The sequence below is a fragment of the Zingiber officinale genome, chromosome 11A, assembly GCF_018446385.1.
Source record: "Zingiber officinale cultivar Zhangliang chromosome 11A, Zo_v1.1, whole genome shotgun sequence".
Taxonomy (NCBI): domain Eukaryota; kingdom Viridiplantae; phylum Streptophyta; class Magnoliopsida; order Zingiberales; family Zingiberaceae; genus Zingiber; species Zingiber officinale.
In genome coordinates this window covers 52,017,023-52,089,111 of record NC_056006.1, presented here as the reverse complement: position 1 = coordinate 52,089,111, position 72,089 = coordinate 52,017,023, and the positions used below count along the sequence as shown (strand labels likewise).

The following is a 72,089-nucleotide window of genomic DNA, read 5'->3' as shown; positions in this document are numbered from 1 at the left end:
CCATAGTCATGAAGTAGTCCTCGGTTCGTTAGAGTTTGTTAGGAGATGACTTCATCTCCTGAACTTCGTGCAATAATCTTTTTAAGGAATCTTTTTTTACCCCATATGTACCTCTTTTTTCATTTGTGACTCATATTTATGATGAGATATGTACATTAACACGTCATTATAACTAAAGAAGCTTCTAGAAGATATTTTCCGCCAAGTTTACCGGGTTGTCATACTCATATACTTCTGTTAAGCATGTTTTGACTGATCGTTCAAGTCGGTCGTATATATATATTGAGAATACCTCTTGCTAAGCATGTTTATGAACTTTAGGAGGTTGAGTGCCCTTACGCTCAGTCAGACTTTATCCAGCTGAATGACCAGTAATATACCACAAGCTTCTATAAAGCTAATTAAATGTCTTTACGCTCGATCGAGCTTTGCCTGACCAAGCACGTACATGGACTCATTGGTGCCCACTCGGCCAGTAATATACTAAGAGCTTCCATAAGGCTAAATACCTTTACGCTCGGTCGATCTTTGCCTGACTAAGCATGTGCAAACACTCATTAGTGCCCACTTGGCCTTCACTCGACCAGTAATATACTAAGAGTTTCCATAGGGCTAAATGCCTTTACGCTCGGTCAAGTTTTGCTTAACCAAGTGCGTGCAGGCACTCATTGGTGCCCACTCAGCCTTTACTCAACCGGTAACATGCTAAGAGCTTCCATAAGGCTAAATGCCTTTACGCTCGGTTGGACTTTGCCTAACCAAGCACGTGCAGGCACTCATTGGTGCCCACTCGGCCTTCACTCGGCTAGTAATATACTAAGAGCTTTCATAAGGCTAAATGTCTTTACGTTCGGTCGAACTTTGCCTGACTAAGCGTGTGTAGGCACTCATTGGTGGCCACTCGACCTTCACTCGGCCGGTAATATACTAAGAGTTTCCATAGGGCTAAATGCCTTTACGGTCGGTCGAGTTTTGCCTAACCAAACGCATGCAGGCACTCATTGGTGCTCACTCGGCCTTCACTCAGATGGTAATATACTAAGAGCTTCTATAAGGCTAAATGCCTTTACGCTCGGTTGGGTTTTGCCTGACCAAGCGCGTGCAGGCACTCATTGGTGCTCACTCAGCCTTGACTCAGATAGTAATATTCTAAGGGCTTCTATAAGGCTAAATGCCTCTACACTCGGTCGGGCTTTACCTAACTGAGTGTGTGCAGGCACTCATTGGATCCCACTCGGCCTTCACTCAGACAGTAATATACTAGGAGCTTTTATAAGGCTAAATGCATCTATGCTCGATCGAGCTTTGCCTAACCGAGCGCGTGCAGACACACATTAGTGCCCACTCGGCCTTCACTCGGCCGGTAATATACTAAGAGTTTTCATAAGGCTAAATGTCTTTACGCTCGATCGGGCTTTGCCTGACCAAGCGTGTGCAGGCACATATTGGTGCCCACTCGGCCTTCACTCAACCGGTAATATACTAAGAGTTTTCATAAGGCTAAATGTCTTTATGCTCGATCGAACTTTGCCTGACCAAGCGCGTATACGTGCACTGGCTATCGCTCGACCTTCGGTTGGTAATATGTTGAGAGCTATTTATAAGGCTAAGTGCCTTTATGCTCTGTCGTACTTTGCCTGACCAAGCGCACGAAGGTACTTTGGCTATATACCTCTCTTTTCTTTCTCGATCCTGACTCCTTCATTCGGCAGGCCATCCTATCATAACCCGTATCACTCGTGTTTATGCTTTAATTTTGCAATTAATTATGTTGTGCGAAAAGTTTGTTCACAATTATACTTGGTAAAAAGTATGTTTATGTTCATGTTCCAGTTATGTTTATGCAAAGGTTTCCCCATTATAACATATAGTTATAAGAATTAATTAATGCATATTATGGTTTGAGCATGCTAAGTCTTTAGATTCATAGTGCTAATTGTTGCAGGTGATGAGACGCATGAGACATGAGGCTTGGACCAATGAGCAGGCTCAGGACATAGGCAGTACAACCCGAAGATCTTCCAGCTTATGCTCCACATTATTTAAATGTTTTCCCTAGGAAGTATAAACTATGTAACTTTGTGACCAGTATTTAATGTTTACAAGTAGATACTATTTTTGAGAACTATTTGGGTACTTTTGATAAATTTACAATTTATATATGAATTCAAGTGCATCTATGTTTGGGAAAAAAATAACATAACTTATTTAAGATAGCTTATGAGATGTTTCAACAACAAACCACTCAGCCTAATTTACACCGACATGTGCAACATAAAAAGTACACTAACACGTAGTGAGAATAAGTAATTTATTACTTTTGTATATGATAACATAAAATACTGTTATGTATATCTTCTCAAAAGTAAGAATGAAGTTATAGAGAAATTCATTGTTTATAAAAATGAGGTTGAAAACCAATTTAATAAGAAGATTGTGGTGGTTCAAACTGACCAAGACGGTGAATATGTTTCACCATTCGCTAAGTTATGTGCTGAATATGGGATCATACATAAAATAACAGCTCCTTATACTTCTCAGCAAAATGGAGTTACTAAGCAAAATAATCATACTCTAAAGAGATGATAAATGCTCTTCTATTGAGATTTGGACTGTCAGAGTTCATGTGGGGGAAAGTTTTGTTAACTGTTAATTTACCTTTTAAATAAAGTGTTCCGAAATAAAATAGATAAGAGTTCTTATGAGTTATGGAATGGAAGACAACCGTCCTACAAATATTTATGATTGTGAAGGTGTCTTGTCAAAGTTTTAGTGTATGATCCAAAAAGTATTAAGATATGACCAAAAACTGTTGATTGCATATTTATTGGATATGAACATAACAACAGTGTGTATCAATTTTTTGCGTATGAGTCATAAATACCAATACACAAGAACTCAATAATAGATTTGAAAAATATCTTGTTCTTCGAGCATGTGTTTCCATATAAGACCTGAGAGGAAGTTGTGAGTGCAATTGACCTAGGTTAGATCGGAAACGATCAAGGTTTTAATGCGTGTATCAAAAAATTTAAGTTAGGTTTTGTATTTGTTTGATATGTGTTTGAGTCATGCAAGACTTGATGATTAATCTGGTGCGGCCAAGTTTGGGGAAAGTTCATCCTATGGCTCGGGTCCTTATGATCGGTGAAGCATCTATTGGTTAATCCTAGGAAAATCATACCGGTTCCACTGTACAAAAATTTTATACAAGTGTCGAACCTTTCCTTAAATAACCTATTGTGTTCTTTAGAAGTTAAATTAGGAATCGCAGACGGAACTTAACATCATTGATTCCAAATTTAACTTATCTATTCTTGATGGTTTAGATTTGGATCGCAAGCGAAACTTAACACTATTGATCTAAATCCACCTATGTTATTAATTCCATTAAATATTAATTTTCAAAATTGGCTTTCAGGACTACATGGCGAGGCACAAGGCCTTCTTGGATATGAGAGCAACCACCACCGCCTAGATAAAGCCTTTTAAGGAAAGCTAATATTTAATTTCCTTATATAACTCTAGGTTTAACCAAAAAGAATAATTGAATCACAAATTCGAAAAACAAAGAAAAACACAAACACGAATTACTAATTCAAAAAACTAGATCTAATGCCTTTTGTATTTGGAATTCTTACAAAGAAAAATAACTAGTATGATGTGGAAGAAAAATACTAGTTATACCTTCTCTTTGTATGGTAATGACCTCGAGATCTTCTGCCATATTCCTCGCCTCGCCTTGGACGTCGTGTGGGCGAAGATCCTCCAAGATGAACACCACCCAAAGAGCTTTCTTCTTCCTCCTCTAATATTCGGCCACCACCACCACCAAGGAAAAGAGAGCAAGGGAAAGGAGAGGGAGAGAGGGGCCGGCCACACCAAGATCTCCAAGCAAGAGAATAAGAATTGTTGTATCATGAGACCTCCCCTCCCCCTTCTTTTATATTACTTGCCCAAGGTAAATAAGGAAAGGCTTTTTACAAAAATTAAAATCTTCCTCTAGTTTTCCTTTTCCCTTTTTATTTTTCCTTTTCTTACCTCTTAATTGAATTAATCACCAATCATTGATTGGGTTTAATCCTATTGGCTGGCCCCTTGCTTGGGCACCAAGCAAGGTGGCCAGCCACCTCATCAATGAAAAAGAATAATAATTTTTTTATAAAATTTTACAAGCTCTCTTCTAATTTCCTAAAGTAGAAGTTAAAAAAGGAAAGTTTTAAAAATTAAAACCATGTTTTAAAATTTAAAACTTCTCTTATAAAATTTCCTTTTTTAACATGGTGATAGAAAATTTAAATTTTAAAACTTCTCTTCCTTTTTTTCTTAAACCATGAAGATGGTTTAAAAATGAAAGTTTTAAAACTTTTAAATTTTCTTTTAAAAAATGTGGTCTAATTCAAATAAGGAAGGTTTTTAAATTCTTTTAAAACTTGTAGTTTTCTACAAAGAGAAGATTTTAAAAATTCAAAACACCTCTCCTTGTTTGAATTATTGTGGTCGGCCCCTACATGCTTGGGCACCAAGCAAAGGGTCGACCCTTTAAGAGGAGATGTGGTCGGCCATTGCTTGGTCACCAAGCAATGGACCGGCCCCCTTCTTGGACTCCAAGATGGGTCTTTTGGATGGACTTGAGGGTTTAATGAGGCTACGACAGGGACCTAGAGGAGAAATTGGTTTTGGCCTTCCGATGAGCTTGAGTATCCCATGTTCGCCCCGAACACACAACTCAAGTTCATCGATAATAACTCATTCCACTAGAGAGTTATTATCGCACTACCGCACCAATCCCAAATTACATTATAGGATCCTTCTTATCATGAGTGTGTTAGTCTCCCTGTATTTAAGATAACGAATGTTCACTAATTAAGTAAGTTACTGACAACTCACTTAATTAATATCTAGCTCCAAGAGTAGTACCACTCAACTTCATTGTCATGCCGGACTAAGTCCACCTGTAGGGTTTAACATGGCAATCCTTATGAGCTCCTCTTGGAGACATTCTCAACCTAGATAACTAGGACACAGTTTCCTTCTATAATCAACAACACACACTATAAGTAATATCATTTCCTAACTTATCGGGCTTATTGATTTATCAAGCTAAATCTCACCCTTTGATAAGTTAAAGAAATAAATACTAAATATATGTGCTTGTTATTATATTAGGATTAAGAGCACACACTTCCATAATAACTAACGTCTAGTTCTTTTATTATGTCAATATAAAAAGAACTTACCTAAAATGGTCCTACTCAATACACTTATAGTGTACTATTGTAATTATTTAGTCAAGATAAACTAATACTTAATTACACTACGACTTATACTAATAGTTTGTTCCTTTCCATCTTAGTCGTGAGCAACTATTTATAATTTATAAAGAGCTGATAACATGATCTTCTGTGTATCACACCACACACCATGTTATCTACTTTATAAATTAATTGAACAACTATATTCAACAAATATAGACATTTGATCAATGTGATTCTTTTATTTCAAAAATAGATGTTTACAAAAGCAAGACTTTTAGTATACACTCTAGCAATCTCCCACTTATACTAAAAGACTAAGCTGCCATATCTGCTGCCATACATCTGATTCTCATCCCCTCCACATGCCGATCAAAAGCTTTCGTCGGAAGGTCCTTAGTGAAAGGATCTGCTAGGTTATCTGCTGATGTAATCTTGGCGATGACAACTTCTCCTCGCTTGACGATGTCTCGTATCAGGTGGTACTTGCGCTCTATAAGTTTACTCGCCTTATGGGCTCGTGGTTCCTTCAAGTTTGCAACTGCACTGCTATTATCACAATAAATTGTGATGATTTTGGGCAAACTAGGAATCACATCTAAGTCCATTAGAAAGTTCCTTAGCCATATAGCTTCTTTGGCTGCCTCAGAGGCTACCACATACTCAGATTCCATGGTTGAGTCTGAAATGCATTTCTACTTAACACTCCTCCATGCAATGGCTCCACCTCCTAAAGTAAACACATAGCCTGATGTAGACTTACTGTTGTCCCTGTCTGATTGGAAATCCGAATCCGTGTAACCCACAGGGAGCAAATCGTCTGCTTGGTAAACTAGCATATAATCTCTAGTTCTTTTTAGGTACTTCAATATATGCTTTACAGCAGTCCAATGTCCTTGTCTAGGGTTACTCTGATATCTGCTAACCATGCCCATGGCAAAACAGATATCAGGTCTCGTACACAGCATTGCATACATAAGGCTTCCTATAGCCGAAGCATAAGGAACTACTTTCATATCCTCTATCTCCTTTGATGTCTTCGGAGACATCTCTTTAGATAAGGCTACTCCATGCCTAAAAGGTAAGAAATCTTTCTTGGAGTTCTGCATGCTAAAATGAGCAAGGATTGTATCTATATATGAAGCTTAAGATAGGCACAACATTCTTTTCTTGTGATCCCTTATAACTTTGATCCCAAGAATGTGTGCAAATTCTCCTAAGTCCTTCATATCAAATTATTTGGGCAACCATACCCTTATGTCCGATAATACCTTGATATTGTTGCCAATTAGTAAAATATCATCTACATATAGTACAAGAAATACCACCACATTTCTGTTACACTTCTTGTATACACAAGACTCATCCAGACACTGAATAAATCCATATGACTGGATTACTTCTTTAAACCGGATGTTCCAAGATCTTGAAGCTTGCTTCAGTCCATAAATTGACCGATTGAGTTTGCACACTAGATGCTCTTTGCCTTTTTCAATGAACCCTTCTGGAGTCCATAAATTGACCGATTGAGTTTGCACACTAGATGCTCTTTGCCTTTTTCAATGAACCCTTCTGGTTGCTTCATATGGATGTTTTCTTCAAAATTTCTGTTAAGGAAAACTGTCTTGACATCTATTTGTCAAATCTCATAATTCATATGAGCAGCAATGGACAAGAGTATCCGGATAGACTTTAGCATAGCTATCGGTGAAAAAGTCTCCTCATAATCGATTCCCTCTTTCTGAGTATACCCTTTCGCAACTAGCCTTGCCTTGAAGGTTTCTACCTTCCCGTCTGTCCCTCTTTTCCTTTTGTAGATCCACTTGCATCCAACGACTTTTACACCATCAGGTGGTTCTATAAGCTCCCAGACCTTATTAGAATACATAAACTCTATTTCAGAATTCATTGCCTTTTGCCAAGATACTACATCCATATCTTGGAGTGCTTCATCATATGTCCGGGGATCAGGTTCATGTTTACCCGGGATCAAGTCCGAAGACTCTCCTAAAAACATGAATCTCTCAGGTTACCTCACAACCCTCCCACTATGACAAGGCACTGTCTGTGGTTGTGTATCATGTGTGACACGTGTTGCAGTCTCTTATGGTACTTTATCTTATACTGTTGGTACTAAAGTAGACGTGTCCTCTCTAATTTCTTCTAGAACAATTTTACTTTTGGGCTTGTGGTCCATTATATAGTCTTCTTCTAAAAACTGGGCATTGGTGCTAACAATGACCTTCTAGTCTTTAGGACTATAAAATAAACCACCTTTCGTTCCTCTAGGATAACCCACAAACACGCGAACTTCTGTACGAGATTCTACTTATCAGTATCTGCTTTCAGCACATGTGCTAGACTACCCCAAATCTGAATATGTCTTAGACTGAGCTTTCGCCCATTCCATAATTCTGTGGGAGTGGAAGGTACTGATTTAGAAAGTACTAAGTTTAGAATGTGCGCTACTGTTTCCAGAGCGTATCCCCAAAACCAATTTGGTAATTCTGAATAACTCATCATCGATCTAACCGTCTCCATAAGAGTCCTATTCCTTCGTTCTGCCACACCATTCTGTTGGGGTGTACCAGGTGCAGACAACTGGGATTGAATCCCGGCCTCTGATAAGTAATTCCTAAACTCTCCCAAGAGGTATTCGCCACCACGATTAGACCGTAGTGTTTTGATACTTTTACCAAGATGTTTCTCCACATCAGTCTTGTACTCTTTGAACTTACCAAAGCACTCAAACTTGTGGTGTATCAAGTAAATGTATCTGTATCTCGAATAATCGTCTCTAAAAGAGACAGTATTCGAAATCACCTCTTGCCTGGATAGACATAAGACCACACAAATCAGAATGAACCAGTTCTAACACATCTTTGGCTCTATACCCCTTGGCCTTAAAAGGTCTCTTGGTCATTTTACCTTCCAAGCAACATTCACAGGTTGGAAAATTTTCCAACTCTAATGTACCCAAGAGTCTATCGGCTATAAGCCTTTGAATTCTACTTAAGTTAATATAACCAAGCCTTAGATGTCAAAGATATGTTTGGTTCATCTTCGAAGATTCTTTTCTCTTATTAGAGTTAGAAGATGTGTTATTAATTTTCATTTGTTGCTTGATGGGAGAAATTGGATTTAATGTATATAAATTGCCAACTAATGCACCAGAACAGATAATAACTCTATTACTCTTTATAACTACATTGTTACTGAAAGAAACAGAATATCCATCCAAATACAGTTTAGAAACTGAAATTAAATTCTTTCTAAAACTGGGTACATAAAGATAATTTCTTAAAACCAAACTTCTATTCCTAAAAGGTAAGTAGACGTCTCCCACTGTAATAGCCGCCACCTTAGTAGCATTGCCCATGTATACAGTTATCTCTCCTTCAAATAGTCGTCAGGTTTCTTGGAACCCCTGCAAAGAATTGTAGACATGATCAGTGGCTCCCGTATCTACACACCAGGTGCTAGTAGATAACACTGCTAAACATGTTTCAACTACTAGAGCATGAGATATACCTTTATTGTTTTGATTCCTACGAGGACAGTCCGCCTTCCAATGTCCTGATTGCTTACAGATGAAGCACTTGCCCTTCAGCTTCTTCATTCCAGCTTTTTGTCCTGTACCCTGAGGTTTATTCACCTTCTTTCCTGAAAAGACCTGTTTCTTCTTCTTCTTATCTTTCGACTTAGAAGTAGAACCATTTTCAGCATAGTGAATCTGACAATTGTGACGAAATATACCTTCTGCTGCCTGTAGTTTTGTCAGAAGTTCCGCCAACGTATACTCCCTTTTGTTCATGTTATAGTTCAGGCGGAACTGCTCAAAACTTTTGGGTAGCGTTTGGAGAATTATATCAACCTGGGTTTCCCCATCGATTTCTCCTCCAAGGACTTGTATTTCATTCAGATAAGCCATCATTTTGAGGATATGATCCCTTACGGGTGTCCCCTCAGACATGGTGGTTATCATTAACTTTCTCATTGCCTCTTGCCTAGCAGTCCGACTCTGGTGGCCAAAGAGTTCTTTGAGATTTTTCATTATATCATAAGCCGTTGGTAAATCTTGATGCTGATGTTGCAAGACATTTGACATTGAAGCCAAAATGTAACACCGCGCCATCTCATCTTCTTTTACCCATTTCTTATGATATTCAATCTCCTTTGGGGTAGAATCATTTTTAGGTGTTTCTGGGCATGCCTCTGATAGTACAAACTTATAGTTTTCAACAGTTAAGACAATATCCAGGTTTCTTTTCCAATTTATATAGTTGGGACCAGTAAGTCTATTCTTTTTCAGAATAATGGCCAGTGGGTTGAAAGTCATCATAAGAATCACAAAAATAAACTTTGGTCAAGACTCTAAATTTAGAATAATATTGATTCCTCAAACAATACTATTTTAAATTAACCAACACCTCAAATCACCGTGAATTTTGTATGCCACGATAGTGTGGACGTATACAAAATCAAATATTTGTAAGAGGAGGTTTTACCCATTAATTTTATTCTTGTCAACCTAACTTTATGACAAATAAAATTAATAGTTGGTTTTCCTTCGGTCACACAAATAATAGTAGTGACTCCGATGGGGAGGATACTATTAGACGTGCCTAAGTGTATACCATTACTTAACACTTAGTCCACTAATAAGATTGTGCCTCTTCCGATGGGGAAGATCACACGCTCTTAATTAATTTCCTATAGTTATTCAAAATGGAAGTTTGATCTAGTGATCCACAAACAAACTCATCCGATATGGAGGAAGGCACTCAGAGCCGACGCGCAAGTTTGTTTGTATCACTTACAAACCAGTAATGGAGATCGTGGAATTTATTAAAATCCCTCTCACACTTAGTTATTTAAAATTGAGGATTTTAACCTATGCTAGCATATCATGCAAACATACATCACAATAAATAAAACCAATAAATTTGGAAATTAATTTTCCAACTATTATGGTCTTTTCCATCACTGTCTTCAGTATACTCCAACCCTAGCTGCTGTCATCTTTAGCCACCGCCATCGGATCGAGTTGTCGCATCTATCTTGCTTCTTATTCCGCTGCGCCTCTGGTCCTCCAATAGCACCACGCCTCGCAAAGACACGATCTGCGACAAATATAAAATTTTACATATATCGATCCTATATTCCATAAAGGAATGTACATATATTCTAGATCGAACAAAAAAGTGAAATTCTAAAAATAATACAGCTCCTGTTGTATTTAATACATACAATCATGCACACAAAATAATGTCTTTGACATGTCCAAGGGTCCAATCACACACAATATCTAAATGTCATAATAGTTGTAACCTGCAACCATAAAGTTAGCACATCCTACTATTATCCTGCCTAAATTATGTATAACATGTGTATAATTAATTTGAAAACCAAAACACACAGTGGCAAACCCTAGCTCTAATACCAATTGTTGGTTAGTCCTAGGAAAATCGTACCGGTTCCACTGTACAAAAATTTTACACAAGTGTCGAACCTTTCCTTAAATAACTTATTGTGTTCTTTAAAAGTTAAATTAGGAATCGTAGATGGAACTTAACATCATTGATTCCAAATTTAACTTCTCTGTTCTTGATGGTTTAGATTTGGATCGCAAGCGGAACTTAACACTATTGATCCAAATCCACCTATGTTATTAATTTCATTAAATATTAATTTTCAAAATTACCTTCCAGGACTGCATGGCGAGGCACAAGGCCTTCTTAGATATGGGAGCAACCACCACCGCCTAGACAAAGCCTTTTAAGGAAAGCTAATATTTAATTTCCTTATATAACTCTAGGTTTAACCAAAAAGAACAATCGAATCACAAATTCGAAAAACAAAGAAAAACACAAAGACGAATTACTAATTTGAAAAACTAGATCTAATGCCTCTTGTGTTTGGAATTCTTACAAAGAAAAATAACTAGTATGATGCGGAAGAAAAATACTAGTTATACCTTCTCTTTGTATGCTAATAACCTCGAGATCTTCTGTCGTATTCCTCACCTCGCCTTGAACGTCGTGTGGGCAACGATTCTCCAAGATGAACACCACCCAAAGAGCTTTCTTCTTCCTCCTCTAATATTCGACCACCACCACCACCAAGGAAAAGAGAGCAAGGGAAAGGAGAGGGAGAGAGGGGCCGGCCTGTAACACCCACAAAACTATAAGATAAGTATATGGGTGTTAGTTGCTTTAGAGCATAAAAGTTAGAAGAATCAAAAAGAAGAAAAAAAAAAGAGAAATAAGAGAAATAAAAGAAGAGGTGAAGGTTTGAACCTTGAACCTCTCATAAAGAATAGAAATAAAATTAAGTATGATAACCACTAGGATAATGAATAACATGTGAATGGGAAATGATGAAAATTGTAGTTAAAAGTAAAGATATAATTAAGTGAGGGAACAAGAGAAAATCAAGTAGCTTTCCTTCCTCTTGTTTACCTCTTGGTTAAGAAAAGGAGTAGCAAAAGACAAGTTGTTTTCCTTCCTTCTTTCTTCTCTATTTTCGTGGGGTTTAAGGGAATAATGAAGAGAAGAGTTAAGGGGAAGGAATGAAGACACATTCTCATTAGAAAAATACATGCATGCATTAAGGAGGAAAGGAAGCAAAGTTCACCTTTGTAACTTCCACCCACTTAGCATAAAAAGGAAATGAACTAAAGGATTTCATTTTTTTCCTTCTCCCTCACCCTTGCCAAGACTAGAAGCCTCCTTCCTCATCTCCACAAGCCAAGTTTAGGTTTCTCTCTAAGAGAAAACTAATCTACAAGAAGGAGCCTTCAAGGTGTACCCTTCCAAGCAAGAGAAAAATCAAGAGGAGTGCTAGAAGAAGAAGCTCCCTTCTTCCTCTTCACCAAGGGTACCAATTCTTTAAAGATTAACAAGTGAACACTAGGTAAGCTTCCCCTCACCTGTGGTACAATAGTTTATACAGTTTTTCCATGGAGATAGATCGCTTAAAAACCTAGGACTTGCTTTGAGAAAATTCGGCCAAAAACAAGAAGAAGAGTCTAAGAAAGTTGTAATTGGATATGCTTACTATTTTTCTTGTGACATGTATTTTATGTAAGAGGTTAATCTAAGGTTTCCATGCTAGAATAATTAATGAAAAATTAGATCCATAAGCCTTAGACTCTCGGCCAAGCAAGAACAAGAAGACTAGGTAAGTTAAGACTCAAACTAAGCATGTTTCCTTATTCTTTTGTTATGTACCCTATGATAATGAGGTTGTTAACTTTTTCTCTTACTTGTATGTTGTTTGAAACTCCATTTCCATGCTCATGAATATTCGGCCATATAAGAAGTAAAGGCCTAGAAGAGTTTTAAACCTAAGACTAAGCATGCTAAGATTTTTCCTAAGACAAGATATGAAGCTAAAATGTTATGACATGATTGTATGTTAGTTATGAATCTTATTTTATGCCTATGAAGGTTCGGTTATGATGAGATTTCAATGTCTAGGAAAGTTGAAACCAAGGCTAGGAGGCTCATGACCTTCTTGATAAAATAATATGAAACTAGTTGATGTTTTTTTTATGGTTGCTTGTTACATAGAATTTTGGTTATATATAACTTTCGGCCACACCAAGTTTTTAAAGCTAGGATGTGTAGATTTGTAACTAAGTTTACTCATGTTGTTCCTTGTCATGATGCCATGAAAATTGTGTAGGGTTTCCATGCTTTTAGGCCATATGAAAAACAAAACCAAGCTCATATGTTTCGGCCACCTTTGGATTAAAGGCCTAGGAAAATTTAGAACCCAACTTATATATGTTCATGATGTTTCTTGTGGTAAGTACTATGAAAGGTAGTTGTGTTTTCCATGCTCTTATGCCACTAGAAACTTAGTTTCATGCTTGATAGGTTTCGGCCAATACTAGAGTAAAGGCCTAGAGAAATTTTGAAACCAACTTACATATGTTCATGATGTTTCTTGTGGTAAGTACTATGAAATGTAGTTGAGGTTACCATGTTCTTATGCCACTAAAAACCTAGTTCCGTGAGTTATAGGTTTCGGCCACCTTGAGTTAAGGGGTCTAAGAAGTTTGAAATTTAAAACAAATATGCTTATGTTGTTCCTCATGAAAATGTATAAGATATTGGCTTAAGGTTCAACACTTCCATGCTACTTGTAACCTAGAATGAAACAAGCTAGGGTTCGGCCATGATAAGATTAGGAGCTTAAGGAACTTAGAACCCAAACTAAATATGCTTAAGTAGTTCCCTATGAAATATGATACGATATGAGTTTAGGGTTTACATGTTGCATGTTGCTTAGAACTTGTTTGCTCTTCATGAAAGGTTTTGGCCATGAAAGAATTAGAAACCTAGGAGGGCTTAAAAATTTAGGTTAACATGCTTATGACCTTTCTTATGTTAGTATGTGAAGATATCATGAGATTTTTATGTTTGTATGTTGTCTAGAGATCATGCCTCTACTCATGACTTTCGGCCATATGGGTTTAGTGACCTAGATATACCTCACATGCTATGAATGAATCAAGAGATGATATTTAATGATTTCATGAATGGTTATGTCTTTTTATGTTATGTGATATGTTCTTTCATGTATGCTTATGACCCATGTATGTGCTATGTGCTCAAATATGCTTACTTTATGATATGAGAAAATGATACGTTCATTATGCAAGCCTATGATTTATGCATGTGCTGTGTGCCCAAATATGCATACTTTATGATAAGTGATATGTTCATGATGTATGTTATGATTCATGCATGTGCTGTGTGCCCAAATATGCATGTTTTATGATATGTTAAGAAATATGATATGCATGAAATGATAAGAACTATGATATGTATGTCATGCTACTTTACTTTATGTATGGCTTATACCAAGGGTGGGCTCCATAAGCGCCCCGGGGTCGATGGACTAAGAAACGGGCCTCGTTAGGGATGGGCTCCTAAGTGCCCCTAGGTCGATGGACTAAGAAACGGGCCAAGTATGTATGCCTTGTAGGGTTCAAGACTTGCTACCTTGGACCTACATAGGATGCGCACATTTATGTATGTGGTACAAGCCGGGGCCCTAATCATGTTGAGATTATGTTTAAGTATGTATTGTATAAAGTTTTCAAAAGACATGTTGCATATGTTGCATGATACATGTTTAGGAATTTACCATGCTTATACTTTATGATTATGTCATGATAGTTAAGATGATGTTATGCTATGACAGGATACGTTTGATGATCATGTTATGTTATGCCATGATACTTTATGTTATGTTACGATATGTCATGATATGCTCTTGACATGATACCTTTATCTTTATGCCTTATGACTTGTGATTTTAATATGCTTTACGGTTTTTGTAAGTAGGAAAGGAACTTACTGAGCCATGAGTGCTCATAGCTTACTTTCTTGTACCACAGATAAAGGCAAGGAATGGATGTACTAGGGGAGCAGCAGGAGGGGCTAGAATGATGTGTGCGGTAGTGGACTGGCTAAAAGAAAAGACCTTCCTTTGTTTAATAAGAAATTTGCCATGTTGATGTTTTTACTTTATGACTCCATGACCTTAAATATGTGTTGGGTATTAAGACTCAAAATTTATGATAGGTATGTTATGTGGTTCTTTTATGTCTATGGTGAGTTTTAAGTAAGAAAAGGTTTTTTTTTTAAAATTCTCTAAGTAAGACTTCCGCTGTGTTAAGTATGTATGCGTAGCAAGGTAACCCCTGTCGCCTTAGCAGGAGGGGCGGGGTGTTACACGGCCACACCAAGATCTCCAAGCAAGAGAATAAGAATTGTTGTATCATGAGGTCTCCCCTCCCCCTTCTTTTATATTACTTGCCCAAGGCAAATAAGGAAAGACTTTTTACAAAAATTAAAATCTTCCTCTAGTTTTCCTTTTCCCTTTTTATTTTTTCTTTTCTTACCTCTTGATTGAATTAATCACCAATCATTGATTGGGTTTAATCCTATTGGTCGGCCTCTTTCTTGGGCACCAAGCAAGGTGGTCGGCCACCTCATCAATGAAAAAGAATAATAATTTTTTTATAAAATTTTACAAGCTCTCTTCTAATTTCCTAAAGTAGGAGTTAAAAAAGAAAAGTTTTAAAAATTAAAACCATGTTTTAAAATTTAAAACTTCTCTTATAAAATTTCCTTTTTCAACATGGTGATAGAAAATTTAAATTTTAAAACTTCTCTTCCTTTTTTTTCTTAAACCATGAAGATGGTTAAAAAAAGGAAAGTTTTAAAACTTTTAAACTTTCTTTTAAAACATGTGACCTAATTCAAATAAGGAAAGTTTTTAAATTTAAAAACTCTCTTTTAAAACTTGTAGTTTTCTACAAAGAGAAGATTTTAAAAATTCAAAACACCCCTCCTTGTTTGAAATATTGTGGTCGGCCCCTACATGCTTGGGCACCAAGCAAAGGGCCTACCCTTTAAGAGGAGATGTGGCCGGCCATTGCTTGGTCACCAAGCAATAGACCGGCCCCCTTCTTGGACTCCAAGATGGGCCTTTCTTTGGATGGACTTGAGGGTTTAATGAGGCTACGACAGGGACCTAGAAGAGAAATTGGTTTTGGCCTTCCGATGAGCATGAGTATCCCATGTTCGCCCCGAACACACAACTCAAGTTCATCGATAATAACTCATTCCACTAAAGAGTTATTATCACACTACCGTACTAATCCCAAATTACATTATGGGCTCCTTCTTATCATGAGTGTCTTAGTCTCCCTGTGTTTAAGATAACGAATGTCCACTTATTAAGTAAGTTACTGACAACTCACTTAATTAATATCTAGCTCCAAGAGTAGTACCACTCAACTTCATTGTCATGTCGGACTAAGTCCACCTGCAGGGTTTAACATGGCAATCCTTATGATCTCCTCTTGGGGGCATTCTCAACCTAGATAACTAGGACACTATTTCCTTCTATAATCAACAACACTCACTATAAGTAATATCATTTCCCAACTTATCGGGCCTATTGATTTATCAAGCTAAATTTCACCCTTTGATAAGTTAAAGAAATAAATACTAAATATATGTGCTTGTTATTATATTAGGATTAAGAGTGCATACTTCCATAATAACTAAGGTCTAGTTCTTTTATTATGTCAATATAAAAAGAACTTACCTAAAATGGTCATACTCAATACACTTAGAGTGTACTAGTGTAATTATTTAGTCAAGATAAACTAATACCTAATTACACTACGACTTATACTAATGGTTTGTTCCTTTCCATCTTAGTCGTGAGCAACTATTTATAATTTATAAAAAGCTAATAACATGATCTTCTATATGTGATACCACACACCATGTTATCTACTTTATAAATTAATTGAACAACTATATTCAACAAATATAGACATTTGACCAATATGATTTTTTTATTTCAAAAATAGATGTTTACAAAAGCTAGGCTTTTAGTATACACACTAACAGGATCGTGCATCCGAGAGACCGCTAGATGAGGAGCAATGGAGTGGAGCCGAGGGAAGCAGACTTCAAGGCAACACGAAGGATACATAGAGAGGAGTCACGAGCTTGAGTGCATATGAGGGACGAAAGTCGAGCAAGAGGGTCTCAAACGATGACTCCAGAGAGGATGAGAGTTGTATGTATAATTGGGACTAGTCGACTGATGGGTTTTCTAGTCGACTGGGGGCAAACAGAGGCATTCTATTCGCTCAACCAGCAGCGACCAGTTGACTGGTATCTTTACCAGTCGACTAGTAAGTGGTCGTTAGTGACCATTAGTAGAATCCCTGATTATGTGAAGTAACTGTTGGCTATATCCAATGGCAGCAACAGTCGACTGATGAGTTTGTCAGCCGACTGATGTGCAGGAAACGAGTTGATGTGTGATCAACTCTTTCCTCTCTATATATAGGAAGCTTGGGGTATTAAAGAAGGTTACTATTTTAATTGATATACTCCTAGTCTTTGCCTCCAAACTTCCTAAGCCTACACTCTTCTTCCTACACCTAATTTTCAATCTTGTAAAGAAGAAGAGTTTCTTTGTGGGAGATTTTTTGCTCCATCGAGAAGGAACTCATTTAGCCGGAGATTATCAGGGACTAATCCATCGAAGAATTGAGGGTTTGGCTACCTCAAGGATAAATCGTGGAGTAGGAGCAAACAATTTTCGACCCACGTAAAAGGAAACGTGTTAGAGTTTGATTGTTTTCTCTTTTACTTTGTGTTCATTATTATTCCTCTTGTGCAACTAATGATTTGTTGAGAAGCTAACAACTTGGGGTGACCAAGCTATTCAACCCCCCTTCTAGCTCGCCACTGATCTCTAACAAGTGGTATCAGAGTGAGGACATCCTTCAATAGACTAATCGCCGAGAAAAGCACTTTCAACAAAATGGTCGATTCAAGCATTCATCCACCCAAATTTGAAGGAGAATTCTCTTAGTGGAAAAATAGTATGGAGGTATTTTTGTAAACTAATTTTGATACAATGTTAATCATGAAAAGTGGTTTTGAGATACCTAGGAATGAAAATAATGAGATAATCCACAAAACAAGATGGACTAAGAAGCAAAGGGAAGAGCACGTATCAAACACAAGAGCTAGTAGAGCTTCATAAAGACACATTGAAAGTGAAATTAGCAAGAAGAGACCTTCTCCGAACTCAACTCAACAACATCAAACTTGAAAAAGGATAAAAGGTATCTTTACTTCATGCCAAAATTAAAGAAATATTAAGTGGACTAACAAGTGTAGGTGATAAACTCTCCAATCGTGACATTATGATGAAAGTCATCAATGCTTTCTCAAGAACCACAACTTGGAGTTCAATTGTAGATTCATTCTACATTTCAAAAGACCTAGAGAAATCTTCTCTAGATAAATTCTTCTCAACAATGGAGCTTCACGAAATTAGAGTTGAGGGGTTAGAAGGAGAAGCTCATAGATCAAGGGGAGTAGATTTCATAGCAAACAAAGAAAATGGTGAGAAGAAGAAGTCCCCATACCCACCATCTTCCAACTCCGAAGGATCAAGCGCCTCAATGGATAGCGATCAAAAGACGTATATGGTAAGAAAAATGAGAAACACATTTAAGAATTTTTTTACTAACAAATCTCATGCTAGGAAAACTTGAAGAAATAAGAGTAGAACTAGGAAGATCATTTGCTACAATTGCCAAGAAGAATGACACATGAGGGATTAATGTTCTCTTTTGAAGAAAAAAGGAAGAAAACAAAAGAAAAAGGGAAGAAGAAAAAACACCATGTCTCTCATTTTACCTTAATAGGACTTGATGATTTAACCTCCACTTCATCCGAAAGATAAGAGGAAAGGAGCTCAAGTGAAGAAGAAGGGAGCGCAAGTGAAGGGGAAGGGCAAACATTAGATTCGGACTTCTCTGTAAGTGAGGTATACAATCTATCCACTCATACTTTAGTTAAAATTATTTCAAGTACAAATGAAGATTTGTTTAAGACTAAAAAAATAAATCCTTGAAAATGAGATTAGCATGCTCGAAGAAAAATTAGAATTCATAATTCTTAAGGATAATGATATACATGCTTCTTCTTCTAGTTTAAATATATCATGCTTAGAAGAAGAAAATAAGGATTTAAGGGAAAAGGTAGAATACCTTACCAAAGCCCTTGAAAAATTTAAAATTTACTCCAAAAGCCTAAACATGATGATTGAGTGCTAAAGGGCAAGTTTTAACAAAAAGGATTTGGGGTATAAGGAATCAAAAAATGAAAAATCCTACCATTGTCTAATTCCTAGGGGCAATCAAAAATAAAAATCATAGATAGAAAATGGATTCCCAAAGAGTATTTGGTTAACCTAATTAGGAAGAACTTCTATTGGGTATCAAAGTTAATACTCAAAGGTTAGAGGATTTTTGGGTTAGTCAACTATTGAAGTCATATTTTAAAATTTTTGAAAAATTATTGACTTAAGACTTTAAGGGGGAAAACTTAGTCTTGATAGAAATTTATGATAAGAATGCCTAAGTAGAAGTTGCTTTCATTTCATCTCACAATAACTTGCATTATATTTCTAAACATAGATCTAAGATGATAGGATGATATTCATAATTCACTTATGCTTATGACATATAATTGAATCATGAAATGTACAAAAATAGTGATCATAGAGAAACTATAGAAAAAGTAAATGTTTAATTAATTGATATATTACCCATAGATCATAGTTGAATATTTTAAATATTTTAAAAATAATTCTATGTCTTATTTATTGTGGTATAGTTATTTTGAAATATATGAAATCAAAACTAGATTTAAAATTGATACACAATTGAATGTTTTCAAGGTTTTTGAGTTTTTGTCAAAACATCAAAAATATATTGACTTTTTATGAAAATATATTTTTTTCTTGTTAAAGGATATTAAAAGAAATATATTTTCAAATTTTCATGATTTTTCAAATTTTTTTTTAATTTTTTATGTATTTCTGAAGTTGACTTCAGAAATCAAAAAATCGGATTTCTTTGTGCCAATCAACTGCATCAGATAGCAGTCAACTAGTGATTGTGTTTTTCACCATTTTTCTTGTATTTTCAGAAATTAAACTTGGTTCAAATTAAGTCAAAATTGATATCATATTGTGTAAGGTTGTGTGGGTGGAATCTTTTTGATGGTGTTAAAGGGAGAGAATTGGAAAGGTGATATCGTAACCATAAGTGCACGGTTGTTGTCAAGTAATAAAATTTATAAAAGTCGATCCCACGAGGATTGAAGATTAAATGCTAGTTGGTTCTACACTATGAATTTAACTAGACAAAATCGATAATGGGTTGTTATGAGGTTTTCAACTAAAATGTGAAAATAAAAGTAAAAAATAGTTGAGCAAGTCTTTAATTTAGAAAATATTCTAGGCCGAAGTTTCATTATAATTGTGGATGTTGTGCTATGAATTGGCTCATTCCTAGTTCTCTGCTTATATGTTTGCAGGATAGCCTAAATATTTATCGAATTCCACCCCATGACAGTGTATCAGAGTACTTCTCCTGCCAACAACCAAGTATGTCATCAAGTGAAGAAGTAACTTTAAAAGTTCGAGTTTTAGTAGAGTGGCTCCTGTCACAAGGTCTCCCCCGGGTACACTTCCCTAGATTACGTAGGTCACTTGCATAGCATATGATTAGGAAAAGCCAATTAGGTCAAGTGATGACTTATCCATACATAGAATTGTCCTCCCTTAGGAGGTTATGTTCCATATAAAAGGATAGTTACCTTAGATACTCAACTTCAAACAAGTATCCTAAGGTCATATCGAGCTATATCGGAATGCACACTCAAAAGAGAAGACAATTTATGCATCTGATCAATGAAAATTCAGATTCACAAACAGTCCTAATTTAGATACATAGCAATGTATCTACTTAGAAATAAGACCTATGCATACATATATGCAATCTAGATAGACAAATTCATGATCATAAGGAAAAACCTCTATGTAAGCATTTCATCAAACAGAACAAGTGCATACAAGGTTCATCAAACTAGGAAACTAACAATTCCATAGAGTTTATATCATCCACGCATTACAATTACTTTCTACGTCCTAGAACAATAAGAATCTACTCCATAATAGGAAGAAATACAACCCAAGCACTCAAAAACATAGAAATTTCCAAACCCCGAAGGAAAGGAAGTAAAAACTTATCCTTTGACATTGAGTGAAGGGCTTGGATGTCGATCTTGGAATGTCGACGAGGATGGAGCAGTGGAACGGCCTTGGATCCTCTAGATAACATCCCCGAATGCGAGAATTAAACCTAGATGGTCCTCTTCCACCCTTGGATCTTCCTCCCAAAGCTAGGAGATGGAGTCACCCTTAAATAAAGGTGAAGCACGGAGTAGTCGTGCCTCTAGACATGACCTAAACAAGGCTCAGGCATCTAGCCATGCCATTTGGCGCGACCAGAGCAAATTTGTCTCAGCCACAATTACTTGGTCGTACCAAATGACACGGCCAGTTCACTGCTGCTGGCTTCTTGGTCGTGCCTTAAGGCACGGCCAGAGCCAGTTTGGCTCTATCCACATGGCCAGGCCATGCCATTTGGCACGGCCAAAGTAAAGCAACTCTTCTTTGCTTCTTCTGGGTCATGTCAATTGGCACGACCAGCTCTTCAAAACTATTAGTTCAAGTGTATGGCTATGGCTCAAGGCACGACCAAGCTCAATTTGACTCTGGATGATGGCATGGAAAGCTTCTAGTTGTGCTCTGAGAAACGGCCTAGTCTTAAAAAAATGTTGAGTCCACTTCCTAGTCGTGTAATTTGGCACGGCTAGTGTCTTTTCTTGTTCCTTGGCTGTGGTTTAAAGCATAGTCAAGTCCATTTTGATTCTGAAATGACTTTAGCACTCCAATCCTTGCTTCCATTGATCTTCATTTGCGTCTTTAGCATTCTTTTCAGCCACAAACTGCTCTTGAAAGTTAAAACAAGTACCGAACAGATCTCTGGACGTAAAATAGTAATTATACTAAAATATGATAAAAAGGTATAAAACACATAGATCATAAATATGAAATATAAGTAGATGTATCTCAAATAGTACAAAATAATATATATAATCTACGTGCATCATAAGCTTTAAGTTAGAAACTTATTTCTCCATATTTTTTGCAAAAAAAAAAATGAAAATTAAAGTGTTAGAGCATACATTAAGGGGAAGCTTGGTTTTATGCTTCATATTTTACATTAAGCATGTAATTTTCAAGTTGTTATTTGTGTCTAACTTAAACATATTACCACACATGAAAATGGGGAGATTGTGGATGCAATTGACCTAGGTTTGATCAAGAATGATCATAGTTTTGATATGTAGGTCAAAGAGTTTAATTAGGTTTCATATTGGTTTGATATGTGTTTGAGTCATGCAAAACTTGATGGTTAACTTGGTGCGGCTAAGTTTAGGGAAAGTTCATCTTATGGCTCGGCTCCTTGTGATCGGTGAAGGATGGTGCATCCGAGAGACCATTGGATACGAGGAGCAATGGAGTGAAGCCGAGGGAAGCAAACTTCAAGGCAATGAGAAGGGTGTATGGAGAGGAGCTGCGAGCTTGAGTGCATCTGAGGGACGAAGACCGAGAAAGAGGGCCTCAAAGGGTGACTCCAGAGAGGATGAGAGTTTAGTGTATAATCGGGACCGGTCGACTGATGGGTTTGCCAATCGACTAGTAGTGAACAGAAGTATTCTATTCTCCCAGCCAGCAGCGACCAGTCGACTGGTAAGTAGTCATTGGTGACCATTGACAGAATCGCTAATTTTGTGAAGTAGTCATTAGCTACATTCAACAGTAGTATCAGCCGACTTATGAGTTTGCCAGTCAAATGGTGCACAGGAAATGAGTTGATATGTGATCAACTCTTTCCTCTCTATATATAGGGAGCTTGGGGCATTGAAGGAGATTACTGTTTTAATTGATATACTCCTAGTCTTTGCCTCCAAACTTCCTAAGCCTGCACTCTTCTTCCTACACCTAATTCTCAATCTTGTAAAGAAGAAGAGTTTCTTTGTGGGTGGCTTTTGCTCTACCGAGGAGCTCATTTAGCCAGAGATTGCCGAGGACTAATCCACCAAATAATTGAGGGTTCATCCACCTCAAGGATAAGTCGTGGAGTAGAAGCAAATAATCTCCGAACCACGTAAAAGGAAATGTGTTAGAGTTTGATTATTTTCTCTTTTACTTTGTGTTCATTATTATTCTGCTTGCACAACTAACGATTTGTAGAGAAGCTAACATGACCAAGCTATTCAACCCCCCTTCTAGCCAACCATCGATCTCTAAGAGAAGCTAGCTTCTCAAAATGGACATATGAAATACAAGAAGAAGAAGAACCAGTTGAGGATGAGCTCAGACGAAGTAAAAAAGCTCAGGTGAAAAATGTTGGAGGATCGGTGGCCGGCTTGAAGGGGGGTTGGATAGACGACACCCCCAAATCGTTAGCTTTCTATACTATTGTTAGCTTGCGCAGCGGAATACGAATAAAAACAAACAAGCTAAACTAAATACAAGATAAAGAAAGGAAATGCAAACCAAACCGCTAACACGTTCGATGTAACGTGGTTCGGAGATGATGCTCCTACTCCACGGCTGTCCGTAAGGTGGACGATCCCTCAATCCGTCGGTGGATTAGTCCCCGGAAACTCCGGCTAGCTCAACCTCCTTGTGGGTGGAGAAACCTCACCACAACACTCACCAACAACACTTGGACACAAGGGAACCTTGAGCACTTTGGTGACTACTAATTAGGCTTTAACCAAGTCTAATTTCGTCGCCTTGGCCGGCCATACCAAGCTCCTTCTTATAGAGCTTGGAACAAATCAGAACCTGATTTGCCCGTTACCAGTCGACTGGTCCTTGCACCAGTCGACTGATGCCAGCCCAACGGCTATCTCAACGGCTCTCTGCTACAGTGCATCAGTCGACTGGTACATATACCAGTCGACTGCTACAGTACGCTACAGTAACTGCTACAGTGCGCTACAGTAACTGCTACAGTGCCGCTACAGTAAAACCCTAAAACTAGGATTTTACTCCGAGTACAATCTCTCATGCACTCGTACCCTCACGACTCATTTGACTCTTCTTTGCAGCCTTGACCTCTTGCCTTCAAGCCTACTTCCTTTGGCTCTCGTCCCTCGGATGCATCCAAGCCCGCGGCTCGTCTCCAATGCCATCCTTCGCGTATGCCTCGAAGTCGCTTCCCTCGGCCCTTGTCCTCGCTGCCTTGTCCACGGTCCCTCGGATGCTCCATCCTTCACCGGACCCGAAGCCGTCAACCTGAGTCACATGTGTCACCTGCAGTCCTACATAACTCAAGTACACATATCAAATAACGAGGGTAATCCTAACTTAAACCCTTTGCCCAAACACCAAAACACATGGTCCCGCGGACCATTGGGATTGCTCCAACAATCTCCCCCTTTTTGGTGTTTGGCAATACGTTTAAGTTAGGGAAAACATATAGCAAAACAATATGCTAAAACAAATGGACTTACGATGCCAAGGCTACACACTTGGACTTACACCGCCGAATGGACTTACGTTGCCAAGGCTACACACTTGGCAACCGCCGAATGGACTTACATTGCCAAGGCTACACATTTGGCAACCGCCTAAACAAAATACAAACATGTATTGAAACCTATCATAAGGCTCCCCCTACACCTAAGCTCCCCATTGAGCTAGGATTTTATCACAAGGCTTTTTAAGAACCTATCCCAAGGCTCCCCCTACGCAAAGGCACCAAAGGTTTTCCCAACTAAACCTTAATTCTCCCCCTTTGCCTAACATCCAAAAAGTTCTTCAACAATATCCCAATTGTTGAAAACTTATCGTCCAAACTGATCATAAACTCATGTATTAATCCCCCATAGAGCCCATACATCTAAACGAGTTTATATGGTCAAGAACAGCTCTGAAAAACAATATCAGGCTGGTATCAGTCGACTGCCCCAAGTGCCAGTCGACTGCCCCCTTCGATACAACCTTACAGAAGCATTCTGTGGTCGAAATCTACTGTTACCAGTCGACTGGTATCGACAAAATGAGCTTACAGAGACATTCTGTGCTCAAAAACACTGTTACCAGTCGACTGGTATCTGTACCAGTCGACTGGTACCCTATTTCTGAAAAAATCAGCCTTTTCAGGCCAACTTCAGAAATACACCAGAAATTCCCTAGACCTTCAAAAATTTCCAAATTTTGTGGAGAGGTCTATTGTACCAGTGTCTACTTGGGAAAAATACATTACAAAATGTATCTATCACCAATCCCAAGATTGACACAAAATCCAAAACTAGCTAAATGGTTCAATTGAACCTTGACCTAAAGTCCTAGTTTTGGCTTCCTTTTGATGTATTTGCCCATACCAACCCACAATGCATCCCTAGCATTGGTTTGTATGGCATCTATACATCCAAAACCAATTATCATGCAATATGACCCCAATTGTCATATTTCTTGCATGAAACACAAACCATGTGTGCCAATTCCCTAGGTTTGAGACTCAAGTCCGTCTCTAAACCACTTGGCACACTCCATAGCTCCTCTAGACCCCCAAGTAGAATCCACCTGAGATCCATTGACCATGGGACCCAAATTGACTCTTGGAGCTCCCCCTAGAGCTCTTTACCTTAGTCACCTCCCTAGGTGACTCATCTATTGTGACCAAACCACAATGATGTCCCTTAGGAGATTTCCTTATCTTCTTAACCTTGGACACATCATCCTTGCCATAATCATATGCAACCCTAGCATATTTCTTTTTATTGGCCTTGGATGACTCTCCCTTGCCCTTATCATGTGCCACCCTAGCACATGGTCTCCTTTTAACCTTGGAGGGATTAGATTGGTATCCCAAGCCCGATCTATCATTGTTGGGTTTTTGGCTACCCAACACCATACTTAATCCCTTAGATCCAATAGTGAATCTCTTAAGGAATTTCTCTAAACCATCAAGCTTTGCCTTCAAAGCTTGATTCTCCCTTTCTAGGTTCCTAACCCTAGAGTCAACATGTCCACCTTGGACATTCCTAGACCTACCCTTTCTAGGCATATGTCTCCCCTTCTTGGGATTAATGCCTTGGTTCTCCATTACCTTCTTCTCTTTAGGTAATGAGAATTTAACGTGTCTAGGTCTATCATGTATAGGTCTCTTAGGGTTGTGATCTACATTTACCCTATTCCGATCATGATATCTAAATCCAAAATTTTTCATTGCTACATAATGATAATCATTATTTTTCCTAGAATGCATAGGAACATAAGAATTTGCATTGCATTTCAAATTAGGGTATACCTCCCTTACCCTTGAAGCTCCCCCTTGACTTGAGCTCCTCTTCTTCTTCTCCCATATCTTCAAATGCGCCAATTTCTTTAGCTCTCCCTTCCTTGGGCATTTGGTGTGGTAGTGACCCATTTCACCACAAGTGAAGCATCTAATGTGTTTCTTCTCCTTCTTCTTCCTACAACTCAAATTAGATTCAAAATGAATTGAATTGAGTTTAGGAGATACCTCTTTCTTACCCATAGGACATCTACTCTTGTAGTGTCCCTTTTCATTGCACCCGAAGCACACGATGTGATCTTTTGATTTTGCTTCGGTGGAGGTACTCACTAGGTTGACCTCCAAGACCTCTTCTTCATCCGTCTTGGATTCTTCTTCAACCCTTGAGGATGTCGATGATGCTACATCTTCCTTCTCCTCCTCGGATGTTGAGCATGGCTCAACTTCCGTTTGCTCGTCCTCAACTTGAGCAATTAAACCCATCTCCTTGGATTCTTCTTCTTCTTGTGTAGGTTTAGGTTCTTCCCGTAGAACCATCTTCACCTTGCTCCACAAATCATGGGCGTTCTCATATTTACCTACATCACTTATCACATTAGGAGGCAATAAATCAATTAAAATTGCTATTACCTTTGAGTTTGCCTCCGATCGTGAGGTTTGCTCTTCCGTCCAATGTCGTGTTCGGAGCTTCTTTCCTTTCTTGTCCTTTGGGACTTTGAATGGCTCTTTGACCACCATCATTATGTCCCAATCCGTATTGAAGAAAACCTCCATCCTCATCATCCAATACATGATGTCCCCAAGGCTTCCTCCTTCAAACTTTGGAGGGACAATCAACCCGGCCATCTTCTTATATGTGTTGCTCTTCTCGGCGGTTAGTCCAACAGAGAGCGTCCTCACTCTGATACCACTTGTTGGAGGATCGGTGGCCGGCTTGAAGGGGGGTTGGATAGACGACACCCCCAAATCGTTAGCTTTCTATACTATTGTTAGCTTGCGCAGCGGAATACGAATAAAAACAAACAAGCTAAACTAAATACAAGATAAAGAAAGGAAATGCAAACCAAACCGCTAACACGTTCGATGTAACGTGGTTCGGAGATGATGCTCCTACTCCACGACTGTCCGTAAGGTGGACGATCCCTCAATCCGTCGGTGGATTAGTCCCCGGAAACTCCGGCTAGCTCAACCTCCTTGTGGGTGGAGAAACCTCACCACAACACTCACCAACAACACTTGGACACAAGGGAACCTTGAGCACTTTGGTGACTACTAATTAGGCTTTAACCAAGTCTAATTTCGTCACCTTGGCCGGCCATACCAAGCTCCTTCTTATAGAGCTTGGAACAAATCAGAACCTGATTTGCCCGTTACCAGTCGACTGGTCCTTGCACCAGTCGACTGATGCCAGCCCAACGGCTATCTCAACGGCTATCTGCTACAGTGCATCAGTCGACTGGTCCATACACCAGTCGACTGCTACAGTACGCTACAGTAACTGCTACAGTGCGCTACAGTAACTGCTACAGTGCCGCTACAGTAAAACCCTAAAACTAGGATTTTACTCCGAGTACAATCTCTCATGCACTCGTACCCTCACGACTCATTTGACTCTTCTTTGCAGCCTTGACCTCTTGCCTTCAAGCCTACTTCCTTTGGCTCTCGTCCCTCGGATGCATCCAAGCCCGCGGCTCGTCTCCAATGCCATCCTTCGCGTATGCCTCGAAGTCGCTTCCCTCGGCCCTTGTCCTCGCTGCCTTGTCCACGGTCCCTCGGATGCTCCATCCTTCACCGGACCCGAAGCCGTCAACCTGAGTCACATGTGTCACCTGCAGTCCTACATAACTCAAGTACACATATCAAATAACGAGGGTAATCCTAACTTAAACCCTTTGCCCAAACACCAAAACACATGGTCCCGCGGACCATTGGGATTGCTCCAACAAAAAAATCCTACGAAACAAATTTTATTACTTTTATATTAGAAAGTAAGTCCCAAATCTACTTAAAAGCAGTAAGCTATTTTAATAGACTTCACTGGAAAAAAGCAATTACATTGAGATATACTTTATCTTACAAAATCACACTTGGGAACTTGTGAATTTTTCTTATGAAATAAACCACTATGTTACAAGTGGATCTTCAAGAAGAAAATAAATTAGATGACACAATTGATAAGTACAAGGCCAGATTGGTAATCAAAGGATATCGACAATGAGAAAGCTTTGATTACTTTAATATGTATTATCCGGTAATGAAAATAACTTCCATTAGAGTATTGTTGACTATCGTTGCTCTATAGAATCTAAAAATATATCAGATGGATGTAAAATTAGTATTTCTAAATGGAAATTTAAAAGAGGAAATTTATATAAAGCACCCTAAAGGGTTTTCTATGACAAGGTAAACAAACAAGGTTTGTAGATTGGTGAATTCATTATACGTCTTGAAACAAGCACCAAAGTAGTGACATGAGAAATTTGATAATACCATTAAAGAATATGGATTCAAGATTAATGAATATGATAAATGTATTTACATGAAAGCTACAAAGAATAACTATATCATCTTGTGTCTATATGTAGACATACTTATCATTGAGAGTAATGATAAAATAATCAAATCCACTAAACATATGTTGAACTTAAGATTTGACATAAAAGATATGGGTCTAGCTAATATGATTCTAAGAATTAAAATTCTTAAAATAACAGAAGTACTTATTCTTAGTCAATTATATTACGTGAACAAGATTCTTAAAAAATTCACCAAGCATGATATTGCATTGGCGTGAATGCCGATACTACTTGTCAACTTCTATCAAAGAATCGAGGTGAGAGTATCTCTCAAATAGAGTAATCTTGAGTAAAAGCCTAATGTATCTGAAGAATTGTGCACGACCAAACTTATTCTACATGGTAAGTAAACTGAGTAGATATACGAGAAATTTTAGTGTTGAATACTAGAAAGAGGTAATAAGAGTACTGAGATACTTGAGGTATACTCCTAAATATTAACTGCATTATATCAAATATCTTGTTATGATCAAAGGATATACTGATGCGAATTGGATATCTGACATGAAAAACTTGAAGTCTATAGTCGATATGTATTTACTTTGGGGAGTACAACTATTTCATGGAATTCTTCTAAGCAAATCATAATAACCAAATACACGATGGAATCTGAGTTTATAGCTCTTGATAAATGTGATGAAAAGACTAAAGAGCTATAATAATTTTAAAAGATATTTCGAGATGGCCAAAATCGGTGTCAGCAAGTTGCATACACTACGATAGTCAATCAACAATTGACCAGGTACAAAACATCTGTATAATGGTAAGTGTAGACATAGAAGTCATAAATATAATATCATTAAACAACTACTTTCAATGGGAGTTATCATTATTAACTATGTGAAGTTAAAAGATAACCTAACAGATCTGTTAACCAAATAGTTAAATAGAAAGTTAGTTGTAAGCTCATCGTGAGGGATGGGATTGATGCCAATGAGAAATATTGGTGCAAAGAAACCCAACCTATGAAAACTGGAGATCCCAAGAACTAAGTTCAAAGAGATAACCTAACTACACCGATAAAGTTGCTCACTGTGGAGGAACAACCCAAATGATCAATGAAGGATGAAGCTTAAAGAATATGGCTTTTAATGATATAATAGAGTAATATGGAATACTCCTGAGAGATCACCTATGTGAGAAAGAAATGGAGCCGCTTCGAAGAGAATTAAAGGTATAATTTTTATAACATCTCACAAAACTAGACATGTTCATGGCCAAAAATGAACATACTTATAAGAACTGAGTTATATCAGGGAGAGTTATGGGTGAGATATGTTAATGCTTAAGCAGACGATAGAATAGTTCAAGGACATCATATTTACTGTCAGCCAGTAAGTAAACAGATCTTTACAAGGGAACGTCTTAAGTATATAAAATCTACCTATCATATATTGGACTCAACTACTGAATGTTATGACATACCCTGTTTCTATTCATGTAGAGGATTCTTGGATACATGCGAATAGAAAAAGAGGTGGAAAGGAAAAATGCTCCATGGTTAATAAGACTTTAATTCCACATTGGAAGTTTCAAGATAAATTGGTTGGTTTATATTGTTTCACAAGCATTGCAGTTGTGAACAAATGCATGAGGAGAGATTCTCTCACACATGAGTGCACAAGGAGGTTGTGACCAAGAGCAACAAAAGAGAGCTAATAACAAAGATTTTTCTCCACTATCGTCCCCCCAAATCTTCTCACTACCATGTATTTTCGCTCGGTAATTTGCCCCTGATAGGAATCAAATACTTTTTCAGTTCACCACGTACAACCAGTACTTTGTGATATACATGGTTATGTCATCTTATCAAAGGAAATAGACATTCATCATAACCTCAAAGCACAGCTGGAGGAGAACGAATATGTTTTAACAAAACTGCTTGAAATCATGCCTCAATATCTTCTTTCCTGTATTCGGATTTAGGAGTCTACACTTGGACTCAGGCGTCGGGAGTCTACAGTTGGGAGTCGAGAGTCGAGAGACGTCACTCGTAATCGGGAGTCAACACTCGAAACTCGGACTTGACAATCGGGAGTCTATATTTGAGAGTCGAGAGTCTGCACTGTGGAGTCGAGAGTCTACAGTCAGACTCAGGACTCGAGAGTCTACACTCGGACTCGGCAGTCAGAAGTCTGCACCTACACATACATTGCAACTCAATTTTTCAGCCAACTCAGTCATCCCAAATAGCTCTTCCTTCCTTATTTGGTAGCATGATATTATCAACTCACATCGACTCAACAGATGAATCTAAATTTAATTTTTAAAAATTCAAATCTTTACCCTCTATGAGATTGTCCAGTACTAAGATAGTGTTTGGTTAAATGACTGAAATGACTATGGGTATGAGTTCAATAATAAGGTAAAATAGGAATAGAAATAACACCCACCTAATTATATGAGTTTGACATATTTCCATAAATCTAAAAATCATTTACAAATTATTATTCTTATATCCACAATCTAAATACTATTTTTAACTATTATTCTAGGAGAGGGCCTACTTATTCTATTCTGAACACTTTATTGGAGTGCTCGCTAGAGAGGACACTTTAGAAGTAGCTCGACCCACAGGAGAGGTTGAGGGTATCGTCAGATAGAGCTCGATTGTTAAGGTCAAAGTAAATGACCTAAAATCATTTACGACTGTTGCTGCGGGCTTTCCTTTATTTTTAAATTCACCAGCCAAAGGCCTCCAGATAACTCTTGATCTCTCATTCAACAGACAAAAGTTTTCGGTAATTATTGCATTCTTTATACTTCTTGCCTTCTATTAACAATAGGGGTAGATTTACACATGTGGACTGGGAGGCTGAGTCCCATGTAAATCCGCCCCTGCATATCGTCATTAATTTTGTGACTCTCATTGTGCAATCTCAACCGACATTGGTGGTTAACATATTTATTATATTTAAAGGGGTTGCTTATAATATTTGTCATATATCTTTTTTGTCACAAATACATCGATAAAAAATAGAAAGAGCATACATCCCACATTGGCATCAGCTCCTGCCAGCTAAGTTAGATAGTTTCGGAATATCTGGATTATTATATGCTGAAGAAGAAATCAAGAAGTTCTTCAACAGCCTTCTTGGGCAAAACCCTAGGTATCATATCAACAAAGCCTAAACACAATTAACGCGTGTCCATTGCAAATTTATTAAAAATAAACCAGATTAGAAAAAAATTTCTCCTATTCCTAATTACTTGACGGTCCATTATAAATTAATCTTATAATTTACATCTCTTCATATAATCTAAAAACAAACTATAAAAAATACTTAAAATGGATATAATCATCTTTTACTAGAATACTACAATTAACTCGTGTCTATGTCAATGCAGACCATAGGCTAAATTTATTTAAAATAATAATAAAATATATTTTTAAAAAATCAAATGTATATAAAAAATACTCCTCAAACTAGTTTTTTTTTTTTAAATGTACTTTTGAAATATAATTTCGTGGAGATCTATTTGACAAAGAATTTTTCTAAAAAATATATCTTGAGATCTTTTGATACATCATAAAAATCAACAATTGATGTTCAAAACGGTGTTAGAGGAATTCCTTCAAATTGAATTGAACCAAATTATGGTTGCGCTCTTCCTCTCGAAGTGCAATTAATCCACATTGTGAATCTCCTTAAACCTTACTCATCATTTCTTCTTCATGCATCTTAAAATTTTAGAGTTGATTCATTAATAAATCCCTCTTGGCAATTTTTGAATCGGAGTTGCTTTCATGCAGCAATGTTAGCCTTGCCATTGACTTGGAATTTCTTCTTTATTTTCTAATTTCATCTCACTGAACATTCGCTTACTATCCTCATTCAATGGGACTCCATATCCTTTTGTGATGGTGATCCAAATCTCAAATTGGTCGTCAAATAGTCTTCGCTTTCTCCTTTCCAACATGCAAAATTGCCAAAAAAAATAAAATAAAAATAAAAGATCAAATGTCGGCCTTATTACCTGATTGATCTTCTTGCATTGTCATCTCCCTTGATATCAATTCAAAATTTATTAAAGTTGTGATTTGGACCAACTATAGGAACAATGAATGCTTTAGGGGTCAATAGACAAGGCGCTTCATCAAATCCTCACAAGACAATGAAAAGTAGAGCGAGACTCCCACATGTGTAATCCCGAGTGTTCATAGGCAACGAATATAAAAAACAAATAAAAATATAAATACTTACTGATAATGGATTTTAAGTGGTTTAGAGACCTCATTCCTATTTCACGTCCTATAACACATCTAGTATGACACTCCAAAGATGAAAGCACAAATACAAGAGGTAAATTACCAAGAGCTTAACATGTCGAAGCCTTCAACCTTGGTCCAACCGTCCAAGCATGTGAAATTAATTTAGCACTTGTATCATTTGAGAATAAGGTATTAAGAAATGTTTGTGGGTTCTTAACGCCCAAAAGCTCTTCAAAAAATTTTATATCCAAGGCTTTCTACCTTCACAATTTAGTCATCTCAGGACAACTGAAAAAAAATCTTCAATTGATTGCATTGCTCCGATCTGAATGTTAAATTACAACTACTACAACTTGAATCAGTTGGATACCATCCATTTGATTACAACTTAAATAGAAATAATTGACTGCCAACTCTTGGCGAGCCAATTTGAACTAGGACAGTCCCCCTTACTTGGCTTCAGTCCAATATATCAGTTGGTCGACAAGGATGATTTGAGAACACCTCAAGACTTCAACCAAACACAAGAAAACTCACCCACTACTTGTACAATTACACATTATTACAATTTATGTCTAAACAAACCCAAGATTACATCCACACGCAAACATAATATAGGGATCAGTCTTTGATTCTTCACTTTCTTTTCGATCTAAGCTATTGTCCTCGACTCATCCAAGCATCTTCGTTGATGGTGGTTAACCACCCTTGTCCATCAAGTTCCTCCCAAGCTCTAAGTCCACCACTTGATTCCTTCGAGTCTACAATCCCCATAGTAATAAAAAATCTCTAAGTCATCTCAATTCAGGCTATCCTTAACCATCCTATCCAGGCTACTTGCCCTTCTTCAGTCATGATACAACCAACCTGCATACTTGATGCATCAACATTAAATTCATGTCTAACTTAAGTTGTATTGATAAATTATCAAAACCATATTGTCTAACTCAGCCATAAGAGAAACGTTTCCCCAACAAAAAGGTTCAAATTTTTCACAAGACGACTAGGTCAAAGGAGACCCTTTTAGCTCACTGGCAGTACGTACACCATTGCTTGACACAACATAATCTCAAAGTTGTCCGCATGCTTGATGAGGGAAATCAGATTTTGAGCTTACTGCAAAACAAACTTCTAGATGGGGAACTCAAGAAACTTAATTCGCTGTGACCCGAAGTGCAAAGCGACACCTAAACCTATTGATCTAGATGAAGATGAGTAATGGCCAATATCTTGTCAAGCCTGGATACAAATTGTTAGTTAGAGCTCTAAAACCAATCATATGATGATTGTTGTATGGACTCGATGTATCATATTCCTATATACTTATAAAGGCATTTCTTTATGGTTATTATACTTACTTGTATTGGTGTCAAATAACTAAGTGTAATAGCATCCTTGAGTAGAAGGTTCTTATATATATCAATTGATTGGTTGAATCGATAGTGAGATGATATAAAGAACACTACTCTTAATCATTCCTAGTCGAATATTAACATTCAGGGACAATGTTAATGCGCTGAGACTAACATGTATGTCAACTCGATGACTTGATCTCACAAGTCATGGATATAGAGATATCAAGTTGATACATGGGTATGCATTGGAGAATGTATACTGAATGACCCGCCATGAGAAAGTATCATGGATCGTTATATGAGTATCATATACTTTCTCATGTGACTATTAGTATGATTATGAGTCCTTGGACCTGAAGTCACCATGGTTTCCTACATAAGGAGTTGCATACTTTGGCTTCGTCAAACGTCACCCGTAACTGGGTGGACTATAAAGGCGATTACTGGGTATGTAACAAATTATGCGGAGGGATGTGAGTGATGTAGATGGGATCTATCCCTCCTATATGACGGGAGTGACATCATGATTTTTGACAGAGTGAGACCACTAAGTGCATGGTCATGCCCAAATGAGTCAATATGAGATATTAAGCTCATTTGTTTAGAGTGAGTCTACTTGGAGTTCGAGATATAAATTGATTAGAGGATGACACGGTCTATGCCTCAGTTGATCAATTTAGATGTCTAGGATAGAAGGACATTATCATATATTGTAAGAGTCACAATTAGTAGTCACAAGGTGATGTTGGATCTCAACATTCTTGTAACTTGGGTAGTAATAATGTGTTGCTAGATATCACTCATTACTTATGCTTCTAAATGAGTATAGGAGCATTGCCAACGTTACAAGAACCTATAGGATCACACACAAAGGGCAATTAGATGGAGATTAGGTTCATATGATGGACCAAGAGGATTAGGTTCATATGATGAACCAAATTAGATTAAAAGTAATCCAAATTAGACTAATTGAATTGGACTCAATTTGATTCATGCGTTGAATGAGTCTAATTTAGATTATGACTTATTGAATCAATTTAATTCAATGAATAGAGATTCATTAAATCAAATTAACTTGAATCAATGGTTAGATTTGATCAACCATAGGAGATAAATGGGTCAAGTTTGACTTGACTTGAGAGGGAAGATGAAGGGTCAAGTTTGACTTGACCAAATGCCACCTCATTTGTGACTTGGCATAGGCCGGCTAATGATGGTGTTCCACATCATCAAAGTCACATCATTGTGTATCACCTTATGAGGAAAACCAAGAGACATGACTCTTGGTATTACATGGAGGTTTAAAAACCCCTCCATTAAGTGGTCGACCACATTAATGAGGCATTAAGCAATTTGTGTACTAATTCAAGTCTTCTTCTTCCTCTCTACATTCTCTTCTCCCTCTCATCCTCCATTGCCGAGACCACCAAGAGTGTTAGCACACTCTAAGTGGTTTTTCTCCACCTTTTGTCCGTGTGGATACTTGTAGAGGAGTGTTCACTTGACACTCTACGAGATCCGGCAACTTTTGGACGAGCGGGATAAGCGAAGGGCTTCGCTACAAAGGTATAATCTCTACCATGTAGATCTAGTGTAGATCCAGGACAAAACTAAGTATATGTAAATTTTTATCTTCGCACAGATCCGTGGCAAGAACTTTGAGGTTTTCCGCAACACAAAAAAGTGATTTTTGCGGCTCTAAAGTTCCTACACAAATCACTAGCTCTAGAAAGACAAACATGTTATCTAAACCTTCTTGTGATGAATGCGCTGTGATGGTCTGCTTACAAACTTCAAGCGCTGTAGAAGGTACCTTCCGATGGATAGTAGTAGCAAAAAATGTCCAAGAAGAGAGGAAGTAATCCTACATGGTCTAAAGGACTGCACATATGCAAGATTGGCTTCGAAAGTGATCCTACATGAGGTGAGCAACTCTTTCTTAGTAGGGATGTAAATGAATCAAACGGTTCGCGAGTTATTCGGAGCTCGGTTTGATAAAAAGCTCGTTCGAGTTCGTTCGTTTATCTTATCGAGCCGAGCTCGAGCTCGATTTCGAGCTCGACAGTTTTATCGAGTCGAGCTCGAGCTTAAGGATATTCGGCTCGTGAGCTCGCGAACATCTCGTTTGTAGGCTCACGAGTCAAAAAACGAGCATTAAAACGAGCCTTAAATTGAGCCAAAAAACGAGCTCTAAAACGAGCCAAAAAATGAGTTCTAAAACGAACCTTAAAACGAACTTTAAAACGAGCCAAAAAAACGAACTCTAAAATGAGCCCGAAAATGAGCCCAAGCTCACTTAACGAATTAGGCTCGTTAACTATGATAATCGAGCTAATAACGAGTCGAGCTCGAACTGTTCGAGAGCTTGATAATTCCAAAATGAGCCGAGCTCGAGTCTTGTAATAAAAGTTCGATTTGAGCTCGAACCGAGCTCGAGCCCGAATATAACTTAAACGAGCCGAGCTCGAGCCTAATACTGATCGGCTCAGTTCAGCTCGTTTACATCCCTATTTCTTAGCAAATCAGACTTAAGATCATGGGTTGGGGAACCATGGCCTACTGCTTGTATTGGCAAGACCATACTGCATTGTTCTCAGACTTGTTTAGACTGTTTGAAGGGAAACCTCATTCTCAAGGAGAAAGCAAGCCATCCTACAACTAGGAAGTGGTGAGCTAAAGACTGGAACATGACTCTCTTTTAAATTGCCCAAGGAACGCTAACCAGAATGCGAATTTTAATGTCAAAGGAAGTTCTAATCATAATTTCATCTTAATGTTAATATCTAACACTCTTTTAACAGATCATTTTACTAATTTACCAGGAACATGATATACACAATAAAAGATATGAAGAGAGAAATTGAAACTAATTTTAAGCTTCCAAGCCACTCTTTAAAATCATTCCAGCCAACTCAATCAAAATTAACACTAACCTTTCCTTTCATTCCAAGTTTATTCAACCAACAAAATGAAACCTAACAATATTAAGCTACGTACAAAAACTCCAGATAGATGGAAAGGAGATTCTAAAATTTGCACTTTGTATTGAATCAATTGAGAAACGAAGTCCTTGGGATAGTATCCGATGATAGATAGGATTACATATAATTCACTCCGTAAGAACTGATCTAAGTAGAATTAATGAATAAATGATAATAGACCACAAAAAGGGAAATGAAATCAACATAAATATGGGAATTTTAAAAAGGTAAAAATAAAAATAGTATATAATAAATTATAGGTTAGAAAAAATATGTTAAGTCTGCTATTATAGCGCAAAGGGACTACCTCAGCCGTTCTAACTTAAATAAACAACTCGACATGCCTCAGTCAGTGCTGACGACAGAGTGCAAACAGCAATGTGCTTGGCCGAAATCATTGATTCCTGGCAACCTGCATACCCAGTTTCACTTGTTCACTAACGAAGCCAATTAGGGCAAACAACCCTGCAGTATGCCATCAATCAATCAGCACAGAGACAAATGTACTTTATTCACACAAGTCACAGACGCTTAGACAAAAAAATTAATTGGGACTACTTACTTTATGCACCAGGGACAGCTAATCATGATTCAAGTTTCTGCTACTCTTTCCTGAAGCCTTAACCATAGTGAGAATGATATGCCATCTCAGGGAGGTAGAAAGTCTGCTTACAGCAAATCTTCATATCTTGCACTGCACCAAGATCATCCTGACGTAGCAACATCAAAAGCAGGCGGCAACAAAGCTCTCATTTACTCTTTGCCCAGAGCGCCACCACAAGCAGTAGATTAACAAACAAGTGAACAGCTGCAGCATGTGATAATTCACCTCACTACTTTTGTCTCCAGAGATTAAAAAAGTGGTCTCAGGTGCCTGAATCAAATTTTTCACTCCATTGAAACCCTATTTTGCAACATGGATACTGTTCGTCAGCTGGTTAGTTAAAATACCATTGCAAAGACAGCTTCTCAGAACTCACTGGTCAAGATAATCTTAAACTATAAGAAGTTCACATCAGAAGCTCAATCCAAGGTGTTAAATGTTTTCTAAGTTGTCAATAAAGCTCATTCCAGAACCATTGAACCAAAGCTCACTCCATGTTTCTGGATTGTTTTTGGGAAACACTGTGAAGCTCATTCGACACTAGAAATATCTATCCTACCACTGGACACATATGAAATGGAGCTGATTCACAGCCTTGATCAAATGACTGGTGAAAAAGAGAATGATTCACCAAATATTAGCTGTCATATGCCACACCCTGACTAACTAGGATTCAGACCAAGACAACTTCTTTCCTTCCTCAGGAAGTGCAGAAAACCCTTCATAAAATGTGATCATTCCAAGTTATCCATCATTCCCCAATTTTTCCATGCGAAAATTTATTGCTTCTTTTAAGCACAAGTTTTTGTTCCTAGGAGTTTACCTTTCAAGAACCATAGCCAATGGATCACTTCATTCATCTGGCCTTTCCATAGTTCAATTGTAATCTGTCTACTGGCGAAGCTTCGCCTTTTCAAAATAAGGCAGCTCGAGTTTTCAAACTTTGAGAATCTCTGTGAGGCCAGGAAATAATAAAATGCTGAATCAAAATGAGGCATAATCTTATTACACGTAATCTTACTGCACCTTTGCACTTGCTCCAGTCAATTTTTGTTTCTCTTCTTCAGTTTGTTTGTTAAGTACCTCATATAATTTCACGGTATTAGCAGAAAAATTTTCTACAGCTTGAAAGATGTGGCTCAGACTTGACTGAAAACTTATCACAGTTGATCCTTGATCCCCAGTAGTTGGCATCCCATTTTCACTGGAAATTACCAGTAATCTCTGTCTCTGCTTAAGCATTTCTTGCTCTTCCTTTTCAATTGATTGTAGTTTGCTATCCATATCTCTGTTTGTCAACTGTCTTTGCTGTTGTACAGCTTTGTGCTCTTTCCATATATTAATGACGCTTTCTATAAAAGAGAGGGCTGCTTTTACAACATCCCTTTCAGATACCATATTGATACTGGAAGACCAGTAGTTGCAGATGACAAATACAGGAGGTGCACCTAACCTCCCAGGAGAAAAAGGAACCTCACCATCATCAGTGACCTCGGGCTCATAAGCTATACCCTTCATTAACCATCCATTCAAAGCATTAACATACATCTTCTGAGCAGTAACCCAAATAGAGAAATTAGTAATCCATTCTGCCATCACTAATTCTATGCGCTTTATCGCATCAGCATCAGAAAACTTTCCTCCAGAGACAACAGAGTCTAGATTTTTAGCCTGGGATATTGCTTGATACTGAATATGATGGCATTCTGACATGACTCTCCACATCTCTTCAAAACTGCAAGGTTATAGTGTCAATAAGAACGCATTGCATGTACAAGAACAATAAAATTGAAACAAGATGAAATAGAATTTTGAGATGATTCTGTTGTAAATTCGAGTACATACAAGCTGATATGCATCAACATTAAGATAGGTTTATCTCAAACAACTCAATGAAACTATTTTGGTTTATTTTCATACTAAAAAATAATGATAAAACAATGATTTGATAACTCATCTCTAGAAGCCCAATGAAACAAATACAAATCAGATACTAATTACTATTTTATTTATTTTCACCGGAATTTAAAAGGGTGAAAGAAAAAAGGGCAATTCCCATTTCTACACCAGACCTTCAGCAGCACTGATGCTTTGCCCTTGATCAAAATTAACTTTGCAATCTGACACTAATTACTAATGGGAGTCAAACAAAGCCCTACTTTGCATAATTGTAGCCGCAATTAGGGTTGAGCAATCTGTTCAAAAACAAACCAACCAAACCGATTTAACTGAACCCAAATAAACCAAAAATATTTCAAACTAAACCAGCCGAACTTTCCACAAAAACCAAACAAACTGAACTGTCAGTTAATTTTCGATCAAATTAACTGAACTCTTTATTATTGATATATTTCTATCTGATTTAAACTTTTAAGTTGACGACTTTGAGAATGTGAACGCCTATCATTGCTACTGACAATTTTGAGAACGTGGTATCATGCAAAATTATAAGTTAAATACTATCCCTCATCTAAATCCCTAACAATTATAATAGTTGTAAAAGGGTAATAAAATCATGGTAACAAAATTTTGATTTATTCGGTTTAACCGAATTAGGAGTTTTAAAACCGAAACCAAACTGATATTTAAAAAAAAATGAATTTTCGAAATAATCGAACAGAATTTTTAGATTCGGTCGGTTAATTCAGTTTAATCAAACTTTTGCTCACCCCTAGCCTCAATTACTGATATAACATGCTAAGATGATTTTTTTCTTATCCTACAAAGATACAGTAAGTATATAAAAAATAGGGACTCGCTTAAGGCTTCAATTGTCATTTTCTCGGTGTTATACAACAACAACAACAACAACTAAACCTTATCTCATTAGATTAGATCGACTATATGGATTCTTCTATCCATTGGGTTCTATCCTCAGTTCTAAAACGCGGCCTAGACGCCGCCTAGGCGCTCGACGACCGGCAACTGCATTGAAAAGGTGCTAGGCGGCCAACCTGGGCGGCCCTGCCGTCTAGGCAACACTGGGGACCCTGCGCATCATTGAAATATGATTTTTTCCATTTAAAGCTCTAAATCCTATCACTATCAATTCATCTGCTCACGTTGTGACTACCTTTCGTCTCCTCCAACTGCTCAATAATCGGTAAGTTTCTCAAATATATGCAACAATTTTTTTCCTCCCGCGACGCTTCCGGCGTCGAGACGCATCTGGGCATCTGTCACCGCCCGCACAGGCTCAACTTTTAATTAATTAATTAATTAATTAATTAATTAAATAATTCCTCACTTAAATAGGATAATTCCAATAAGTTTTATACACTCTAATTAAATTATCCCAATAAACTATATAAAAATATACTTAAAATTAAAATCTTTTTAAAATTAAAAATTCTAATAAATCTTATTAATCCATATAAATCATATTTATATTCATAATTTTATATTTTAAAATTAAAAAATCTAATAAGTTTTATTAAGTTATATAAATCGCATTTATATTTTGATAATATTTTTTATTGATTTATATTAATTTTTTTACTGATTTATATCCTAAATTTATTCTTAAATTCCTTTTTAAGTTATCACAATTATAATGGCAAACAATCTATCTTCGACAGCATCCCTCACTCAACTCGAATCCGAAATTCTTAAGAGAAAGTCAAATGACATTGGATGGGAGTATGAGATATTGATTGATCCTAAGAATCTCGACAAAATTAAATATAAGTTGTATGAAAAAATGATGTCGGAGGAGTGTATAAGATCAAGGAGCACATAGGAAATATACCTAGAAATGTATCTGGTTGTCAAAAAAATATCTCAAGAAGATAAAAATAAGTGCAAACAGACTCTTTTAGAAAGGAGGAAATGAAAGAAGAATAAAATAATGGAAGAACAAAGTTGTAGAGCAAAGGTGACTATTTCTCTAAACGAAGAAGAAAGTCCTGAAATTGAAGGGATAAATGAAATTAAAAAATCTCTTCCACTTGGCCCCATGGATAGATATGCATCGGTAATTGCTTCAGAAAATGTAGGTTCCAATGGGAGTAAAGTACATCGCAAAAAAAATATAAATGAAGCTCTTTTCAAAGAGAGAAGTCAACAAGTTCAACAATATATTAGGAGATGGGTTTATGAAAATGGAATCTCATTCAATATTGTTGATAATGATAGCTTCCAACAACTAATGCAATCAGTGGGTTAACTTGGATCAAGATTCAAGCCCCCAATTCAATATCAGCTTAGGAAACCACTGTTGAAAACCAAAGTTGAAAGAACAAAGCAACTGCTGAAGAAACATAAAGAAGAATGGGCAAAGAATGGGTGCTCGACAAATGCATGGAGTGATATAAAAAGAAGCATCTTAAATTTGTGTGTTAATTACAAGCAAGGTACTATATTTTTAAAGTCCAAGGAGACTACAGACAAGACACATACAACTGAACTTATTTTTGAGTATGTTGACAAGTGTGTTAAACAAGGAGCTCAGAATATTTTTCAAACTGTAACAAACAATACCACCAACAATATGACTACAGCTTTTAGAGTTCATGCGCAACTCACACTGTTACTCTCATAGTTGAAAGTATTGGCAAGCTTCTACGATATAAAAGGTTATTGAGCCATCTTTTACCATTTTCATTGATGCTCAACTTTGTAATTGATGAGAAGAAGAGAGATATAGTCCAGCCAGGAGTTACCAGCTTTGCATCAAATTTCCTCACATTACAAAGTTTGATTGAAAAAAAATCTAATTTGAGGGTTGTGTTTACAAGTGATATGTGGGAGAAATGTAAATGGTCAAAAACAAAAGGAAATTGGCTTACTCCATTGACAAACATGAGTTTTTGAAATGGTATGACACTTTGTTTGAAAATATTTACTCCTTTGGTAAGACTTTTTTGATTGGTAAATGGAGATAGAAAGTCATCCATGGGGTTTGTATATGGGGAACTTCTTCAAACTAAAGAAGATATTAAGATGGCCTTGAACAACGTGGAATCAAACTATCAGTCTATCATAGTGATTATTGAGTCAAAAATGAAGGATAGACTTGATACATCATTTCATACCACTGCATTTTTGTTGAATCTCTATTTTTACTATAAAGATAGTTCTATTGCTCTTATGTGGAGGTCACGATGAAGATTTTTTAATGCATGAAAATTTTGCATGCGAATGAATTAAATCAATTATTAATAAGGAATTTACAAAATACAGAGACAAGACTAGGTTATTTGGAAAAACATTGGTAGCAAAAGTATATAAAAAAATAATGATACATTTGATCCATGTGCATGGTGAAATACATACTGCGCTCACACGTCCAACTTGCTAAGAGTGCATTGAGGATACTTTCATTAACTAAGTTCATCTGAATATGAAAGAAATTGGAGTGTATTCAAAGGTATAAGCTTTAAATTTTAAGCCTTTAATTAAAGTAAAGTATTAATTTTTAAAATTTTATATTCATGTTACTAACTATAATATTTATTCTTTTTTTTTTTAAGATTCATACAAAGAAAAGAATAGGTTGGATATTAACATATTGAACAATCTAGTATTTGTCCAATTTAATGTTAGATTGTTGAACAAACAAATGTCGATGTCCTTCTTGCAAAAAATGCTTTAAAAGTACAAAATTGAATGGTGGATGGTGGAGAAGATGATGAAGTTACACTAGACTATGGGCTCACGTGGCAAATGGTTGATGAAGCAAGTGGAACAGATGAAAATTTACAACTCCTAAAAGCTCTAGAGGGAGAAAAATCACAAGGATGATTTTGCATCCGAAGAAGAAGAGGAATATCACAATGATAATATCGAGTTTGTGTTCGATGAAGAACGAGTTGTTAAAAATTATAGAGAAGAAGTAGAATAAATTTGATGTTGAATTTGTGTCCAATGATATTGAATTTGTGTCTAATGATACTTTATTAGGTGTATAATTTTGAACTCATTTTAAATTTGATGTTATTGTATTGAAATTATAATATGTGATAATTATGTAAATTATATTGATACCGAGGAATCTGTCTAGCAGTACCTAGTCCCCACCTAAGCGGCCTAGGAGCTAGGCACTGGTCTAACACCCGACTAGCACCTAGCGAATTTAGAACATTGGTTTTATCCCCTACTATATCATCATTTATATTTAAATAAATTTTATCTTATTTTGTTATTACTAACCAAATCGTTTTTAGTGTTCCTCTTCCTCTTTTTGATGTACCTATTTGTTATAATTTCACATCACCCAACTGAAACATTTAGGTGGTGTTTGGTTTAGGGGTTTAGGAATGAAGGAATAGATTCATTCCCAAACCTTGTATTTGATTGATGGGAATGGAATTAAAATTTTAGAATGAAAGCCAAAAACTTAGGTATTGATGAAACTCACCTCTCCCCTTGGGTTTTTGATGGGAATGAGAATTAAATTTGGGATGAAAATACCCTTAATATATTTGTTCAATTTTTTCATATCACTTTCTCTTTCATTATTCTCTCTTAACATACTTTCTCTCTTCGTATATTTTCTCTCTTTTCATTCTATCATCACACATTCTCTCTCATCATACTTTCTCTCTCCTCATACTTTCTCTCTCTTCACACTTTCTCTTTAATTATACTTTCTCTCTCTTCATCCTCTCTTATCATACTTTCTTTCCCATCAATCCTCTCAAGACGGTCTAGTGGCTAGCGCATGAAGTGCTACCACCATCGGCCGGATAATCTTGAGAAGGATAGACAAATGTCTCCTTATATACCTTAAGAAAGTAACCTAATTTATCTCCTGGATATGCCTTGAGACGGGTTGGCCACGGTCGGCTACCAGTAGCCTTTTGTCACTATTGTAAAATACCGGAAAAATGACGAATAATGATAAGGGAATTTTCTGGAATTTATAGAAATTTTTCGATAATTTTTCGGAGCTCGTATGAGCGACTTCACAGGGATAAAAAGGGGCCCAGGAAAGCCTGTTTAGGCTACCCATTTAAGTGAGGAAAAGTTATTTATTTTTTTTTCTTTTCTTTTCCTTTTTCTTTTTATTTAATTCCTTCCTCTCCCAGCCGAACCCGTGCGTGCCCCAAACCTCCCCGCGTGCCATTTCTCTTCTCCTCCGCCGAACTCATCCCGAGCTCTAATCTCCTAGTGCCGGCGGCTTCCTTCTCCTCTGTCCTTGCCCAAGCGCCGGCGAGCACGAGCCACCGCCGGCCGAGCCACTCCTCATCCCTAGCACCGGCTTCTTCATCTACTCTTTCCCGAGCCGCATCTAGGCGTCGCCGTCATCTGAGGCGATCGGAGCCACTGCCGGCGCACCTGTGCCCTGGCACCCACCGTGATTTCTTCAGCCTTAGCGCTGGTCGCCGGGCAAAGTTCCTTTCGATCGGCCGACCTCCCTTCTCTTCTTCGAGCGCCGGCCACCGGATTCCCCGAGCCACTGGCGGCCGAGCTCGTCCCTCTGCCTAGCACCGGTGCCCTAGCCGTCTCCTGCTTGCTACTGGCTTCTGATGCAGCCACTGCTTGGCATCGCCGTCACCGGAAGAGAGTAGTCTCAAGCGCCCATCGGGACCAAAAGGTAGAGATTTTTCTAAATTGAGTCACTGCATACACCGTAAGTTCATTTGTTCATATTGTCTACCAACAGGAAGGCAACTAGGAATCGAAGTGCATTATGTCAAATTCTGCCATTCTAAGCATATAATGCTAGTGCATTGATCTGTGTTTGCTTCTGAAGAATTGTTAGACTCTTGGTCTACATGTTAGTTTGCATTAGCAATTGGTTGAAGCATCATATTGTTTCCTTTTTGGATCTGGGCAGTGAAGAGGTGTCCGACAAGAGCTGTGGTGTTTCGAGCAGCAGTTACAGTCTTCTAGTGGCCTCTCTTTTCCGGCAACAATTCTTTTTGGGCCGAGGATTAAGCTAAAAAGTAAGGTAAGGGTTTGGTGTATAGATTGAGTTGGCACGCTCTTGATACATGTTGTTTTAGGTATGAATTGATACATATATGATTGGATTTGAATTTAGGTTAGTTTCTTGGGGATGTGATTTAGCTAATTAATTGATATGTAATTAGCTAAATCCATAGATTCATGTTGTTACAGGACTTTGATTCGGGATGGGTGTCTCGACATTGGATTGGTTCGATTCGATCTATATTGGAGGCGGGTACCTCTTGACTTATCTTTTATGATATTGTCATTGGATATACATAGTATTTTATAACTACAAGCAATGAATATGTTTGCCTTTGGTATGTCACTGTTTGATATCCATAGCATGTTAGATTTGTCACCTGTGAAGTATCCGTACTTATATCTCGTGATTTGTTGTCATGAGTACCTTATTGCCATGAGTATCTTAGTTTCTAGAGTGACATACCATGCTTTACTGAGGTTAGGGTTAGACTCTGGATTTTTGTTTCTGACATGTATATCCAAATTATCTGATACTTAGGTTTTTATGCCATGCTTGGATTGTGTATTTCTATTGGTATATCATATATGATTCGTGTACCTAGATCTTGTGGTTTTGATCTGTGCATATTGTAGGTACATATGCTATGGAAGGGGGATATGTTTAGGATCTAGGTTGTTATATCATAGAGGACCAGTATACCCTAGATCCGTGGATTTGACATACTGATACTGTGGTACCCATATTATGTATATATGGATTTTTCTATGCTGATCGCGACATTCCATACTTATTATGTTCGGGACATAGGTTTTGATATTCTATCGACTGTGTACTCTAGATCTTGGTATGTGACCATCGATTTTACCGTACTCATTTTATACGTATGGATATGGTTATGTTGATCGGTTTATGCCATGCTTAGTGTCATGCATCATGATTGCATGCTGTGCGATTATCGGCTCTACTATGGTTGAGCACATCTCGCCATTACATGTCTGCACACACCACCACTCATGGATTAGTGGTATATCGGCAGGTGTAGGCGGTTCTGTTGTTTAGCTCCGTTGGTCCGAGGACTCGGCGTGGTAGCCGTGATCGATTCGCTCTGTTTCTACATGGCATTTAGTGTAGCAGTAGTAATGGCCGTGACGGTGGACTCTGTTAGCTCCGTTGGTCGGTGACTCGGTGGTGGCCGTGAGATACCTCCCATCGCATCGGAGATGAGAGCATTGAGCCCCCATTTATGATTTGGGGTCGGAGGATAGGTGGCATTCCGTCCACTCGGTCACTCATCGAGAAGTGACGTGAGTGCGTGGGTCATGACCCACCTCGGTCTCACCGTTTTGTGTGAGATGGTCGACCGCGTCGGGGTGACCAGACGCATCATTAAGCATCATGATCGTTTATATTTTATGATTGTGTTCTTGCGTTTCGTTTTGGTGAATCATACTGACTGCATACTGGATTATTGACACTTTCGGTTTGTGACCCTTTTATGCGGATAGGAGTTCCGGGAGTACTGACTTCCTCGCTACCTTCGCCAGTATTCCCTATATGATTGAAGGTCGTATTCCATGTTTATTGCTGTTAGATATATCTTACTACTCATGTCCAATGGTATTCGCTGAGTTGTTGAACTCACCCCCGTTGACACTATCTTTTCAGGTACCAGGTTATTTATGGTGTCGCTTGGAGGATACTGTCTGCTGGTCCCCACGTCACATCAGAAGCCATATATCCGCATTTTTTTTTGTTATTTGATCTTGGTATATGAGGTGTATGTATTTGACTTTGTGTGTTCTGGTTTTGTGTTCGGAGTGTTGATGCTGTATGTGATGTTTTGTATTGGTTGTTGGTTGTGTAAGCCTAGCCGGCTAGCAGTCTTTGTGTTTTGGTTTTGTTCCAGCCGAGTGGGCTGATGATATATATATAACTGCGTGGTTGTGTGTATATATTCCAGCCGCCTGTGGCTGATGTATATTGTGTATGTAGAAAGTTTCAGATTGTCCGCCGTACAGGGGAAGTGCTGCCGAAATTTCTTCGGACAGGGACTCCTCCGGGGCGTGACAACTATGCTTTCTTTCCCATCGCTCTTTCCTCATTTTTTCTCATCACGCTTTCTCTTTCATTATACTTTCTCTCTCCTCAATTTCTGCCATCACACACTCTCTCCTCATTTTCTCTTATCATACTTTCTCTCTCTTCATTCTCTCACATCATACTTTCTCTCTCATCATATTTTCTCTCTCCTCATCCTCTCTCATCATGCTTTCTCTCCCATCACGCATGAGGTGTTGCCACCATGCTTGTTCTCCCATCATTCTCTTTCCTCATTTTTTCTCATCACACTTTCTCCCTCATCGTGCTTTCTCTCTCCTCAATGTCTCCCATCACACACACACACTCTTTTTTCATTTTCTCACATCACACTTTATCTCTCTTCATTCTCACACATCACACTTTCTCTCTCATCACATTTTCTCTCTCCCTATCCTATCTCACCATCTCTCTCCCATCACTTTTTTTCTCATTTTCTCTCATCACACTTTCCCTCTCTTCATTCTTTCCCATCACACTTTCTCTCTCATCATACTTTCTCTCTCATCAATCTCTCTCATCATCTTTTCACACATTCAACTTTCTTTCACATCTAATTTTTTTCTCTTATTTTCCTCTAAGAGTAAAAAAAGAAATTTTTATTTATTTCGATAGAAAATATTCAACTAATCAAACATTATTTTTAAGAATGATATTCATGTTCATACTCATTCTCATTCCACAATACTATGATTCTTATTCCCATTTTGATTCCTAGGAAAGAATCAAACGGCACCTTATTGGTCGGTTAAATATATGTTTGTATCATCTTAAACGTGTCTCCCGGCATATTCCCTTAATAGGTACAACCTCGACTTTCTCTCTAATATTTTCATTTTTTATCTTGTTTATCCTTGTATGTCCACATATCCACTTTAACATCATCATAAACTCTTTTCTTATCTGCTTGAATCATAGTCCAACATTTAACTTCATATAACATAGTAAGTATAACCATCATTTCATAAAAGTTTTCTTTAAGCATAGTTATTTAAGGCATGAGACACCCGAAAGCAAATAGGTGTTGTGGGGCTTAAGGTGCTAGGTATCAAAATAAGGAACTTTGGGTGTAAACTTTTACAATTCAAACAAATAAAGAGAATTTCTGCTAAAATATTTCACTAATAAAATTCAAATATTTCACAAACTATTAAACAATATTATAAAAATAAAATTCCCTAACATTCAAATATTGAAATAGTTTATCTTCATAATCAAAATCAAAATCAAAATCAAACTTCAAATTAAATGTCAGGAAAAAATATACCGTTATAACAAAACAAAAAGAGAAAAGCAAGAAAGTGTAGTTAAATCCAAAAGACTGATGATGTGGTAGGCTAGAAAAGAGTTTACGTTTGACTAGGGAGGAGAGGGGAGGTTGATATTTATTTTCTAGGCAAGAGGAAGAGTCACACAAGAAAAATGTGTCATATACATGTATGCAACATAATTAATTTAAAGGGTAATTAAAGGTAAGGGATAAACTTTTAATTTTTTTAACTTCAATAAGGTGAGGAAAATTGCACCTAAAGCGCACCTTAACTTCTCAAAAGCGCGCTTCATTCAAGCTTGGTCACTGCCTAGGCGTAAATGGCACACCTGGTTACGCCTTGCACCTAGGCAAGGCCAACTATCCACTTTTCTTTAAGTCTGACACTTTATGACAGAATACTCATTTAATCATCCTCATTATATTCTATTAAAAAGTTGTAAATAAACTAGCTGAGACGAATAATAAGAGGTTCGAGCTCGGTTCATTTTAACTAAGCTCGAGCTCAGCTCGAGTTTGATTCGAGCTTTAATTCTTAAGCTCGAGTTTGGCTTGTAATAAAATTAAACAGTTCTCTAACGACTCAAGCTCGGCTTGAAAATGGCTCAGTCATTTTAAAAGTTAAATGAGCTTAGCTCGAAATCTATTTGAAAATGACTCGTTTAAAAGATAAACGAGCTTAGTTCAAACTCAACTCATTAATATATAATATTTATGATTCAAATAAACGAAACTCATAATGAATATGTTCGCGAGCATCTTAATGAACATGTTCGCGAGCCTCTAAACAAACATGTTCGTAAGCTCACAAACTAAATACTGTTAAGCTCAAGCTTAGCTTGATAATATTTTCGAACTCGAACTCAAGCTAAGCTTGGCTCGTTAACTTAATCAAATAAACTCGAACGAACTTTTTTCAAACCGACACCCGAATAGCTCACAAATGACTTGGCTTGTTTACACCCCTATATATAAGACATATCTTTCAAACTCTCCCTCCTTTTATAAAAATAATCGTAAATACTTAAAACTCTCAATTACAGATAATTCGTCATCTCATATCTTAACAATTGTCTCATTAAGTCTAAAATTGTAGAACTTAAATTTCATATATTATGTCTTTATTCTACTAAGTCTAAAACATTTCACTTCTAGTATTTCCTACCAAGATTCAGATTTAACATTTACTTTTTCTCGTGTCTCATCTATCAAAGTAATATCATCTACAAACAAAATGTAACATGGTATCGTATCTTGGATGTGTTTAATGAGTTCGTCCATAATTAGTGTAAAAAGATAGAGATTCAAAATTAATTCTTAATATAACCCTAACTTTATGGGAAACAATTCAGTTAATCCGCCAAAAATCTTTACTCTCGTTATTACAGTCTTATACATATCCTTAATTAGTTAAATATATGTTATGCTAACACTACTGATTTTTAGAATTCTTTATATAGTTTTTCTTGAATTCTATCATAAGTTTTTTTTAGTTGACGAATATCATGTGTAAGTCTTGCTTCTATTTCCGATATTTTTTAATTAATTGTCTAAGAAGATTTATAGCTCATTTTCTCAATATCAAGAAAAAACACTCAAGCACATAAGATGATAGTCATATCAATTATTTACTAGATTGAATAACCTACCAATTAATTAGATTAATTTCAAGAACTGAAAAATAAATAGAATGTATTAGGGGAGAATTGAAAAACAGGTTACTAAATCTAAATGATCAACAAGAGAATATAACATATTCAAAACAAATGGACATAATGAATATAGTGACCAAGTGAATATAATGAGCTACTGATATACAAATAATTCATCAAAATTGAAGGTAAGTTCAAAAGTACCAATAGAATGGATGTTTCAAAAAATTCAAGATTACCTTAATTCAAATTACTTTCTCTATAGTTAAAAAGATCAAAAGGGGAAAATGTAGAGACTTGAAGATTGTAATAGACCACAATAAGAAGCATAGAGAACCAAAAAAATAGTCTACCTTTTAAGAAAATACTAAAACAGAAGTGGATAGAATATGTTAACGAGTTTAATTAAATATATGGGCAAATGTCAGGCCTCAATCACCATCATAAAGGAAAAAACTACAATGGCCATGATAGGATGAAAGGTTGACTGTAAGACAACACCAGGAAATATGCAACATTTCTTCCCAACTAGAACTTACTAATAGAAAACATATATTCGATAGTACCACTGACAAAATAAAAGTAAAAAAGAAAATAGGCATTGGAATATTCAATTTAAACACTGTTACTATATAATTCAAACTCAAATGATTATAATGACTTAGCATCAAGAGCAGGATACCAGAGATGTAAGCTGCATTAGTTGGAAATAGTTAAACATAGTGAATTCATATTGCATCCAAGTAAAAGAAGCCTAGTGTTTCAACACATTTTATTTTCAACAGGCCTACATGGCCAACAAGTATTTCAAAACAAAAAGATAAAAAAGAACACAATAAATAAATACATACCCCCTAATAATTTCACAAACTCGTAACCAGAGTTCTCCATCCCTTAGCTGATTGATTTTATTTGAAATTGTGCTCGCAACCTGAATGGATATTCTTATCTTTGTTGATAACTTTCTGATGGAAGTTTCAACTGCCTCAAGCTTTTCAGCTTCTGCCCCCCTTTCACTCAAGTACCTCAAGTGCTCATGTTTTCTTTCATAATGTACTCTCATTCCTTCTTCAACCTACATATCAGTATAGAATAAAGCCATGTAAGTTCGACAAGAACATATCTTTCCAGCTAGAGTAAATGAAAATAGCCAAGGAATAATGCTTTTTCAAACAGTTACAAATATACAACTTCATAAACATAACCATGATGAAAGCTATGATGCAACATTTATAATTTCCTTTTGCAATATTTCCAAAGGCAGATGCATTAGGCAGGTGGCATGCAGGAATCCTGCAGCAGGATGCACACATTTCATATTAAAAGATACTTCAAAAAGCAACTAGAATATCAGGATTAGTCTAGATTGATTCAGAAGTATGTTAAATATGTAATTGAAACAATGAAGGACAATAAACACATATAAGCATAGACTTGGAGAAAAGATGAATTTGACCAATATGGCATAATAATGAATTAGATCAAGGAGCATACCAAATAGGTTCCAAATTACCCATTTTGGAATATAGATCACATATTGCTAGGACTAATAATTCCAAATAGAACAAAAAAGGAAACTTAATAGGAAAAGAGCTATACCAGTCGATTATGATGACCTCAAGCAACCAAATATGGATTAAGAACGAGAAAATAGAATAACTAGCACATTTAGTTATACAAATTGACATAAAAATTTCCTGAGAAAATAATCTGACGAAACAAAAGAAAACCTCCTAAAGATGTCTGATCGATAGATTAATTATATATTTAAGTACTGCTTAGGAAGGAAATGATAAAATAACAGAGTGCTGCTGTTTTTATTTCCTATAACAGCAACAGAATTATTACTTTAAATTATGTTAAAGCATTAGGTCCCCTGGTTTCACCTGTGATCTTCTAGTGATCGCCGTCTCCATATAAATTGCAGTCAAATGACATGACTATTAAACCTCAAAAAGATGATTGTTATACTAACCATGACTTCTGCAAGAAGCTTTTGTTCCCAACTGTAGAGCTTCTGCAATGTTGATGAAAGATTGTCATCTTCTTCAAATGAAAGGTCTGCATTCATCGAATTTGGAAACAACAACAATCCGCATATCAATCTGGCAGAAACTGCAAATAAAAAATAAATAAACAAACAAAAAGAACAAGTGTTATTCAAATTAATCCTAAACGACAATGAATATCAAGAGGTAAATTGTAAAAGATGTCTCCACCTTTGTATAAAGAATCCTTCTTCTGATATAGAGCCTTTCCTACTTCAAGCATCTTGGATGACTGTTCAACCGATTCAGAAACCCTATCAAACTGAGCCTTTATCTCCTGGACTATCTTAGGATCATTCTGGTAATTCCTCAAAATTGTAAATCCTGCAGTGCGCCACTCTGCTGATTCAGCCACCACACTCTTCTCCACCACATGATCCTCATGCTCCAAGCTACTCCCTGCCTCCATTGACTTAGACTTTCGTTGGGAATCATCACCAGCATTGCCGATCTCAACCTCTTTTGATCTCATAACAGCCTTACCTGAGTACTCCCCTTTTGCAGCTGATGATGTGGAAGTTTTGTACTTTGGATCGCCATACGCTTCTTTTACTACCTCCTGGTCTTCATCTTCTAGATCAGGGATTCCTTCCTCCTCTCTCAACTCCCTTGAGCTGCGGCTTGGCGTATATGGAGCATAATAATTATCAAAGGATTCAAATGGGTTAAGAAAGTCCCATGTTGAAGCCTTAGGAGATGGAGGTGGTGGAGGCTCCCGGGGAGCAGGAGTGACTCCACCTGCTGCCATTGTTGGTGGCGAAATGTTTGAAGGTGGCGAAGAGGAGCCAAAGAAACCACCGCTCATACCATCACCGTAGTTCATGTATGATGGGTAAGACGGATAGGAAGGGTAAAAATTAGAATCTTGAGGAGGATAAGGGTAGCCATAATAAGGGTAAGCCACGGGAGCTGGTTCATCGACAGAACCGAAACGCACTGACTCGGAACTTGGTGGCTGCTGCTCGTAGGTGATGGACGACTGCGCTGGGCCCTTTTTCGCGTAGTTAAGGTGGACGTAGGTCTGACCAGCGGCGGGAGAATCATCCTCACGTAGGTGGTGAAGCGGAGAACCTCCATCCGAGTGAAAGGGAGAAATATCATCGGTGTCGGAATCAGAAGGGTGGAAATGGATGTGGGAACCAGACTGGGATCGAGAGTGGCCTCTGACAGCGGCAGAGGGAACGGACACAGCGGCGGCTGCAGCAGCAGCGGGAAGGGGGACGGGATCACCCTTCCGCTGGGCGGGGAGTGGAAGTACAGGGGACGCCGGAGGGGGCGGCCGAGCGCCATATACGAACTCATGGAGGGCGACGCCGACGGATTGAAGGGATCGAGCGTAGGCGGCGTGGGCGTCGGCGAGGGCGTATCGACAGCGGATGGCCTCGGCAAGGAGCTGGAACCGCTGGCGGCAGAGCGCTACCGCGGCTTCCTCCTGGGGCTTGGAGCCTCCGCAGCCCATCCCAAGTGGATCACGGAACACCTACCCCCAAATTCCACCCACCAAGACGACGCAACCACCAGCGATCACATCACCGGCGTTTCTCCGGAGGAGCAGTCTCTGTATCGGGCAGCGATCGGAGAGATTAGGGTTGGTCGACGGAGAAAGGGTCAGATTCCGTCGCAGGAGGAAGCGCATCACGACATCGCCAGTGATCGCGGAGAGCGGAACAACAACAAATAAAAAAACAAAGAAGAAGAATGTACTTGTTCGGCACGGGAGACGACGTTAACCTACTAGAGATATTCTTCTCTGCCACGTCACCTGTACCCAAAATACCCTCCCTCGCCGACTATTCAATTGGCTAAATCTGGCGTCGTTGGCTCGATAGCAACTCGATCACGATTCATACATAACATAGGGCATGGTATATTGCTATATAAGATTTTACAATATAAGATTTTAGAATCGAAATTTAACATATTTAAATATATTTTTTTATTTTGGTATCTAAATTAATGACTAATAATTATTCATAATCTACTTCAACTATTAGATTCTTAGCATAAAAGATCCTTGTGAGATAAATGAATTATCTTTTATCATGTTAAATATAATATATATATAATAGTTAATAAATTTGGCTTTGAATTAAAGGTTGATAGAGTTAACACGTGCATTCTAGTTCTAGAGACCGCGCCAACATCCACCAAATGTAAGAAAATAGCACCAGGAGAGATTAAAAATGAAAAGTAAAAAAAATATCTCATATATTTTTATTTTCCAATGCTAAATTACCTTTAAATTTCTAACCATAACTTCAACTTCCTCGTAAGTTCAAGTCAGACAAAATGCAATCTCATTTCCTGACCAAACCTCTTTCTGTCTTCAACTCCCTAATCTACTTAAATTTATCAAATTGCCCTCTTTCTTCATTTTATACTCCTCCGACTTCCATCGAACTCCCTCCCCTATTTCTATCCTAAGTTGTAAGTGACCATCCAAACTAATCCTTTCGACATTGAAGGCAAAAATTGGAGAGGGGACAGAATCCAACTTTCACCTTCAAGTGCAAAACTTAAAGCTTCGAGTGCAGAACCAACTTTCGCTTTCAACCCAAGGATCATCGACGAATGTCAGGTCTGAAGAAGTAAGAAGGTAGTAATCAGAATAACCAAAGGACTACTAACATGATGAAGTGGTTTGTGTTGTATTTCGAAGGAAGAAACAGATGCATTCGAATAGAAGGTAAGTTATATTTTTGTGCCCTATATTTCAACTGATTTATTTCTTGTTTATAGAATAAAATTAAGATTATTGTTTGGGTATGTTTCTGTAAAATGGTGTGAAAAATCAAAGCTTTAATTCATGAGTGTTGTTGATTTTGTTAGGCTAAATAAAATTAAATTTTAGTATTCGAATTACAATTTTATGAATGAATTTGTATTGCATCTTTTTCAATTTAAGGAATAAATGAGATATATGAGTTTTTTTAGTGATTATCAATAAACTGAGCAATATACCTAATTTAAGCACTTTAATGTCCCAAAACTTTGAAGGTTTGTAATTTGTGGTATGAATGGGTAAATTGTTCCATGTTTTTGTGGTGTCAATTCTGCTAGCTCGAATAAAATTAGCTTTGGTATTTAAATTGTATGTAATTTTATGATTGTATTTGTGTTTTATCTTCTTCAATTGAAGAATTGTAAAAGATATGATTATCAATATATGAATCATTAATTAAATCCCTATTATTTCAATCGTGACCCAATTATATTCTTCAAGAATTCTAGGGGTTGAATGTGTCCCTTATCTTTTTAAATGTGTCTAAATATATCCTTCCCATTAACTCTGATGTTTATAATTAATGGAATGAGCATGTGCTTCTCACATGATTTTTTTTCCTTATACAAGTGGACTAGAAAACATGTCGTGATCATCAAAATCGAATATGAGAAGAAGGAAAGGAGTTAATAAGTTTGGATATGGTGAGCCATTTTATTTCAATTTCAATTTTTGATTATTTATTATATTTTGGAAAAGGTTGGAAAAAATTTGTTGCAATTATAGGGTAAGACATATGTTGTGTTTGTTGGATGGAAACCTGTTATTTATAGCACTTGGGAAGAAACACGAATGCAAGTTAACAAAATTAGTGGAGGTGTATACAAGTCATATAAAACTAGTGAGGAAGTAGTAATAGCATTTATTGCATACAAAGAGAAACAATTTGCCACCTTTACTTGTCCTGAGAAGAAATCTTCGAGCTCAATATTTTTATCAAGCTTAACTATCGCTTCGAGTTCTAGTAAACTCGACCAATTGTTAGTAATAACCCTAAGAGTCAATTATGAAATGATTAAACTTATTGGGTTATTAGGTTAATGGTTAACCCAATATAATAATCCAATCTATTAAGAGGAAAACAAAGAGAAGTTTAATCCGAATTAAACTCATTGAGTTAGACTCAATTAGATCCAATTATTAGATTGAGTCTAATTTGAATTAGATTCTGTTGGGATCTTAGATGGCTAGAGGGGGGGTGAATAGTCTCTTAAAAACTTAAACACAAATTTCTACAAAGAAACTTGTTAGCACAGCGGAATTAGGAAACTAAAACAAAGAGGAAACAAGCACACTAACACACGGATTTACGAGATTCGGGGATAACTTGCCCCTACTCCTCGGCGTGTCCGTAAGGTGGACGACCCCTTGATCTTCGGTAGATCACACCCCGGATAAATTCCGGCTAAAGATCCTCCTTCTCGGTGGAGTAACCTCTCCACAAAGTCTCAAGAAATATATATGTTAAAGCACAAGACTTACAGAGCTCGGTGGCAAAGAAGAATGAACTAACGCTTACAACCACGCGAGGATCAGTAGAAACAGAGAACTCACAGATAGTAGTTTCTCACCCGATAGCTCAAGAACTTAGCACACCTCAACGATCAACAGAACGTTTTGTTTTCTTTTTTCACTTTCTTGCTTTCTTGTTGTTCTTTCCTCTCGCTTTTTACTGCTTCTTAAGCCCCTGTTCTCTGCTGTCACGGATCGTGGTCAAACTGCACAGAATCATCGCTGCAGCCAATCCCTCTTCCTCCTTACCTGGTTCTCTGAACTCACACCAATGAAATCACAGTCTTCACTGGTGTCTTCTGAGCTCGAACCAATCACCAGGAGTCAAGCGGATCGCAGCCAGATCACACCAGTAGCCGTTGATGCTTCAAATGCACCATGCGCCGCGAATCACAGCAGAAAGGCCATTTGTCGTATTCCTCTTATGGACTTAATTTGAAATTAGGCTTGGAATGATACCTGTGATCCTGCAAACTCAAAAGCTAACAACACAGAGGGTTATATCACATGAATCAGGCAGATCAAATGCAGTGGAGGAATCACAGAAACAAAACTGATTGTGTGAATCGGTCACGGATCGATCCATGGACCGATCGGGACATATCCGATCGGTCGCAGCTGTTGATCGGTCGTGAGCCGATCAGACTACAGTGGATCGGTCTCCCACGGCCGTCCCCGCCTTCTTCTCTTCGCAATACCATCTCCGATCGGTCTCCAAGACCGATCGTTACACCGATGTGCTCGGTGTTTCCCGATCGGTCTCTGGACGATCGATTACACTCGCATGTGCTCGAGTGTTTCCGATGGTCACCGGATCGATCCATGGAAACTTAGTTTCACTGGATCGGTCTGCCGAACGATCAATCGAAAGCTTTTGGATCGGTCCGCCGACCGATCCAATGTACCATGGAATGTCCACTTAGGTCCCTCTCGGCCTAATCAGGAGAACAAACTACCGAGCCTCTCCGGCTTAGTGCGTCCGAGAACGAGCTACCGAGCCCTCTCGACCTGAGTCCGAGAACGAGCTACCGAGCCCTCTCCGACTTCGTCCGGTCCAGAGAACGAGCTACCGAGCCCTCTCTGACCTAGTCCGGAGAACGAGCTACCGAGCCCTCTCCGACTTCGTCAGGTCCAGAGAACGAGCTACCGAGCCCTCTCTGACCTAGTCCGGAGAACGAGCTCTCTCCGACTTCGCGTGCCAAGTTTCCAACTTGGACTTTTCCCTTCCACTTGATCAACCTTGATCATTAATCAAACCGAGTTTAATTAACATCTGATACAAACTTAAATCCGTGTCAACATCAAAACAACAGCCAGGTCAGACTGTATCAACAATCTCCCCCTTTTTGTTGTTTGACAACACGATTTAAGTTTAGATCAGAAATGTTCTTATTTTCATAATTTTAGGGGAATCAAGATCCTCCCCCTAAGATGGATACACCACTAAGTCAATAACGGGAATCAAGCCTTCATACATCTCTAAACTTAGGTATCCTCTCCCCCTTTGTCAAACACCGAAAAGGTGCAAATGAGGTGACAAAACTCAAAAGGCTCCCCCTTAACCCATACTGTCTTTTTCTTAATGCACCTAGAGTTCCCTCTAAGTGTATTAGAAAGAGATAAGATACAATCAAGTCATGGCATAGGAACAGCATATTAATATGAACTGAAGCATAAGGAAAAGCAAGAAATAGACAAATGAATAGCAAAAATATATGAGTAGCATAAGTATCCAGGTCAGACAAAGATATCCAACAAATAGCATCCAAAACACAGACAGGCAAAGTGACACACAGAATGTATCAATCAATATCCTCACAACGAGGAACATCATCATCATCTGCTGGAGGCATGTAACCCTGAGGCGGCATGCTGGAGCTCGAAGGTGGATGACCCGAGAAATGCTGCGGAGGTGGGTAGTTGGCCATCCAGCCCAGAAGCAGCTGCTGCGTCACCAACTGCTGACTGCGTAAGTCATCGTAGCACTGGTCGATCCGAACACGCAGTCCATGGAGCTCAGCAGACAGCAGCTCATCGTGCTGATCGAAGCGGCTCTCTAGCTCAGCGATCTGCCAGCGCAGATCAGGATCGGCCTCATCAGCAGCAGGAGGAGGAGCAGCAACCTGTCGAGGAAGTGCCCGTGGTAACTCTCCCAGACCTCTCCCATCCTTCCACCGAACAGCCCCATTCTGTCCCAAGATACCGGACTTGGAAAATGCCCGTTTCCCAAGTCTGCAATCCTGTCTGACCATCTTCACTATCCTACCCTTAGACACATCTATCAGAAGGGTCTCGAGCCAATCTGTAATTATATGCCCATAAGGCATATAAATAGTGGAGCTGCTAGGCTGAGTATATGAGATGATCGAAGAATAGATGTTGGACATAATGTCAAAGTCGAGACGCCGACGCAACCCATAAAGCATCAAACAATGATAGGGTCGGATCTCTGCTAGAGGTTTGGATGTGATTGGAAGAAGACAGTTTGTGACTATCTTAAAAAGAATATAGTCAGGGGCAGATAGTCGTAGGGCGGCAAAGGTGGGAAAATCAACATCCAACTCATCCAGTCCACTTGGTCTAGGATGACCGAAGAAGTACTCATAGATGGAATCAGGTGAGACATCAAATGGAGGAGGTAAAGGATCGGGTAAATCAGGATAAATGGGAAAAGGATCTCCTGAACACATTCGGTAACCTAGATACCCAAAGAATTCTACGACGGAGAAATCGATAGTTCTCTTAGCGACTCTGGTTCTATAAGCACCATCACTGGTCTGATGAAGATTGTTGTAGAATTCAGATACTAGGTCATAGTTGATGTCCCTTTCTAGGTAGACTAACGAGTCAAGTTTGTAATATGCCAGGGTTTCGGATACAGAGGGACAAAACTCATCCATGTACTTTCGATCCACAGATCGACATGGGAGTAGCTTGAATGTCCTCTGTTGAAACACTTGTTCAAACTGTCGGTTCGGGAATCTCGAAGAAGAGGAAGGTTGAGGTCGGGAGGGTGCCTGGGACTTGGATTTCTCAGCAGATGACTTAGACGTACCCTCACCGGCTGATTTCTTCCTAAATAGGTCAAAAATAGGACATGGTCGGGGCAAATGGGAGTCCACGGGAGCCACAGAGTCGAGAACCGAGACAACACACAGAGATACACTGTGAAAAGAAACTAAAATGCCAAAAATGAACAGATTTCGGGGAGAAAGGAAGTTACCTGGGCGCCATTTGAGGCTTTCGGAGAAGATGGAGAGAAGAGTCGAGACTGAGGAGTGGTTCGGCTAGGGTTTTCAGCATGAAATGAGAGGACGAAGGATTGGGGGAAGTTAAAGAGGGTGATCAGATCATAAGATCGGACGGCTGTCCGAACAGGAGAAATCCTGACCGATCAGGGAACGTCCTGATCGGTCAGGGAGTGTCTTGATCGGTCGTGGAGACCGATCAGGGAACCTCCTGATCGGTCTGCAGACCGATCAGATATCGAACAGAGAGGTGGAACTCTCCTGATCGGTCGTAGAGACCGATCAGATATCATCCTGATCGGTCCCTGGACCGATCAGTGTCTGATAATCAGTGATTTCAGTCTCTGAAATTCGTATCGAAGGCTCTGAAACTTGGTTCAACAACTTCCAAGTTCAGAAACTAGGATCTGAAGAGCCCACAGATTATATTCAGTGATACCAATGAATATTTCCTAATGATGAGCACTAATGATTTGGAATTATTTAGGGCTCGAAAGTTTCAGACACTTCATAACAAATGTGTTGAATCTCAAAGTTTCAAAACCAGAGAAGTTTGTTTTGTTTGTTTGCTGAAACTATGATCTATAGTGAACCAAGGTAATAAATCTGACTCAGGCTATCGGTTCAAAATATATCCTTGCTATGAGTAGTTACAAGTTTGTCAAAATATGTCAAAATTTCTTCACCAACTTGTCCTATTTTCAATCAAAATCAGGAAGGTATCAATCAAGGGTATCAATCAACACATCAACAAGGTTAGATGATTTCTAGACACAGGTCCAACCAAGATTCCTTGGTTGGAATATATGAGTAAAATCTAGGAGCCAAATACACATGAATTATGTAATGGCCTTCCCCATACTCAATTTATGTCTCTTCAACCTAATTATTCAAGGGATGCATGATACATTTTGAATAATTTAGTTGATCCTAGCATCTCACCCCATATTTAGCAAACAAAAATAATTTGTTAAACCTTATAGTTTGTGTGAGATGTCCCCAAGTTGCCCAAATTAATTTTCCAATTTCTCTTGTAGTTTTAGTTGTCCTTATTGATCATGATGAAATCCTAATGGCCTATTGAGCCAAACACATCCCCAATTCTCTCCTTAAATGACTAAATTCATTTTCCGGAAGGGGTTTGGTGAAAATGTCGGCTAAGTTTGACTTTGACTCAACATATGTGAGTGCAATGTCTCCCCTAGCTATGTGATCTCTAATGAAGTGATGACGCACTTCAATGTGTTTGGTCCTTGAATGATGGACTGGATTTTTCGTTAGGTTTATTGTGCTAATGTTGTCACACAACACTTGCACTCCTTTATATGAAAGTCCATAATCTTCTAGAGTGTGAATCATCCACAACAATTGTGATACACTCTCTCCCATGGCAATGTATTCAGCCTCGGTCGTGGAGAGAGCAACATAATGTTGCTTCCAACTTGACCAACTAATCAACGATGAACCTAAAAATTGTCAACCCCCACTAGTGCTTTTCCGATCCAATTTGCATCCAGCATAATCGGAATCGGTATAGCCTATCAAATCAAAAGACTCCGTACGAGGGTACCACAGTCCTACTCTAATTGTGCCCTTGAAATATCTTAGAATTCTCTTAACTGCAGTTAAATGAGATTCCTTGGCACAAACTTGATATCTAGCGCACATGCCCACAGCAAAAAGTATGTCCGGTCGACTAGCTGTGAGATATAGAAAACTACCGATCATGCTTCTATATTGCGTTAGATCAACTGGTTTCCCACTCTCATCGTCAAGACGAGTGTTTGTCGCCATTGGAGTGAATACTTCCTTAGAGTCACTCATTTTGAATTTTTTGAGCATCTCTTGAGTGTATTTCGTCTGATGGACATAAATTCCATCTTGAGTTTGTTTGATTTCAAGTCCAAGGAAGAATGTAAATTCTCCTACTAGACTCATCTCAAACTCACTTTCCATGTGAGAAATAAATTCATTCAAATAGCCCTTGTTATTTGAGCCACAAATTATGTCATCGACATACACTTGGGCTACAAAAATATTTTCACCATCTCTACGCAGAAATAGTGTTGGGTCTATTTGGCCTCTTACAAAACCCTTTTCTAGTAAATATGTTGACAACCTTTCGTACCAACCTCGTGGTGCTTGTTTAAGCCCATAAAGTGCTTTCTTGAGCTTGTACACGTGGTTTGGAGCTTCGGTATTCACAAACCCCGGTGGTTGTTCAACATAGACTTCTTCTTTAATAAAGCCATTTAAGAAGGCAGATTTAACATCCATTTGATAGAGCTTGAAACCTCTATGTGCAGCAAAAGCTAGCATCAAACGAATGGACTCTAATCGGGCCACGGGAGCATAAGTCTCATCATAATCGAGACCTTCGACTTGACTATAGCCCTTGGCTACAAGTCTTGCCTTGTTTCTTACAACTTCTCCCTTTTGATTTAACTTATTTTTGAAGACCCATTTAGTTCCAATAATGGTGGTCTTCTTAGGTCTAGGAACTAAGTCCCACACTTGGCTCCTTTCAAATTGACCTAACTCATCTTGCATAGCTATGATCCAATCAGGATCGCGCAATGCCTCATCAACTAATTTTGGTTCAATCTCTGAAATCAATGCGACTTCATTAGACTCATTTCTAAAGAATGACCTAGTCCTAACCCCTTGTTGGATGTCTCCCACAATTTGGTCTTAGGGATGACTAGTGGCTATCCTAGATTGTCTTGGTGTTGGTGGTGCCTCATGAATGGTTTCACTAGGCACAGGCAAGGACTCAATATCAGGTAAAGGATCAGATTGAGTTCTTTGTTGCCTTTGCTCATCATCATCAGAGTCAACTTCGACTCTTTCTATGTTTCGATCATTCAAACTTAGCCTTCTAAGTTCAAATTGAATTTCTCCTACATCCCTTGATTGATCATTTAAGTTAGGGATTTCTTCAAAAGCTACATCAGAGGACTCTTCAATCAATTTAGTCTTATTGTTGTAGACTCGATAGGCTTTGTTGGTGAGCGAGTACCCGACCAGTATTCCTTCATCAGCCTTGGCCGAAAATTTTCCAAGATGGTCCTTGGTATTCAAAATAAACACCTTACAACCAAACACCCTAAGATGTTTAATTATAGGGAGTTTTCCAAACCAAAGTTCATAGGGAGTCTTTCCTAAAAACCTATGTATCAGGATTCGGTTTTGCATATAGCAAGCTGTATTTACAGCTTTAGCCCATAAGTAACTCGGTAGTGAGTACTCATTGAGCATACTTCGTGCAGCCTTTTGTAAGACTCGGTTCTTTCTCTCCACAACCCCATTTTGCTGTGGGGTCCTTAAAGTAGAGAACTCATGCCTATATCCCTTTTCTTGACAGAATTCTAAAAACCTATGATTTTGAAATTCCCCACCATGATCACTTCTAATGGTTTTAATTGTTGTTGATTTTTCATTTTCAGTTCTTCTATAAAAGGAAATAAAAATATCTATGGTTTGATCCTTAGTTTTCAAAAAGAAGGTCCATGTATACCTAGTAAAGTCATCAATAATCACTAAACAGTATCTACTTCCATTTAATGAAATAACACTACTGCAATCAAACAAATCCATATGTAATAAGTCTAAGGCAGTAGTTGTACTTACAGCACTTTTACCTTTATGAGGCGTTTTGGTTTGCTTACCCTTCTGACATGCATCACACAATTTGGTCTTTTGGTACTTGATGCTTGGTAAGCCTCGCACTAACCCTTTGTTGACCAGCTTTCGGATATTCTTCATGTTCACATGAGCCAACCTCCTATGCCAAAGCCACGATTCTTCTTCTTTTGACATGAAACACTTAGCAAGAGCATTAGTAGCACTTTTAAAAGAAACTTGATAAATGTTATCTACCCTTGTGCCTACTAGTACCGTGTCAAGTGTGTCAATGTTTTTGACTAGACATTGACTCGAATGAAACTCAATTGTGTAACCCGTATCACACAATTGACTGACACTTAGGAGATTAAAAGTCATCCCCTTGACTAGAAGGACATTCTTGATTTGGAGATATTCGGATATATGAATGTCTCCAACCCCTATAACCTTAAGGCTACCATTATTACCAAAGGACACATTACCTCTATTTTTGTTTTGAATGGTAGAAAATAGTGACTTATCCCCGGTCATGTACTTGGAGCATCCACTATCAACAAACCAAGTTGATAGACGCTCCCCCTTTACCAATGCCTACAAGACACGAAAGATAGATGTTTTAGGTACCTAAATCTTGGGACCTAATGCATCTACAATGAAAGACTTAGGCACCCATGCCTTTGTTACCTTCTTCCTAGTCTCATGAACCCTAGAAACATGCGATCTATGAAATTGGGTTCTTGACACTAAAGAAATAAAGCTAGACTCCTTAGGTTGGTATCCTAATCCAGCCTTGTTGTAGACCGCCCTTTGGGCATTTAGAATCATGTCTAGGGTCTTAGAGCTAGTTGAGAATTTTTCAAGCATTTTCTTGAGTTTCTCAACCTCACCCTTCAAGGCCTTGTTCTCATCCTCAAGGACCTCTAGATGTAGGTCATCAACCTCATCTTCCCTAAGGGCCCTCAAGTTTTCTACTTCTTCTTTTAATGATTTATTTTCTGTTTTTGATTTTTTAAGCAAGGTAGACAAATGTGTAATAGTCTTATAGCATTTTTCTAAGTGAGAAGAGGTTACCTCTTCATCATCCGAAGATGATGAAGCCGCGGCTGAAATGCTTGAGTCATCACTCTCGGACTCGGACTCCTCCCTTGCCATGAGTGCCAATTGCCGAGTATTCTTCTCCTTCTTCTCTTCCTCCTCCGATGAGCTTAAGGAAGATTCATCCCAAGTGGCCTTGAGAGCTTTCTTCTTCTTGGCTCTTTTCTCCTTCTTTTTGGCCCGTTCCTCCTTCTTGAGTTTTGGACACTCACTCCGGTAGTGGTCTTTCTTGCTACACTCATAGCAAGTAACGTTAGACTTATCAATATTTTGATCTACAGTTTTACCTTTGTATCTCCTGCTTCTTCTCATGATCCTCCTCACAAAATTTGCCATCTCGCTTGATGATGATCCACCTTCATCATCGGACTCGGAGGAGGATGTAGATGAAGAAATCTCTTTCTCCTTCTTCTTTTCCCTCTTTCTTCTTCCATCCTTGTTCTTTGGTCCTGCAACTAAGGCAATACCTTTCTCTCTTTGACCTTTGTTAGCAAGTTCATGAAGTTCCATTTCACAAAAGAATTTGTCTAATTTAACAATGGAAAGATCCTTGGAAACCTTGTAGGCATCTACCATAGATGACCACAAGGCATTCCTTGGAAAGGCTTTAAGAGCGTACCTTACTAGATCGCGATTCTCCACGCGTTCATCTACGGAATGTAGACCATTGATGATTTCCTTGAACCTCCCATGTAGTTCACTTACCGTTTCATTTTCCTTCATGGTGAGATTTTGTAGTTGATTCAAGAATAGGTCCCTCTTGGCTATCCGAGAATCTCGAGTTCCTTCTTGGAGCTCGATAAGCTTGTTCCATAAATCTTTTGCACTCGAGAATGGACCTACCTTGACGAGTTGGTCCTTGGCAATCCCACATTGTAAGGTGACTACTGCCTTGGCATCGGCTTGCCCTTTACGAGTTTGTTCGGTAGACCACCTTGATGAATCGAGTTCCTTACCTTCTTCGTCCTTCGGTGGTGTGAATCCTTCCTTGACCGAGAACCACATGGAGATATCAGTCTTGAGGTAATACTCCATGCGGCTCTTCCAATACTGAAAATCTGCTCCGTCGAAATAGGGAGGACGATTGGTGCTAAATCCTTCCTTCATAGCCATCTTCTTTTGCTCTTTAGGGTGTTAATCCGAATGAAAGAGCGCCTTGCTCTGATACCACTTGTTGGGATCTTAGATGGCTAGAGGGGGGGGGGTGAATAGTCTCTTAAAAACTTAAACACAAATTTCTACAAAGAAACTTGTTAGCATAGTGGAATTAGGAAACTAAAACAAAGAGGAAATAAGCACACTAACACACGGATTTACGAGGTTCGGGGATAACTTGCCCCTACTCCTCGGCGTGTCCGTAAGGTGGACGACCCCTTGATCTTCGGTAGATCACACCCCGGATAAATTCCGGCTAAAGATCCTCCTTCTCGGTGGAGTAACCTCTCCACAAAGTCTCAAGAAATATATATGTTAAAGCACAAGACTTACAGAGCTCGGTGGCAAAGAAGAATGAACTAACGCTTACAACCACGCGAGGATCAGTGGAAACAGAGAACTCACAGATAGCAGTTTCTCACCCGAGAGCTCAAGAACTTAGCACACCTCAACGATCAACAGAACGTTTTCTTTTTTTTCTTGCTTTCTTGTTGTTCTTTCCTCTCGCTTTTTACTGCTTCTTAAGCCCCTGTTCTCTGCTGTCACGGATCGTGGTCAAACTGCACAGAATCATCATTGCAGCCAATCCCTCTTCCTCCTTACCTGGTTCTCTGAACTCACACCAATGAAATCACAGTCTTCACTGGTGTCTTCTGAGCTCGAACCAATCACCAGGAGTCAAGCGGATCGCAGCCAGATCACACCAGTAGCCGTTGATGCTTCAAATGCACCATGCGCCGCGAATCACAGCAGAAAGGCCATTTGTCGTATTCCTCTTATGGACTTAATTTGAAATTAGGCTTGGAATGATACCTGTGATCCTGCAAACTCAAAAGCTAACAGCACAGAGGGTTATATCACATGAATCAGGCAGATCAAATGCAGTGAAGGAATCGCAGAAACAGCGAACAAATCTGATTGTGTGTGGATCGGTCACCAGACCGATCCATGGACCGATCAGGACATATCCCGATCGTCATAGCCTTGTCCGATCGGCGGCTTAATGATGATTGGATCGGCCGACCGATCCCCGCCTTCTTCTCTTCGCAATATCATCTCGACGGTCCCAAGACCGATCGATTACCTCGCAGGTGCATCGTGTTCGATCGGTCTGCATCGATCGATTACTCGCATGCATCGAGTGTTTCGATCGGTCTGATCGATCGATTACACCCGATGTGCATTTGAGTGTTTCCTGATCGGTCACTAGACCGATCCATGGAAACTTAGTTTCACTGGATCGGTCTGTCGACCGATCCATTGTCTTATGTATCACTGGATCGGTCTGCTGACCGATCCAATGTACCATGGAATGTCTACTTAGGTCCCTCTCTGACCTAATCCGGAGAACAAACTATCGAGCCCTCTCCGACTTCGTCCGGTCCAGAGAACGAGCTACCGAGCCCTCTCTGACCTAGTCCGGAGAATGAGCTACCGAGCCCTCTCCGACTTCGTCAGGTCCAGAGAACGAGCTACCGAGCCCTCTCTGACCTAGTCCGGAGAACGAGCTACCGAGCCCTCTCCGACTTCGTCCGGTCCAGAGAACGAGCTACCGAGCCCTCTCTGACCTAGTCCGGAGAATGAGCTCTGACGACTTCGTCAGTGTCCAAAGAACGAGCTACCGAGCCCTCTCTGACCTAGTACGGAGAACGAGCTACCGAGCCCTCTCTGACTTCGCGTGCCAAGTTTCCAACTTGGACTTTTCCCTTCCACTTGATCAACCTTGATCATTAATCAAACCGAGTTTAATTAACATCTGATACAAACTTAAATCCGTGTCAACATCAAAACAACAGCCAGGTCAGACTGTATCAACAGATTCATGGAGTTAATTTGGATTAATGTTCATGGAGTCAATTGGGACTGATAAGGTTCAATGAGTTAGACTCATTGGGTGAACTTGAATTCACCAAGGAAGAGGAAAGATCAATTTTGACTTGACCAAAAGGGAAGAAAGAGGAAAGGTCAATTTTGACTAGACCAAAAGACTCTTCATAAAAGATGACTAAAAGTCAATTCATGAAGAAGATCAAGAGGCAAAAGGGAGATCAAGAGCCAAATGGACTTTTGGTATTCCATGGGAGTACAAAAGGAGGAATTTTGGCCATTGATTATAAGAAAGTTCATTTTTTTTGTCTTCTTCTCCTTCCTCCTCTTCTTCTTCTTGGCTGATCCTTCCTCATAGCCGAATCACCTTATATGGCTAGCACCATAAAGTTGGTTCTTCTCCAGATCAAGAGTTTGTGAGACGAACGGAACATGTTCGTGTGGATATCGTAGAGGTGCGGACACTTGATCGCACTGAGATCTTGTATCCAAAGAAATGTTACTGCTGGGATTGCGAAGGGCACGCATCAAAGGTATAATCCTCTCATGTAAGACTTAATATATGGTTTCCTTTCGCATGGATCTTCTGAAGGAACTAGATGTTTTTCGCTGTACTTTCGTGTGTTTAATGCCCTAGTTCCTTACAGTGGTATCAGAACCACTTGCAAAGGGATATACTAAGTTGTTAGAATTTTATATGTGATATAAAACTGCATGATAGGTTTACTATGATCTACAAATTATGAGTTTCGATCATAATTTGAGTTTCGGTCATAATTGAGAATCTCGGCCAGATTATGAGTCTCGACTAAAATTGTTTTGTTGGGAACGAAACATAGTTAGTATTGTGACCAGCAAGGTCTCAGCCAATGGTGTCTTATTGGGAACAAAACAAAGTCGGTTTTAGGGCTAAGGGTCTCGGGTATGGAAGCAACTCATAAAATGAGTATGCAAAATAATTTTACTTCGGGGGCGCTATCCCCTGAAACCCCCCGCAAGGGCGTTGCCCCCTTGACCCCACCCGCTAACCGGCTCTCGGGACCGCCGTGTCATTGTGACTCATAAGTCTTTATGAAAATCATAGTAATTTTATGTCATAGAAATATTATGAATGTTATATGCCATGGTGTATGGTTATGACCTTTAACCCCAATATAATTGGATGTGTGTGTATATTGTAATTCATAATACGGCTTGCGTGTCATGCCTTCATCTTTTATCACTCTTGTTGTAAATTTAGACTACCCTCAAATATAACTCGAGGTTTCTTTAGATTTTGTAATGTACAAATTAGAGAATAATTAGTCTACTGGACGACGGTGAGAAAAAGGAAGAAGGACAACAACACACGATGACCAAAGAGGCACTTGGAAAAGATGCTTAGCCCTATGTTGACTTTTCGATCTTCTCATTATCTTGAGAGGATCGTAGATTAAGGGGTTATAACCATGTCATATTTCATTTTGCATATATGTTGATGTGTGCTATGATTGTGTGTTAAGTGTAGTTTCACCATAATTATGTCCTTTTACTATATGCCTACCAAAGTTTGATACTCACTACTACCTCGATCATTTGTAGTCAGGTTTACCAAAGTAAAGTGACTCATTTTTATCTTGATAGAGTGTGACAAGACAATTGTGATGTCCGACTATTGGACTTTGGTTGTGACTTAACTAAGTTATCTCAATTTGATTGAGAACTTAGAGGCATAACCCATGCGATGTAATTCAAATTATACTAGTCTTAGGCGATTAGCCAAAGCTAACTCAAGATGAATTATAATATGGATTTCATAAGATGGGCAAACAAACAAATAGTCTTGTTCACCTAAAGATACAAGAGTTACAAAGGATGTAATTGGTAAATGTTGTCTACCTAAGTTGTACTAAGTCTTAGGCGATTAGCCAAAGCTAACTAAAGATAAGGTATAATATGGATCTTGTCCCAATGGTACACATTGCCTACCTAATTTATACAAGTCTTAGGCGATTAGCTAAAGCTAACTCAAGATGAGGTATAATATAGATCTTGTCCCACATGATATCATCGCAATTGGATTTAGAGTTATTAGAGACTTGCTTCTACCAAGGTTTAGAATTCAGTGGGAGAATCATTTAATTAAAGGTCTAATTAAATGATCTGAGTACAATACTTTTTCTACATTTTGATGTTGTAGACCACCATGTCATCTAGTACGTTAAATACACTCTCTCTGTGATCTGTCTTTAATAAGGACAAGCTTAATGGAGCTAACTTCTTAAACTGGTACAGAAACTTGAGAATAGTTTTCAAGCAAGAAAGAAAAATGTACGTCCTAGAGCAGCCTATTCTTGAAGCACCCCCTCCCCCACTATTGCCACTAGAGCAGATAGAGATACTTATAAGAAGCATCACGATGATACATTAGATGTATCATGTCTTATGCTCGCTACCATGAACTCTGAGCTTCATAAGCAACGTGAAAACATTGATGCTTATGATATAGTTGAACATCTTAGACAAATATATCAAGGACAAGGAAGACATGAGAAATTTGAGATCTCTAAAGCACTGTTTTAGTGCAGAATGCAAAAAGGAAGTCCCGTAGGGTCTTATATGTTCAAAATAATTGAGTGTGTGGAGAATCTACAAAGGTTGGGATTCCCACTAGGCCAAGAATTAGCCACTGACCTTATTCTATAGTCATTGCCTGAGAGCTACAGTCAGTTTATCATGAACTACAATATGAATGAAATTGACAAACCATTGCATGAGATGTTGAGCATGTTGAGAACTGCTGAACTTAATCTTGAGAAGGAAAAGCCTAATATCATTTTGATAATGAAAAAGGGCAAAGGCAAATGGAAGCTCAAAGGTAAGGGTAGGACCCAAGCCAAAGATAATGACAAGACTCATGCATTGAAACCCCAAGGTGGAGTTGTTAAGGAAGGAACCTACTTCCACTGTGGTGAGACCAGATATTGGAAGAGGAACTGTAAGGTGTACCTAGAGGAACTGAAAAGGAAGTGAGACTTCTGCCTCAGGCATATATGTTATAGAAGTCAAGCTATATATTTCTTCTTCATGGGTATTAGATACCAAATGTGCATCTCACATTTGTACTAATGTGTAGAGACCGAGAAATAGTAGATCATTGACAAAGGGCGAAGTTGACCTACTAGTAGGCAATGACACAAGAGTTGCTGCTATAACTGTAAGAACATATTCCTTATCTTTGCCCACTGGACTTGTTTTAGAACTAGAAAAGTGTTGTTCTATGTCTTCTTTAACTAAGAATATTATATCTATTTCTTGTTTAGATAAAAAAAGGTTTTTCATTTGTAATAAAGGGCAAATGTTGTTCTATTTATTTCAATGAAATGTTTTATTATAGTGCACATCTTGTGAATGGACTTTGTGTTCTAGACTTTGATAACCCAATCTATAATATAAATACCAAACATATCTCTGGCATTGTCACTTGGGTTACATAAATAAGAGTTGTATATCCCAACTCCATAAGGATGGACTTTTGGACTCATTTGATTTTAAATCATATAAGGCATGTGAATCTTGTCTTTAAGGCCAGATGACAAAGACTCCATTTAGTGGATATAGTGAAAGAGCAAATGACTTGTTAGGACTCATACATACAGATGTATATGGTCCTTTAGAATAACAGCTAGAGGAGACTATCATTACTTCATTACTTTTACTGATGATTTCAGTAGGTACGACTACGTGTATTATTACGCAACCGCAAGTGCACGATTTCGTCGTTAGTAATAAAAATATCGATCCCACAGGGACTGATTATAAGCATTAGCAATCGTTCACTAAGGGTTAGCTAGACTACCAAGGGTTGTGAATATCTTAGGGAAGAAAGGTCGAGGAGAAAAGTCGAGAGCGGGTGAGTCGAAGTGTCTTGGTTATGAGGAGTTCTAAGAGGTCAGTTTCGTTGTGGTGGTATTGATGTGTCACGCTTTATCCTACACTCGCTGTCCTTTATCATGTAATTGCCGGAAGCTAAAGTGGCTATCCTTAAGTACCGGAGTAAAGAAAGACCCTAAGAAGTCCTGTCACGGTTTACCCCTGTCACTAGGGCATCTCGGTAAATCTTGAGGACACGACTCTAACTGG

The 72,089-nt window shown here is 38.3% G+C and overlaps 1 protein-coding gene across 3 annotated transcripts; it reads right to left on the bottom strand.

Moving 5' to 3' along the window:
- Positions 1–33,144: 33,144 nt before the first annotated feature.
- Positions 33,145–54,431, bottom strand: LOC122031088 (protein ROLLING AND ERECT LEAF 2-like). Of its 3 annotated transcripts, none has more exons than XM_042590154.1 (6): positions 52,896–54,431; positions 52,652–52,791; positions 51,528–51,751; positions 37,737–39,513; positions 37,482–37,639; positions 33,145–33,705 (listed from the first exon to the last, which is right to left on the bottom strand). In XM_042590154.1, the coding sequence occupies exons 1-4, from the start codon at positions 54,181–54,183 to the stop codon at positions 38,796–38,798; spliced, it is 2,370 nt and encodes a 789-aa protein (XP_042446088.1). In that variant the 5' UTR covers positions 54,184–54,431; the 3' UTR covers positions 33,145–33,705; positions 37,482–37,639; positions 37,737–38,795. The 3 variants fall into 3 exon arrangements, with proteins under 3 accessions (XP_042446088.1, XP_042446091.1, XP_042446090.1); XM_042590157.1 differs by having other exon boundaries at positions 33,145–33,599; XM_042590156.1 differs by lacking the exon at positions 33,145–33,705 and having other exon boundaries at positions 37,116–37,639.
- Positions 54,432–72,089: the final 17,658 nt, after the last annotated feature.

Coding starts and splice junctions, on each gene's coding strand:
- LOC122031088 (XM_042590154.1), bottom strand. CDS start 54,183: ATGGGCTGCGGAGGCTCCAAGCCCCAGGAGGAAGCCGCGGTAGCGCTC. Junction 52,792..52,895: donor GAAGGATTCTTTATACAAAG/GTGGAGACATCT, acceptor TTTTATTTGCAG/TTTCTGCCAGATTGATATGC. Junction 39,514..51,527: donor GTTTGTGAAATTATTAGGGG/GTATGTATTTAT, acceptor ATAACCTTGCAG/TTTTGAAGAGATGTGGAGAG.